At 33.7% G+C, this 56,856-nt stretch overlaps 2 protein-coding genes across 2 annotated transcripts; both read right to left on the bottom strand.

Annotated features, from left to right (window-relative positions):
• Positions 1–1,212: 1,212 nt before the first annotated feature.
• LOC100022942 (olfactory receptor 1052-like) lies at positions 1,213–2,154 on the bottom strand. The gene has a single exon (XM_001374595.3). It carries the CDS (start codon positions 2,152–2,154, stop codon positions 1,213–1,215), a length of 942 nt encoding a protein of 313 aa, XP_001374632.2.
• A 30,925-nt stretch (positions 2,155–33,079) lies between these two features.
• Positions 33,080–34,021, bottom strand: LOC100022915 (olfactory receptor 1052-like). Its single transcript, XM_001374576.3, has one exon. It carries the CDS (start codon positions 34,019–34,021, stop codon positions 33,080–33,082), a length of 942 nt encoding a protein of 313 aa, XP_001374613.3.
• Between the last annotated feature and the right edge of the window lie 22,835 nt (positions 34,022–56,856).

Below are 56,856 nucleotides of genomic sequence, written 5' to 3' on the forward strand. Positions count from 1 at the left end.
AAAGATTAAAATTAATATTGAATACTCCAAGTATTATTTTAATACTATTTACTAAAATCAACTTAGAGCAAAGGGAAAGTAAAATCAGAGAAAAAGCCTTGCTGTACCTTGCTCAATGCTGCTATAAGCTAGAGAAAACTTCTGGGATCAAACATGTAGTGTCCTCCAAAAATGTAACAGAATACCAAATTAACCAATGACACATGACAGAAAAAGGATAAGGGGATTATGGGAAATGTAGTCTCTAAGGGTTCAAGATTCTAAATCAATATAATACAATGATGATAGGCTTAAAATTTTGTATAATTTAATGGTACAGTCATTACAGTTCTGGGCCTGGAGTCAGGAAATCTTAAGTTATTATCAGGACTGCAATGACAATATGGATAGAGGGCATTATTATCATTATTATTAAGAAATTAAATATTCAATCATGCTGGAAAAGATGAAAAGTAATATCTGAAAAAACAGACTCGAATTCAGGACTCCAATCCCCAGAATCCTTTTCTCCACATCCCCAGAGTGCTTTGTAATCACACTGAATTCTCGCCTGGGCAAGAACACAAATGATTATTTAAAGGAGTTCTCCGCCTACTGAGGGGTCTTTTGGGACTTCCGTTTTGGAGGAGAAGCGGCTCTTCCATGATGTGAGATTATCTTGTCTAGACTTCTCTGGCCTAGGCACATGTTTTCTTAACCTGTATTTTCTTTAATCCTTAATCTTTAATAAACCTCATAAAAATATAATACTCGTTGCAGAGAGATACTAATTTCTACCTGCCTCAGTCTCCCCTAAATTTAATCTTTACATATCTCAATAGTGTACCCATCAAAACATGGTCACAGAAGTAATGATTTACTAAATTTGTGCAACAGAATTTCATCCTTAGACATCTAAATGTTTTCCTGATAATGTTTTTTTTTAACTTTTATTTGCTTCAGCTTCCTTAATTTAGTGTAACAACACCTATTTCACAATATTCTTGTGAGGATCAAGTAAGGCAATATTTGTGAAGTGCTTAGCATAGTGACTGGAACACAGCAAATGCTTAATTAACTTCTATTTCCCAAATGTTTCCATGGAGATTCATAACAGTATATCAGTTTAACATTCAATCTGATAATATCGCTGACCTAAACCTAATAGAAAGATCTTTCTTTACTTTTTCACAACATTGTTCTTACTTTGTCTAAGTAAATTTCAGAACTAAATCAATTATGAGAATGTTTCCAAATGATTGATCTCTTTGCTGCATCCTTCACCTCCTTGTTTCTTAGGCTATAAATGAGAGGGTTTAGCATAGGGATTATGAGTGTATAAAACACAGCAGAAACTTTCTCTTGCTCCATGGAATACTGAGAACTTGGTTGTATGTAACTAAAGGTCACAGACCCATAGAACAAAGTCACAGCTGTCAAGTGGGATGCACAAGTAGAGAATGCTTTGCGTCTTCCTTCAGCTGATCTGATTCTCAGGATAGCAATGATGATATGGATGTAGGACACCATGATGATCATGAAGGTAAACATTGCAATCACTCCAGAGAAAACTAAAAGTAACATCTCATTGGTGTGTGCATCAGAGCAAGAGAGCTTCAGGAGTGGTGGGATGTCACAGAAGTAATGATTTACAACATTGGGGCCACAAAAATTCAACCTGAGCAAACCAATTGTGTGGGTCAATGAGTTAATTAAACCTCCTAAGTAGGAACCAAGAACCATTAAAATGCAGACTCTTTGAGTCATAATGACTGTATAAAGCAATGGATTGGCAATGGCTACATAACGGTCATATGCCATCATAGATAACAGGATACCCTCAGTAGTAACATACACAGCAAAAAAGAAACTTTGTAAAACACAACCAACAAACGAACTTGCTTTGTTCTCTACTAGAAAATTGACTAACATCTTGGGAGCAAAGACAGTAGAGTAACAAATGTCACATAAGGAGAGGTTGCTGAGGAAGAAGTACATAGGGGTATGAAGTTGAATATTCATCCAGATAATTATGATCATACCCCAATTCCCTACAAGGGTAACCATATAAATGACAAAGAAGAGCAAAAAAAGAGGGATCTGCAACTCTGGGATTTCAGTCAGTCCCACAAGAAGGAATTCTTTCACAAATCCAGTGTGATTCCATACTGCCATATCCAAGATTTCAGTGTTATTGATCCTCTTTGTACCTAACTAAATGTCATTCAGTAATAAGTAGTGCTGCTTTTTTCTGGGATATGATTTTGACAACAGGAGATTTTAGGGCAGATTGTCCTATAAAAGAGCAATAACAATTTGTAACTGATTATTATAATTGTTATGATTTTCATATTTTATAATTAGTTTCAGACAGAAATTAACCTATTATAGGTGGTAGTGCAGGTAACATTCATGGGCTTGACTTTAGATAAAAAGTCAATATGTGATACCATTTTATTTAATGTTATATCAAATACTAGAATATTCTTAGGATAATTTGCTAACTATAGTTGTATAAAGCTATTAAAATAAATGCATTCTCTTTATGCTCATTAAAACATTTGCAAAATACCTTCTATAGAAAACAAGATAATAGTAAATATATTTTCTTGATCTTGTTCCCACATAAATTTGCTCTCCTTGCTTTGTTTATAAAACTTTTCATCTAAAAAGCTGGAAGATAATAAGTGTTTCTCAAAATCGCATCTGGGATAAATATTGATTTGTAATCTTTTGTAACAGATGTTCTAATTTGGCAATTATTTACAATATTTCAATCTGTGATAATTGCAGATATTAGTAGAATTTTTTAAATAATTTCTTAATGACATTTTGAAAGTATTACTGAGATTTGTATTGAAATTAATTATTACTCAGATCCTTTGATACCTGGATGATAGCATCTGTGTATGTGGGGAAATTCTATCAGATTATTTCTTGGTAAGTATTTAGCAGAAAATTACTTTTTATACCCTGAGATAATGAGTTGTAGAGTTTCTACTATGTGCCTAAGTTTCTTCATTCATCACTCATTTAGATACCCTTAATGATAATACTTGGGATTTTGGTGGGAAGGACATGTCTCTAAGTTGTCAATATTAACCACTTCATTTCAACAGATGAATCTGTTTAATGAAAAGATGAAATTGTACTTATTACTTTTACATCTTTTTTTTTGGAAAATCAAGTCATCTCCTATAAAATTTTAGGTTGTATCTATAACTAGGATGTTAGAAAGGTTAGTCCCAGTTATTAATGAACTGTTTATAAGCAGTCATAGGTTAGGAGAAGAGTTAAAGAGCTCTTGTTATCAATCTTGTTGGAATGGGAAGTAAAGAGTTTGACTAAACCCTGATTCTGAATAGGTAACAGAAGCAATTCTTGTCAGGTATAAAAGTAGAAATAGTATTTGATTTTCAAAGAATTTATGCCAATACCAGAGTACTCAGATTCAAAGACTAAGAAAGACAAAAGTTTTTGTCTGATAGTATCAGTAATAAGATCAATAAAATCTTTGGACCTTATGCTGGAATTTATGAACTCTTAGGTAACATACTTTATGTATGTGGGTTTTATTAATCAATGAAATGTATTGGCTCTCAAAAACCTATAAAAACAACTATGAACATACACAAGAGGACTTTTCATCACAGACTGGTTGAGATGAGACCACTATTTATCCATGCATAGTCAGTTTTCAGCTCAGAATGATGATCCAGAGATTTCTTACAATGCCTTGGCCATTCATTTGAAATTCATTTGTCATGAACTTCTTGACAGAATAAATGTAGATTTACCTAAGGTAGACTTAGAAAAACATTATTTTTTTTTCATTTAATTAGTTCTTTCAAAATCTTTATCCAAAATAAAATGTAATACACAAGAAATTTAATGGAGTATACCTATAATTTGGCTTTTTATTGATCGGTGATGTGGTTGTATTTATTTAAAAATATTCCTGCAGATTGCAAAATTGAATTGTGCTTTAATAGATTATATTAAATTTTTATTTTTTGATGAGATACAATTATTATTTTTTTCTTATATAAAGTTTTTTTTTCTTATAGAAAGGTCAATAATCAGCTGAATGGAGTGTATCAAATTAATGGGCACTAAAAGATAATATAATAATAAATTGTAAATAATTAATTAACATTTCATAGGACTTTATGTGGTTAATTTAAAATTTTTATGTAGTCTATTTTTCAATTCCAAATGATATTTTAAAGTTGATATTACAAAGATATTAACTGTTTTAAATATTTATTCCCATCTGAAGAAAACTAGTCAACAAAATAGATAGGGCATTGGGCTAAAAATCAGTAATATTTCAGTTCAAATCTGTCCTCAGTCACTTAAAATATATGCAACAGGGAAAACTATTTTTACCTCTCTTCAGCCTCAGTTTCCTCATCAGTAGAATGGGGGTTACAATAGCACTATTTTACAAGTTTGAAGGGACAATGAAATTAGATATTTTATGGGTCATATTCAATTCTAATCAGAGTAATGACAAAAGAAATGAAAATATGTTCTTTTGATCTAAAATACAATATTTTTAATTTTTTTTGCAGAAAAGAAAGATTAAAGAACCTGGAATAATAAATCATTCAATTAGAAAATTTCACCAAACATTGTTGTTTTTATTGTTATATCCAAGTGACATTAGGAATTGTCACCACTACAAAATACTACTGGTCTTTCCCCCTGCCAGAAAATTGATCAAAAGATATCACCAAGTAATTCTCAAACGAAATTCAGAATGCTAATAACGATTTAATAAATAGAACCAAATTATTCATAATAAAAATAACTGTAAAACCAAAAAATAAATTAAAATTTCACATAAAAATGCAAACATTGAAATAACTCTGAGAACATTGACAGAGTAATATTTAAGAGGGAAAAGTATACATTTGAATCATTCAAGAAAGCAATTTTTATTATTCTCATTAAAAGTAAATAAAATAATCAATCTCTTGGCCAGAAATCACTTTTTTTCCCAAAAGTCAGCCCAAGATAAATATTTATAATTACATTTTGAGTTTGTGAATAACTTTAAGTTTTGAGATAGTTTATTACTAGATCATTTGAAATAGAAATAATAGAAACAGGGTAAAGGCTAAAAATACAATGAATGCAATGGTAGTGTATAAAAATTATTGACATGGAATATCACTATATATTATGGCATGGTATATGAGAAAAATTCTGAGCAAAACTAGAGAACAAGTTAGTCTAAGTAAAATGATACATTTTGGCCTCAGCGAATGATGGATGAAATGAATCTAATCCTTATTTATAAAGGTGGTCATTGAGCTAAGAATGAAAATCTTCAACAAATTGAGAGCTATTTAATTTAATTTTAATCCTTCCATGTTTCCCATCTGCAATAATGCATTGTTCTATGTACAGCAACACGTAGTTTTAGTGACTATTATTTTATTTTAAGCAATGTCATATTCCAACACCAGCACTGATGTCTGTGAATGTCAGATTGGCGTAAAATTCTTGGATTAATTCATATATGTTATCTTCTTACAGTAAATTCCCCATCATAGAAAATAATCTAATGTTGATAGATAGCCCAAATCATACAATTTTTATTGGACATAGTTCTTCACCTCTGTATCTTCATGGATATGCATTTAGTAGAATATTTTAAATAAAATATCACCATCATCTTGAAATGTGTAAATGAAGTTTCAATCATAAAGTCACAAATTTCATCACAGTTCTTGGAAATTTGACTCTTAACAAAGAAGCTTGAAATAACTCTTCCCTGAACTCTCAAAATAATAATCTTTCTCCTGAACAATGAAAAATTTTCATGCAGACTTCTTTATTAGAAATGGTACTTCATCACAGTCAGTAAATACTTATTATCTACTGTCTATATGTCAGTGTGCTAAGAAATTTTGAAAAGAACCTTAGTTAATAGCATGTTTGGGGCATGAAAGAAATCCACAAGGATAATATGAACTATAACGGCCAAAACTATCTATTTTATTTTCAGTTGGTTTCATTTGGCTCTAGTTTTAGATATAAGCAGAATAAAATGAATTAACCATGTCTACTTCCACTCATATCTCTGTCAGGCATATTTCTTTCTTAAGCGTGATATTTTAACCTTTTGTGAGTGTGTATGTGTGGGTGTGTGAGAGAGATAGACAGATAGACACAGAGAAACCAAGAGATGAATTGCTTTGGTAGCTTAATGATGCCCATGAACTTCTCAGGATAAAATTATTCAAATTATATAGAGAGATAGATAGAGAGAGAGAGAGATATGTAAACTTGAGAACTCTTTATCTATTCTGATGCTGAAATTGCAAAAAATATGGTTCATATTTGAAATGAATTAGGAAAAATAAAATTTAAAATGATTATTTTGTTAAAAATCACTCATAAATTTTCTATAGATAAATAGAAAAATATAGTTTGCACTAATTTAGATATATCAAAACAATAATGACAACTTTCCCCAAAGCTCTATTTATCTTCAGAAATCAGACCAGTCTAGGTATAGAATGGTGCAGTTAGGTGGAATAGTAAAGAGTGCTAGGCCTGAAGTTAAGACTTTAGTTCAAATCTGAACTCAGACACTTACTAGGTATGTGACAATGAGAAAGTCACTTAACTCTCTTTTCTTCACTTTCCTCATCTTCAAAATGACCTGGAAAAGGAAATGACAGACAACCCCAGTTTCTTTGCCAAGGAAACCCAAGTGAGATCACAAAGAATGACTGAATAAATAAGCATCAAAGAAATGCATGTCTTATTTGAAATTATCTTCTTTTTAGTTTTCCATTGTATTGAATAAGCTAAAATAATACGCTGATTATTGTGTGATCTTTTTCACAAAAACTTATATAACTCTTATTTTAATGAATAAAAAGTCTATGGTCTACATTAGAAGAGTGGCCAGTGATGACATTATAGATTCTTTTTTAGAAATCTCATTAAATCCAAAATGTACAAATTGTACCTCAGTTAATGCATGCCCAAATCAAATAAACTGTAGTTTAGAGTCTAGTCTTCTGGGCAGAATCATTTTACTCATCATAGCTAAGGTAGAAAAGGAGAATGGAGAAGAAAAAGAATCAGTCTTAAAGTAAGAAGATGTGTATTTTTAACCCAATCTCTATATCTGATCTCGTGTGTAAAATCAAATAATTTACTGTCCCTTCTGTAAATGATCAATATGCTCATTTATAAAGTTTGAAGGCTGAACTAATATATTCCAAGAACTTACCTTCCACTGAGAAGACAAAATAGTTTTATTTCTATCAAATCAAACTTAAGAAAAGGGAACAAAAGAGCATATCGAAGATTCTCCCATCCTGACGCTGGGAGGAAGATGATGTCTATGGATCTTAAGTACTTCTATTTTGCTTCTAGAGTTTGGGGGCAGCTTTTGTTTCAAGGTCCTGTCATCTCTCCAAAAATATCATCTGTGCCTGTACCTTAATGTGATATGTTACAATTAAATACAAATATGGTAAGTCCATTGAGGAAAGAAAAAAAGTGAGTCTGACTTAACTGTTATATCTATACAAAGTTAGAGACAAGAGACAGAAAGAGGAATACAGATTGTGAATGATATAGACAGAAAGTGACAGATTCAGAAAGAAAAAGAGAGATTGAGAGACAAGAGTGAGGCAGGAAGATAGCAAGAGAGAGAAGAAAGGATGAAGGTAGAGAGAAGAATTGAAGGACGAGTAGAAGAAGGAAGAGAAGAGAAGAAAGAGAGTCAAAGACAGACAGTTTGAGAGTGAGACAGAGTGGAACAGCCAGACAGAGAAAGACAGAAAACTGGAGAGATAGATAAATGACATTGACATATGAAGAAACACAATGACAATTAAGTTTAACTACACTACTGAGGTAAAATCAGTCCTGTGTGATTTTTTTTTTAATTTTTGTATATATTTTACTTGGCATCTTCAAAACTTTAGTTACTTTCAGAAAGAATAATGTTTTATTTCAAAATATATAGCTGTTCTGACAACTAAATAAAGATATAACTATGATGGATTTTTATTTTTTTTCTTTTATTTCTGGTTATTTTTGTTTGACTGAATGTTATATGAAAAGGAAACTGAATGCTAAATAAGACTTATCAATAGAGAATGAAGCCACAATGATAAAATCTTAAATCCTTCAATTTTTGAGAATCATTTTCTTGAATGACAGCATGTGATGAATCTTTTTTTTGCCTTTTAGTTTAATTCAGCATAATTTATTTAGAGTATTCCATCAAAATTCAAATAATTTCAATTTTATAAACATTTATTAAATCCTGATTATTATCATGGTTGTATACTAAGTGCTGTGAAAATAAGGAAATTCTGGAGTACATGGCTTCAAGGAACATAAATTCTACCAGGGAAATACAGAATGTATAAAATAAATCAATACAAGGTAGAATTCAGGAAGAAAAGTACAGACATCTGAAACATCAGAAAGGATGTATGAAGTGGCAAATTGAAATATGATGTGAGCATAGAAAATGTTTCAAAATGGCAGAATTGTATAACCAATGCATACTAGGTCTTGGAAATGGTTTATGTAAATATTTGAAATCATGAAATGGAATATGAAGTTCAGGGTAAGATTCCCAAAGACTAATATCAGTAAGAAGGGACACTGAGGTAGGGGAATAAAGAATATGAGTTAATGTATCCCACAATTAGGTCCTCATTAATGTTCACTTAATTTAATTTTATTAAACAGTGAGGGACAGGTAGCTGATTAAGTGCCTTGAGAGCCAGGCCTAGAGATGGGTCATCCTGAGCAAATCTGACATCAGATATTTCCTTTCTATGTGACTTTCCATGAACATGTCACTTCATCCCCATTTTCCAGCCTTTACTGCTCTTTTGCTTTGGAAACTATATAAAGAATTGATTCTAGGATGGAAGGTAAAAAGTTTTTTTTTTTGATTGATTAAGGGGATAATATCATAGAGTCATAGGACCATACCATTAGCCAGTGGTCAAAGAATGAATTCAAAAGTAAAGTAGGAATTTGAGACAATGATAGCATTGATTCAGTCTGTGAGTCTTATTATTAGGAAAAAAACATGAACAATAAGTACTCATTTTTTCCAATTTGAATCAAATTAAAGGTAACTCTCAAATGTCCATTAGACTTTAATTGGCAGACAAGATTTTTTTATGAGAGCAGCATAAAATTAATATTAGATGGGTACCCTTAGAGAAGATATATGAACATTTTGAATCTTGCTCAAAATACCTATAATATGATTATTGAGTAATACTCACTTTATTTATTCCAGCCAGTATCCAGTTAGTAACTTCATGTGTTTTCACCTCAGATAAAGGATTTTTATAATTTGGTTCATTATTATTTGGGGATATTATCCCTGGCTCCTAGCTTTGCATCTCAGGCCACTTAATTCTGATTCTCAGACTGGGTCATTAAAGAATCTTTTGGAGTCTTCAGGGAGTAGAAATGAAGGTACAACTTCATACTCTTTGAAGAGTTATTAGTTGAATTTCTTTCTTTCCACAAGAGAAAAGTAAGGCTCCCTTTGCGGTAGGGAGGCACAAATACACATGTTTAATTTAGAAGTTGTCATATCTGGTCATTTTAGTCCTATTCAATATTTTGCTTAATCATTTTCCTAAAAAGGGCGGATTTATCTGATGAATGACATTTTCCCCCTAAGATATAGAGATATAAGATATAATGATGAAATAGATAGAAAAACTATACAAGTTGAAACCTGAACCTTCCTCTATCCAAACTAAATAAATAAAACCAAAAAAAAATAAATAAGAAAGAGGTAAGAGAAGTGAATGAAATCTTAGAAAAGTTAGAGTTAGTAGATATGTTGAGAAAAATAAATAGGGACAAAAAGAATATACCTTCTTTTCAGCAGCACATGGTACATTCACAAAAATTGACCATGTATTAGGGCATAAAAACATTGCAAACAAGTGCAAAAGAGCAGAAATAATAAATTCAACCTTCTCAGATCACAATGCAATGAAAAGAAAAATTAGTAAGGGTACGGGGAGTGGTAAATCCAAAATTAATTGGAAATTAAATAATATGATTCTCCAAAAGCAATTAAAGATCAAATCATAGAAACAAATAATAATCATTGAAGAAAATGACAATGATGAGACCTCCTTTCAAAACCAATGAGATGCAGCCAAAGCAATACTCAGGGGGGAATTTATATCCTTGAGTCCATATATTAACAAATTAGGGAGGACAGAGGTCAATGAATTGGGCATGCAAATTAAAAAAAAAACCTAAAAAGTGAACAAATTAAAAATCCTCAGATTAACACTAAATTAGAGATCCTAAAAATCAAAGGAGAAATTAATACAATTGAATGTCAAAGAATTATTGATTTAATAAATTTAAATAAATTTATTGATTTAATAAATAAGACTAGAAGCTGGTACTTCAAAAAAATAGATAAAATATACAAAATACTGGTTGGTCTAATTAAAAAAAGGAAAGATGAAAAACAAATTGATAGTATCCAAGATGAAAAATGAGACTTCACCTCTAATGAAGAGGAAATTAAGGCAATCATTAAAAAATATTATGCCCAATTATATGGCAACAAATATGGCAATATAGGTGATATGGATGAATACTTAAAAATATAAATTGCCTAGACTAACAGAGTAAAAAGCATTCTTTAAATTCCCTTTAAATGATTTGATCTTAAATGAATGCTTTCATATTTGAATTTGCCCAAAATATTTTAAGATAATGAGGTCCCGGGGGCAACTCGGTGGATCAGTGGATTGAGAATCAGGCCTAGAGATGGAAGGTCCTAGGTTCAAATCTGGCCTCAGACAATTCCCAGCTGTGTGACCCTTGGCAAGTCACTTAACCCCAATTTTCTAGCCCTTCCTGCTAAGAGGGATTTTTCCTAGCAGTAATGGCATATGATCTGTATCTGGAAGTGGTGAAGCCACTTCTTTATATGGTGGGGGAGGGGAGGGATAGAACATGATTTTTGTAATCCCTGAAGAAAGCTCTAAAGTAATCAATTAATTAAAATTTTTACAAAATAATATAAATTTTAATGGAATAAAGGTAAAAAAAATACCTTCCAATTGATTGGCAATAAATAGACACAATAATCATTTGTATTGCCGAATATTTTTACTTTTTAGCAGGCTATTTTTTAAAATTTTCAAATACTCAATCTCTACCTATCTAAATGCCTAGGTATGATTTTTTAAACTTGGAACATTTGTTCTGTTACTTGAGTAATTTCAAAAGGCAAAATTTATAATTATATTCTTCATGGAAATAAAATCCCATTAGTTTTTCTTTTCTTCTCTTTTTTCTTTTTATCAAATACCAATAACCCATGAATGTGATTCAATGTCAGGAAGACAAAAAATCAGTAGTATATCTAATAAAATATTATATTAGAGATATAAGATATATATGTATGCTATATATTAATATTAAATGGCATACAATTGAGAGCCATGGAGAAATCCTGACTTCATGTTAATGCACTGCACTGTAGAGAATGATGAATTTTAAACAATAAATTGAATAAATCTATCAAGGAAATTCATGAGAGGAGCATATAGGCTGGTCATAAGAAGAGAGGATGACAACATTCCAAAACTATTTGTGATCTTAGAAAAAAGGACAAGAGTTTTCTAGCACATAAGAACTATGGTTTGATATTTATACTTCATGGAAAGGAGACAGAGGAAGAAAGAAGAGGAAACTAGGAGAAAGGAATGAATAGGAAGGAAAGAAGGAAGAAATAGAAGCCTGGAAGAAGCAAAGATCAAAAGATAAAGGAAGAAATAAATGAAGGAGGAAAAGGGAGTTATGTAAGCAGATATAAGGAGGAGAGAGAGAGGAGATAGAGAAAGGTATAAATACATTCAAATCAAGCAAACTATGTCCTAGGCATTAAAGACACCAAAAGAAAGAATAAGAAGACTTTCTTCTCAAGAACCTAATATTTTGATGAGGGAAATTACAAATCCATATATAGGTATCTACAGAATAATCAGGGCAAAGGATCTGATATAAGTCAGCTATGCTCTATATGAGGAAAAGCAAAAAGGCTAGACAGTCTTGAACATAATTTCAGAGAAAGGGAGAAATGTGTGAAGCTAGTCACGTAGGTAAGAGCAAGCTTACAAAAGATTGTAAAAGGGATGGGGAAAGACCATACTTTATTCTAGAGGAATCACTGAATTTTTTAAAGTAAATGAATGAAATGATCAGAATCGTGTCTCCGGGTAAAAATTTAGTTTTCCAGTTTTGTGGAAGATATATTGCATTGTACAAGGACTTGAAGGAGGAAAATCAATTAGAAAGATATTATAATAATGAAGGTCAGAAGTGACAAGCATTTCATTTAAGGTCAGAGAACTGTGAGCATGTTGATGTGATTTATGGCAATTAATCCATGCCCAGAGATTCAAACTCTATCAATCAATCCATGAGGAATTATAAGTCCTATAAAGTAGAATTAAGTAGCAGAATCAAAAAATCTTCCCAGGATAGGGAATGAGGGCCTCTAAGCAGTCCCATGTTTTCTCCACATGATTACAATGGATTATTGACTCTCCATTCTATATGGAGAATGTCCAGGGTCCAGAAAAAAGATATATAGGAAATAATATAATACTCTTTTTGAAATTTATAGATTGCAACTCTATAATTTTGCATGGATGTCTTTCATAAAGGTAATGCTATATTGATTATCCTATATCCATTTAAATTATATTACCTTTGCATTTCAATTGTATGGACAAGGAAGACACATTTGATTTGTTTTAGGCCTACTCATGGGACTCATAAAATGAACAAACTATTTGCTAATTAGATAATTGATGAAGATTATCCTATTTATTTTATTTCTTCAAGTATCTCTTGGTACCATCTTCAATTCCCCCCCTCCCATTTTCTTTTTCTCCATATCATCTCATAGCACTTATTACCCCAATCTCTTCCTGTGAATGATTCTTCTAAATACTATAATAGTAAATATAATTTTTGAGAGTTACAAATAACATTTCCCTATATATTAATATATATATATATATATATATATAATTTGATCTAATTGTAGTCCTTAAAGAAGAAAGTTTGAATAAAAAAACATTTTCCCTTTTTCCCTCTCTTTCTTATATAACGGTTCAAGTTTCTCTTGTCCTTTGTATTTGGATATCAAAATTTCCACTTAGTTCTGTTCTTTTTTTTTTATAAATACTTGGAAATCTTCTATTTTGTTGAATGCCCATAATGTCCCCTGTAAGTATATAGTCAGTTTTGATAGATAGGTGATCCTGGTTGAAGAACCAATTGTTGTGCCTTTCTGAATATCATGTTCCCAGCCTTGTGGACTTTTAGTGTGGAAGCTGCCAGGTCTTGTGTGATCCTGATTGGTGCTCCTTGGTATCTGAATTGTCTCTTTTTGGCTTCTTGTAGGATTTTCTCCTAAGCTTGAAAGCTCTGGAATTTGGCAATTACATTCCTGGGAGTCGTCTTTTGAGGATTTAGTGTAGAGGGTGTTCTATGAACTCTTTCAATGTCTATTTTCCCTCTTGTTCAGGAATATCAGCGAAGTTTCCTTGGATGATTTCTTGTAGTATGATGTCAAGATTTCTGTTTATCTCTGTCTTTTCAGGTACACCAAAGATTCTCAAATTGTCTCTCCTTCCTCTGTTTTCCTGATCTGTCATCTCAGTGAGATATTTTATGTTTTCTTCTATTTTGTCAGTCTTTTGACTTTGCTTTATTAATTCTTGTTGTTTTGCGAGATCAATGGCTTGCAATTGCCTAATTCTGGTCTTTAAAAGACTGGTTTTTCCTTTTCAGATTGGTCTATCCTGCTTTTCATGGCTTCCAACTGTTCCTTGTTCTTTAAACTGTTATTTTCTCTGAAATATTTCAAACTTTTCTTGCCAGAAGGCATCCATCTTTTTTATTAACTCCAATTTAAATTCTTCAAGAGCTTGTAGAAAATTTCCATTTTTTTGGAAGTTTTTGGTGCATTTATTTGATTTTTCTCCTCCATTTCCTCTGTAGGCTGAGGTTTTCCTCCATAAAAATTTTCTAGGATAAATCCTTCTTCTTTTTTTTTTTTAATGGAGGAAGGTTTTTTTGTTCCTGGACACAGTTTGCCATCACTGTGGAGGTTTTTCCTTCCCTTTTTAGTCAGAAATCTGAGTGAGATCTGCAGGCTCTCTATGTATGGCATTAAGGAGCAAGAATTTTGCCTGAGGCAAGCTTTCGATTCTCTGTAGCTTCCGCTGTTTGCTTTCCTTCTCTGCGCCACCTTCTGAAGAGTGCCCATGGACTGCACTTCCCATCCCACCAGGGTTTCAGATTTAGGTTCTCTCAGGGGTAGGTCTTTGGTGATCTTAGTCAGCTCCTAAGGACCAAGAGGTGCTCCTTGCTCACTGTAGAGGTGCCCCACATTCACTCACTGATTCTGGCATGTGCTGGCTCTGACTCTGGCTCTATAGGTAGGGTGGGAGAGGATAAATCAGCTTGCATTTTGGTGGGAGTTTTTTTACCCCCTTATAGTGTGGAAATGCCAAAATCCCAAGTACCTTCAATGTTGCCCCCTACTGTAGAATTTCTTTGTTCTCATGAATTTGTTTTTTTTTTTTTGTTTGTTTGTTTTTTTGAGGTAGTCTATATTGGTGGGTGCTGAGGAGAGGATGTCTTGCATCTAGACTGCTGCCACATTTACCTGGAAGCTGGTAATTAGATATTTGAGAGGGAGAGAGATAGGTGAAAAACATTCAGCCAATACTTTGAAAAAGAATAATTTCAGGAAGAGAAGAGCACTGGCATTGGTTGTGACTTCTTTGTCAAAGAAGAAGACCTCATGAACTTTAGAGGATTACTGATTGAGATATTTCTCCCTCATCCTATCAGCATCTCTGCAATGGTAGTGATCAAAAAGCTCCTAAATTTGGAAGTATAAAGAATAAATTAGAAACCCTGAGGAAAATATTATTCAGAATTCCATGAGTAGTCTACTAGAAATGGTACACTTAAATTTCAGGAAAATTCATCAATGGTCTATGGAAAGCAAAATTGTTAGTGAACTGCTATATTATTTAGTGGGGTTTTTTTTTGCCCTCTTCTTGCTAATGTGATTGACTTAGTATCAATTTCATTATTTTTTCACAGAATTAATTTTTAGTTCATTTTTAATTTTTGTGATTTATCCAGTCACCCTTTAATGTTTGTTATTTTCTTTTTTCAGTTTATTGTTAGTTTTATTTTGTTTATTTTCTATTTTTAAATGAATATTAATTCTAGTAAACCATTGCTTTTTTTCCTATTTTCTTACTGTATGTTTATAGGAATATATTTTTTTCCATTTGGACTGCATTAGCCCAATACCAGAAATTTTGCCATACTGTTTCATTATAAACATTTTTAAAATGATCATTAACAAATCCTATGATTCAACCATGCCGTTTGACCCATTAATTATTTAATTTGACAATATTATTTTTCATTTGGGTGCTAAACTTTTGTTTCTCACATATGAACTAATTTCTTATTGTCTGCTTTAAGAATTATAAATCATACCTTTAGTATTTCTGCATTTTGATATATTCTATACCATCACTGTACCTTTGAATATAATCAGATTTTAGTTTTAGTTTTCTATGATACATAAAACAATATTTATTATTCTGTTTTTAGAAGTTGCTATGTCTTTTAACTCTAATTTGTCCAGAAATTTGTTTATTTTTAATTTATTCTTTTTTTTCCATTTTCATTAGACTTAGCTCAAACTTATAAAGGAAAATTGAAGTCTCCTATCATAATTGTATGGATATCTATATATTTAAAGGCAAAACAGAGCAGGACTAGTTTATAGTGCTGCTAATATGCAGTCAATTGAGTTTAATGAATAAAAAGTATAAATGTTTTGGCCTCTGTTTTAGTAAGAATAATTTGAAAGCTAAGTGGAAGATAGATTTGAGGGGATACACTAAGGCAGCATCACTGCCCCCCCAACCCAACACCTAATATAATTACTCAGACATAAAGTACTGGATAAAAATAAACCAAGATGATTACAGTGTTAAAGAAAAGGGAACATATACAAGAAATATTACAGAGGTAGAAATTATAGGATTTTATGAAGGATTAGATCATCAGAATATGAGAGAGTTAAGAGTTTGGAAAGACATTTATGTTGTGAGACTACCCTTTACAGTGATAAGGAAGTTAGCAAAAGGGGGATCCAAGATGAAAGATAATTAGCTATGTATCAGACTATGTATGATATGTTTGCGATGAATACAGAACAGCAAACTTGAGAAGGAAAGGAAATGGATGACTCTGTTATGAGCATGTCCAGGCGTTCACACACAGTTCTAAATATTACCTACATAATAATGATAATAGAACCATGGAACTGATGCATTTAACAAGTTAAATATTAAAGATATGTTGAAAGATTTAGTAAAGGAGAGAGAGAAGGAACAATAAAACAGGTAGAAGGAAAGCCAGGAGAATATTGTGTCAAAAAAAATCTAGTGTAAGAAGAGAATATTAATGACAAAAGAGAAACTTACAAGGGTAAAAATATGTTAGAAAAGTTCAGAAAGATGAACATTGGTGACATCCTATAACTGATAAGTGAGAGATCATGAGAAACAGAAGACAGCAGTTTAAAAGGGAGAATGGAAACCATGGATCAAAAATTCAAGAAGAGAATGAGGGAAAAGGAATTTGAATACAAATTGAACTTCTAAATTTTGTAAGGTCTAAAAAATACATAGAAACATAGAGATGTAGGTGCTATTAATATATTCATTCACAGAAAAGAAAACTGAGCAACCCAATGCTTAAGCTAACTGTCCAGAGTTACATGCAGCTAATAAGTTAAACTCGGTTCTTCATAATTTAAATTCTAGGATTCAAATCTATCTCATAGATGCCTGATATTCCAATTTTTATGGTCACATCTAGCTCTGATATTCTGATTCTGTTCTGCTATTTCATGTCTTAACTCAAATTAATTAATTTCAAAGAGAATCTTTTCCCTACACCCGAAATATTAATCACTTAATGGTTTTTATTAGTGCATCTAAGATTAAAGCCAGTACTGAAAGTGAGAATGAAATATGTGTTAGGAAAAAGATCACTGGATTTTAGGTAAAAAGAATTGGATTGAGTTTTTGTTATATGTGAAGTCTTGGCTCAATCATTTAAAATCTCTGGGTCTGAATTTTGCAAGATGAAGATGAGGAATGTATGAAACCTAAGGCCTAGGCTCATCTTCACCTCATGTGCAAGTCATAATTTTTAGTCTGGTGTGTCAAAAATTGTCATTTTTATTTATATTGAGGAATAAAATAAAATAAGAAAGTTAAAATATTTCAATTATATTTTCCATAAAGAAAACCTCTGGAAATTTGAGGCAAGGACTAGGAAAATTGATGCAAACTAGGAAAAGATAAACTTTGGCTTAAAATAATGAAAACATGTAACAACTATAGTTGTAAAATCTTGAAATAGATGGTTTTTGTGGAGTCTCCACTCAATGGTGGGTAACTGCTTATCATTTTTTTGAGAGCTGAGCCTGTGGTTTCTCAAAGTTAGGGGTCCTTCTGACTAAGTGGAGCGATCAGGTGAATAATGAAGAGGTGAGAGACAACTGAGTGGTCAGACATGTGCTTAGGCATTATGCAGTTGTTCTGCCATTGTATGAGGGTTGTATTTATTTTATAGCTTCAGTGAGTACATGCTTTTTTTGGCACACAATCATTTTACAACATACATGATCTACAGATAATTGAATGTTTCACACATTAACAAATCACTTAATCAACATTCTGTGATCATTTACCATGTTGCCAGAACAGAAATATTTGTGATTGAGATGAATGACATGGATATGGTGACCTTAGTTCTGGAGAGGTCTTCCCCTCTTGGAGGATGCTGCATTGGTAGAACACCTGATCCTTCAGTCAAGGGTTAATAAGTCCTGCTGAGTGGAGCCAAATGCCAGAGTAATATTTAATGTGATAGGCTAGACATCTGTTCTACCCTTTTTTGTATGTCTCTACTTTCTTTCTTTCCTTCTTTTTTTAAAAATAAGATCTATTAAAAGTCATTTTGACTTTGAGCTATAATACTTTAAATCAGCAATCACAAGATTATTTTAGAATTCTTCTATATTTTATTCAAACTGTTAATTTAATTCCTTACATTTTTTGGCAACTGAGAAGTTTTGGTGAGCACCCTCAATTTGCTGATCATCTCCTTCACCATTTCCTATCTCTAAACTATACCTCAGCCAGCTATTAGCTAATTCCTCAGCTGTTGATCTTCCTGCAAAGAATGATAAGTTCTAAACTTTAAAAATGAATAGATAACCAAGCATGATACTAAGCAACGAAATCCAAATTGAGAAAATGCTATTTCTTGTCTTTCTAAAATGTCTTATGATCCTATAGAACATTTCGCAATGGATATATTTAACACTGCTTTTGTGTATACTCATTGTAACCGGATATGTTGCATTTTACCTATCCTCCTTTATGAAAACTCTGACAAATAGCCTGTATAATCTAGAAATTCAAATAAGAGAGTCATCTTGACCTCGGTCTATACAATGCATTCCCTATCATGTCCAACACAGTTCCTGTGGAATCCAACCAATTACCCCTCCTACCACTCAACCAATCCTTGACCTAAAAGTTGAAATAAAAGCTTACCTTGAGAGACAAACTTATTTTGAAAGATGACTAGAAAATATCTTATATGACCTTGAAAAGAATTTCTGCTTTGGGCAAAAAGCCTCCCTCCCCTTCTCTACTGCCCCAGGGAGTCCCTAACTCTAATCCACAGTCTGGAAGGAGCCTCAGGATCTATTCAAGGGGTCCCCCCCTGCACTGCACTAGACTGAAGGAAGGAACACTAGGACTGAAGTGCCCAGTTATTGATCCCAAGGATGAAACAAAGACCAACAATTTAACACACAGGAGGGAGTTTATTAAACAAACTGCAGTTTGGGTTCAGCATTCTAAAAATGAATGGGCCCTGAGTCTAAGGTTTGCACGCTGTTTATATACTTTTGTGGTAGAGGGAGTGCACAGAATTTCCTGGGGTGGGGGAGTGAACAGGAACTCCTGGGGCTGAGGTATTATCAGCTCCTGGCATATGTCAAGAGGGGGAGGGATAGGAACTCCTGCGGTTAGAGGAAAGGGAGGGGAAAGAAGGGGTTTGGGAACTGGCTCTTTAGGACCTTGCCTGCTATGGAAAGTAAAAGAGTGGGAGTTCCTGTTGGGTCCTAAAAACCATTGGATTCCATATGGGCAAAAAGGCCCCTTCACCCCTATTCAAGACAAAAGAAAATAAAGTGGGGAGAAGGTACACCACCTGGGAAGGAACTTTCCTCAACAATCCCATGTGATTGGATCTGGGAAAAACAGCAGCCTGTTCCCTCTCTCTGACAGGGTTAATTTCGCATATGAAGTCATGAGCAACTGAGTTTCTATTCTTAAGCTTAACGAAGAACTCACTCAAAACTTCACAGAATAAAATTAAACATCTTAAAGTCCCATCTGGTTTCCATTCTGTAAGAATTGAAATAATATTTCTCCCTAGATATATATTTTATAAAGTTTATTGGAAAGGGTAGACAATCATTCCTAAAGCAACCTGACTACGTAGTCACTCGTCTGCATGTCTCTTCCTCCTTTCCTTCACCTGCCTGTCCTGTTCCTTTTCCTGACTTCTTCCTTCTTCCTTCTATTTTCAGTTTTCCCCCTCTCAAGCCTTGACTTTTATTGATGTACAGATCATACATGGACACAAACCTGATGCAACTGTGCTATGTCAGGAATGTTTGATGGGCAGATGAAGCTACTCAGGAGGGGGAGGTGATGAACTTCCTTGACATAGTAGTAAGAAATGATGATCAGGTTATTTTTTTTAAATGGTAAGACATTAAATCATGAAAAGAGAAATTAGAATAATTATGAATGTCCACCTTCAGAGAAGAATGGGTCATTAGGAACATGCATTGAAAAGTTTTGCAAATTAACACCCCCTTGCATACATATAACCATATATTCTTTTGTTTTACATATATGCAAATAAACATGTAAATTACACCTATACCTATATGTAAAATTAAATAATATATTGGCATATGTATACATGTGCATATGTGTATATTTATACATATATTTGTATATATACATTAGTAGATGGATATATAATTATTTATATTAATAGTTTTATATATTTACATAGCTATTTCTACTTCTCTCTCTCTCTCTCTCTCTCTCTCTCTCTCTGTCTGTTTCTCTATATCCTGAGTCAAATCATGTTTTCTCTAAGGTAGGGAGGGATTTCAATGTAACAAACTAATATATTTAACTGAAAAAAATAGATCAGAATATCATATAGTGAGACAGATGTAATTTATACTGGAATTTAAGAGCTGGTTTTAAGTCAGGAAAATTATAAATATAACTGACTTGATCATAAGAACAAGAAAACCCATATGATTAAGTCAATATACGCTTAAATTTTCTTGGTCAAAACCACACCCATTCCTATTAAAATAACTGAGAACATAGGAGTAAATAAAATGTCTCTTAAAATGATATTATATGTATATAATTCAAATACCAACCATTATTTCAAACTGAGATGTACTGGTAATCTCCCCAATAAGATCAGGAAAAAGCAAGGTTAACTATAATTATCATATTTAATGTCGTTCTAAAAATGTGAGGTATAGGAGAGGAGTTTGGTTACACAGTGGGTTGAGAGCCAGGCATAGAGATGGGAAGTCCTAGATTGAAATTTCCTAGCTGTATGATCCTGGGCAATTCACTTAACCCCCATTGCCTTCTCATTACCACTCTTCTGTTCTAAGATGAAAGGTGAGGATTTAAAAATATTTTTAAAAATATAATGTGTTCTATAGAAATGAGACAAGGAAAGAGAAATTGAAAGACTAAGAAAAATCAGTCAGGAAACTATAGAAATTAAAATTAATATCAAATCCTAAAATACAATATTTGAGGAGATTAATTAATGATTATTTGAAATCAAGGAATAAAGAGGATACAAAATAAAGACCATGTGCCCATGGCTGATTAGCCATTTTAAAATCACCATGCTTAGCTTAGCACCACTATCAAGCTTGATGTCATCATGCCAAAGAGACCAGGACTTATTATGTAACTCCCTAATATCCCTTTTCTACAGGAAGTACATAATGCCAGGCAGTCAGTGGACTCCCAGGAAATGTAGTTCTTTTTTAGGGTAACAGATTTTCAATGTTACAAAACATAACTATCAATCTTTGTAGAGGACATCATGGTATAATTAGAAAACTCTACAGTATAAACTGAAAATATAGTTTAAAAAAAACACCAAAGTTTCAGGACGTAAGGTAAAATTGCAGATAATATCAGTCTTTTTGTACATGAACAGTAAAACCCAATAGGAAGAGATAAAATTTAAATAACATTTAAAATGTCTACAAAAATGGTAAAATACTTGGAAGTCTGTCTGTCATAATAAACCCAGTGATTATATGAAAACAATTTCAGAACACATTTCTCACAAACAAAAAGTTTTTAAAACTGGAGAATCAATTGCTTTATTATTTAATAGGCCAAGCCATATAATAAAAATGAAAGTTACATCTAAATTGATTTACTTTCTCAGTGCCCTACTACCAATAAAATTATGGCATTAGAAAAAGCATAAAAACAATTCTTCTGGAATAACAAAATGCTAAGGATATCAAGGGGATCATTGAAAAAATGTGAATAAAGGTAGGTTAGCAATATTGCATCTCTAACTATCATGAAATGCAAAATAATCAAAACAGTCTGACACTACTTATGAAACATTTATGGTTCAATGCAATTCATTAGGTAAACAATATGCATTAGTAAATGAACATTATAATTCAGCATTTGATAAACCCAAAGATTCAAGATTTTGGACCTAGAACTCACTATATGACAAAAATTGCTTGAAAAACCTGGAGAGCAGTTTGGTAAACTATAGGTATAGACCCAACGTCTCATACCACACTAAGATAAAGTAAAGATGTAACCAAAATTGAAGCATAAAGGGTACTATCAGAAATAAATTAGGGGAGCATGGGAGATTTTACTGATCTGATGTATATATAAATGAGCAGTTTATAGGCAAACCTAAGATATAGAGGGTCATAAGAAGTAAACTGGATTAATTGATTGTTATGATCATTCAATCATTTCAGTCCTGACTCTTTTTAACCTCATTTAGTGTTTTCTTGACAAAGATACTAGTTTGCCATTTCCTTTGGAAGCTCATTTTACACATGATGAAACTGAGGCAAATAGGGTTAAGTGATCTGCTTAGGACAATACCACTGTTTGAAGCCAAATTTGAAGATGAATATTCCTGATTTTTAGCCCAGCATTTTCCCACTGCCCTACCTAAACTGCCAAAATTTTCATTATATAACGTTTTTAAAAATTTACATGATAAAACCAATGTTGCCAGGATTATAAGGAAAACAAATGTCAATTATGAAATATATAACTACTGTGATCAAGGCATAGTGAAAGAAAAATGTTTTATATCACTTTTGATTATAAAAATATATTTTTTAAAACGTCTGTGTAAAATGGAGATTTGAAACCTAGACTTCAATCCCCAGAAATCCTTGGTATTTCCCATAATTCCCTATAATCTCACCTGAGTCTCCACCTGGGCGAGATCGCAATTAGTATTTAAACTGGCAGTAATGACTACCTTGCTCTTCTATGCTCTGTTCTCCCATTGTAATGATGTAGTAAGTAAGCTAAGAGCGGCTATTCTAAATTGGCTAATCAGCCATGGGCATGTGGTTTCATATTTTCTTTATTCCTTGAATTCTAATAATCCTTAATAAAACTCATAAAATATAATATTTTATTACTAGAGACTAAAATTTAACTTTACATCTGAGATACCATATCTATCAGGTTGGCTAACACAAGAAAAGAAAATGACAAATACTAGAAGAGATTTAAGAAAATCCTGTCTTAATTGCATTTTCATGCCACTTTTTCTAGTTGAATAATTTTCTTTATTAAGCTGTTATTTTCTTTTTTCATTGCTTTCATTTTTCCCCTTTTTCTTCCAAATGTCTTATTGATTGTTTAATTCTTTTTTGAGTTCTTCCAGAGCCTGAGACCAATTCCAATTTTTCTTTTAAGTTTTAGATGCTGTTCCTTGGACCTCATCATCCCCTATTGCCTCTGAGCCTTACTCTTTATTCACATAGAAATTTTCAATATTTAGATGTTTCTTTTCGTATTTGTTTATTTTCCCAGTCTTTTTTTTTTTGCCTATGGACTGGGAGTTCTGAAAGCTGCTGATTCTGTTCCCTCTGTTGATGGCTTACAGGACTCAGCACTCTTAGCTTTTTTGCCCTGTGCCTAAAGACTTCATTATAGTGCAGTCTTGTAAAAAAATCACTATTGATTTCCAGATCTCACTTTGGGTTGGTTCCAAACTGTAGAATTTCAAGGGGTTGAGTGTGGGATGTGGGATGCTCTGCTGTTTGTATAGGCAAGGTCCAAAAATTCTGAATATGGCCTAGGGCCAGACTTATAACCTGGCACAGTAAGTGAGTATGGTTGGCTAACACTCCTCTGTGTTCAGTTTTGTATCTGGTTGCCCTTGGTCCCATGAAAATTGATCCTCTCTGTCTACTTTCCAAGTTCTGTTCAGCATGAGAGCCTCCTCACTCTGTCTTGCTGTTGCTTTATGACTCCTATCATTTAGAGTCAATTTTTAAAGATTTTTTTGGAAGGATTCTCAGAGTGGTTTCATCTTTTGTTGCTACTAAGTCACCATCTTGGCTCCATCATTCCTAGAGAGGATTAAAAGAAGTATGACAATAGCTCTCTGTTGGTGGCTCTCCAAAAATTGTTTATAATTTTTCTTTTTATTGTCATATTTTCTTTGTTTCTATTTTTAGTAACATTGTGAAAATGAAAGTGTTTTACAGAAAATTATTTATAGTTTACATCACATTACTTGCTTTCTTCCTGGGTGGGACAGAGGCAACAAATGGGGAAATAATTCAGAATTATTTTAATGAATATTTTTAATAATAAAGGAAAGTCAGATACCATGGCAACATTTCTAACAGCATATGCCTGGCTATTTCATGTATCTCTTGTCCTTTTGCTTAATGAGTTATTCTGTCTCCCTGTCACTTTTAAATTCCAATATAAAACTTTCTGTTTGGCATGTTTGTGTCTTCTTAATCATGTCCTTTTGTATATAACCTTCCTTCTTCTACATTACACCCCTCAATCTAGTGTATGACCTAACTAAACCAGAGTACATGCTATTTCTGAAAAATATCATTCCATGTCCCATTTCTGTCTTATTTTTTTTCTTTTCCCTTGTATATAGAATGCTCTTCTCCTGACTGTTCATTTTGCTGTCTTCCTTAACAACTCTAATCAATCTTATTTATATATGAGGCTTTTCACATCTTTTCTTTTGAATCGATCATGATTGTAACTGGAAAACAATTTTAGGGACTTCCCTATATTCCTATAACTATTTTTGAAATTTTCTAGGATACTTAAACCTTTTTTGGCTATTATTTCTTTACATATATTATGTCCCCTATTACAAGGTAAGTTCTTTAAGGCAGTGACTGTTTTGCTTTTGTACTTATATTCCCTGCATTAAATGCAATGCTTGCAACATAGTAAGCATTTTTTCTTTCTTAGTATTTTAGAGAATGGTAACATGTCATTATTTCATAGAAAATCACTGAGTAATATCAGATTTCCAAAGTGTGTAAATATCTCTCTGAGCTCTCAAGGAAAATAATATTTTAGAAGCAAGGATTAATTAATTATAGTTCTTTGATGCTCATATATTCCTATGAAAATAATAATAGTAGTTGTAAACAGAGTTTATAATTCCTGATAGCTTGGGATAAAATAAATCATCATGGTAAATTATGGAACAAAGGCTCAGAGCTTATAGTTTGTCCCATATCATCACACATGTAGTAAATGACAGAGTAAAGACTGGAAAATAAGATATCCAGAATAATTTTTTTTCTTTAACATTTCTCCTTGCCCTTTGCAACCCCCTAAGAAATAATGAAGAATATTAGTTATATAATATTTTAATTTATGAAATAATTTGATTTAAGGGGTAATTCATGTACAAGAAAAGATAATTTTAGTCATTAGCTATACTATTTTAAGATGCATATGAGCAAAAATAATTGAACTACTTAGAAAATTTACTCAAAAATGATTATTGGGAAAATACAAACTTTTAGTATTTCTAATAAATTAGTTATATTATTTTTTTCACTTTAAACATTATTTTATTTGGTCATTTCCAAACACTATTCATTGGAAACAAAGATCATTTTCTTTTCCTCCCCTCCCACCCCCTTCCCACAACCTCTCCCATAGCCGATGCATGATTCCACTGGGTATCACGTGTTCTTGATTCGAACCCATTTCCATGTTCTTGGTATTTGCATTAGACTGTTCATTTAGAGTCTCTCCTCAGTTGTATCCCCTTCCCCCCTGTAGTCAAGCAGTTGCTTTTCCTCAGTGTTTTTACTCCCATAGTTTATCCTCTGCTTGTGGATAGTGATTTTTAGATCCCTGCAGATTGTTCAGGGACATTGCATTGACACTAATGGAGAAGTCCATTACCTTTGATTGTACAACAGTGTATCAGTCTCTGTGTATAATGTTTTCCTGGTTCTGCTCCTTTCACTCTGCATCACTTCTTGGAGGTCATTCCAGTCTCCATGGAATTCCTCTACTTTATTATTCGTTTTAGCACAATAGTATTCCATCATCAACATATACCACAATTTGTTCAGACATTCCCCAATTGAAGGGCATCCCCTCATTTTTCAATTTTTGGCCACCACAAAGAGCACAGCTATGAATATTCTTGAACAAGTCTTTTTACGTATTGTCTCTTTGGGGTACAAACCCAGCAGTGCTATGGCTGGATGAAAGGGCAGACAGTCTTTTATCACTCTTTGGGCATAGTTCCAAATTGCTCTCCAGAAAGGTTGGATCAATTCACAACTCCACCATCAATGAATTAATGTCCCTACTTTGCCACATCCCCTCCAGCATTCATTACTTTCCTTTGCTGTCTTGTTAGCTAATCTGCTAGGTGTGAGGTGATACATCAGGGTTTTTTGATTTGCATCTCTCTGATTATAAGAGATGTAGAACACTTTTTCATGTGCTTATTAATAGTTTTGATTTCTTTGGATGAGAACTGCCTGTTCATGTCACTTGCCCATTTATCAATTGGAGAATGGCTTGATTTGTTGTACAATTGATTTAGCTCTTTGTAAATTTGAGTAATTAAACCTTTGTCAGAGGTATTTATGAAGATTGTTTCCCAATTTGTTGCTTCCCTTCTGAATTTAGTTACATTGGTTTTGTTTGAACAAAAACTTTTTAATTTGACGTAGTCAAAATTTTTATTTTACATTTTGTGACTCTTTCTAAGTCTTGCTTGGTTTTAAAATCTTTCCCCTCCCAAAGGTCTGACATGTATAATATTCTGTGTTTACCTAATTTACTTATAGTTTCCTTCTTTATGTTCAAGTCATTCACCCATTTTGAATTTATCTTGGTGTAGGGTGTGAAGTATTGATATAAACCTAATCTTTCCCACATTGTCCTCCAATTTTCCCAGCAGTTTTTATGAAATAGTGGAATTTTGTCCCAAAACCTGGGATCTTTGGGTTTGTTGTATACTATTTGCTGAGGTCACTTACCCCAAGTCTATTCCACTGATCCTCCTTTCTGTCTCTTAGCCAGTACCAAATTGCTTTGATTACTGCTGCTTTATAATATAGTCTGAGATCTGGGACTGCAAGGTCCCCTTCCTTTGTATTTTTTTTTCATTATTTCACTGGATATCCTTGATCCTTTGTTCTTCCAAATGAACTTTGTTATGGTATTTTCTAAATTGATAAAAAAATTTTTTTGGAACTTCAATGGGTATGGCATTAAATATATAAATATGTTTGGGAAGGATGGTAATTTATATTATTTTGGCTTGTCCTACCCATGAGCAGTTAATGTTTTTCCAATTGTTCAAGTCTAGTATTTGTGTGTGTGTGTGTGTGTGTGTGTGTGTGTGTGTGTGTGGAGAGTGTTTTGTAGTTGTGTTCATAAAATTCCTGTGTTTGTCTCAGGAGATGGATTTCTAAGTATTTTATTTTGTCTAAGGTAATTTTGAATGGGATTTTTCTTTATAGTTCTTGCTGCTGAGCTGTGTTGGAATTATATAGAAATGCTGATGACTTATGTGGGTTTATTTTGTATCCTACAACTTTACTAAAGTTGTTGATTATTTTGACTAGCTTTTTGGTTGAATCTCTAGTATTCTTTAAGTATACCATCATGTCATCCACAAAGAGTGATAACTTGGTCTCCTCATTGCCAATTTTAATGCCTTCAATTTCTTTTTCTTCTCTAATTGCTGCTGCTAGTGTTTCTATTACAATGTCAAATAGTAGAGGTGATAATGGGTATCCTTGTTTCACTCCTGATCTTATTGGGAATGCATCAAGTTTGTTCCCATTGCAGATGATATTAGTTGATGGTTTTAGATATATACTGTTTATTATTTTTAGGAACGACCCTTCTATTCCTATGATTTCTCGTGTTTTTTATAGGAATGGGTATTGTATTTTATCAAAGGCTTTTTCTGAGTCTATTGAAATAATCATGATTGTTGTTGTTTTGCTTGTTGAGGTGGTCAATTATGTAGATGGTTTTACTAATATTGAACCAGCCCTGCATCCCTGGTATAAATGCTACTTGATCATGGTGGATGACCCTTCTGATCACTTTCTGGAGTCTTTTTGCTAGTATCCTATTTAAGATTTTTACATCTATATTCATTAGGGAGATTGGTCTATAATTTTCTTTCTCTGATTTTGGCCTACCTGGTTTTGGAATTAGTACCATGTTTGTGTCATAAAATGAATATGGTAGAACTTCCTCTTTGCTTATTATGTCAAATAGTTTGTCTAGTATTGGGGTTAGTTGTTCTTTGAATGTTTGATAGAATTCACTGGTGAATCTATCAGGCCCAGGGGATTTTTTCTTAGGAAGTTCTTTGATGGACTGTTGGATTTCTGTTTCTGATATGGGATTATTTAAGAAATCTATTTGTTCTTCTGTTAGTCTAGGCAAATTATATTTTTGTAAATATTCATCTATAACACTTAAATTGGTATATTTATTGCCAAATAATTGGGCAAAGTAGTTTTAATGATTGCCTTAATTTCCTCTTCATTGGAGGTGAGGTTCCCCTTTTCATCCTTGATGCTGTTAATTTGCCTTTTTTTTTCCTTTGTTTAATTAAATTGATCAGTACTTTGTCTATTTTGTCTGTTTTTTCAAAGTAGCAGCTTCTAGTCTTGTTATTAGCTCAATAGTTCTATCACTTTCGATTTTATTAATTTCTCCCTTAATTTTTAGGATCTCTAGTTTGGTTTTCGTATGGGGTTTTTTAATTTGTTCGTTCTCAAGTTTTTTGATTTGCATTTCCAATTCATTGATCTCTGCCCTACCTAATTTGTTAATATATTCACTAAGGGACATGAATTTTCCTCTAAGTACTGCTTTGGCTGCATCCCATAAGGTTTGAAAGGATGTCTCACCATTGTCATTTTCCTCAATGAAATTATTAATTGTTTATATGATTTCTTCTCTAACTAACCGATTTTGAAGTATATTATTTAATTTCCAATTAATTTTTGATTTGGCTCTCCATGTACACTTTCTGATAAATATTTTTATTGTTTTATGATCTGAGAAGGTTGCATTTATTATTTCTGCTTCTCTGCATTTGAGTGCCTTGTTTCTGTGACCTAGTGTATGATCTATTTTTGTGAATGTGCCATGTGGTGCTGAGAAGTTGTATTCCTTTTTGTCCCTATTTATTTTTCTCCATATATCTATTAACTCTAATTTTTCTAAGATTTCATTCACTTCTTTTACCTCTTTCTTATTTATTTTTTGGTTTGACTTATCTAAATTTGATAGTGGTTGGTTCAAGTCTCCCACTAATATGGTTTTACTGTGTATTTCCTCTTTCAATTTTCCTAGTTTCTCCATTAGGAATTTGTATGCTATAACATTTGGTGCATAAATGTTGATTAGTGATATTTCCTCATTGTCTATACTCCCTTTTAACAGAATATATTTACCTTCCCTATCCCTTTTGATGAAGTCTATTTTTGCTTTGGCTTCGTCCAATATCATGATTGCAACTCCTGCCTTCTTTCTATCATTTGAGGCCCAAAAGGTCTTACTCCATCCTTTAATTCTAACTTTGTGAGTATCTACCCGCCTCATGTGTGTTTCTTGAAGACAATAAATGGTAGGGTTTTGGGTTCTAATCCAATCTGCTATTTATCTACGTTTTATGGGTGAGTTCATCCCATTCACATTCAAAGTTATGATTGTCACTTGTGGATTCCCTGGCATTTTGATAACTTCCCCTAGTTCTGACCTTTCTTCTTTAGCTATATCCTTTTGAACCAGTGATTTACTTTAGGTCAGTCCCCCTAGTCCCCTCCCTTGATATGCTTCCCTTTCTAGCCCCTCCCTTTTTATGCTCCCTTCCCCTCTCCCCTCTCCTTCCCTCCCTTTTTATACTCCCTCTCCCTCCCCCTCCTTAATTTCCCTTATTTTCTTACCCTGTTGGATAAGATAGAATTCAGGATCCCACTGGATCTAGATGTTCTTCCCTCTCAGAGTTGGTTTCACTGAGAGTAAGGTTGAAGTAATACCACTTCAAGCTCTCTTCCTCTCCTTCTCATATGAGAGTTATTCCCCTCCCCTTCTCATGTGTATCTTTGTATGGGAAAGATTATTCAATTTAGTTCCCCCTCCATTTCTTGAAGTAAATCATACTATAATCGATGGTTCCCCCCCTCCCTTTTTCTTTATTTCCCCCACTTTCCTCAAATCTTCTCAATGCCCCAATCTTTCCCTATGCATGTTTCTTCTAACTACTCTTATGATGCATACAATTTTTGAGAGTTACACAAAACATATTATCCACATATTAATGTATATAATTTAATGTAAATGTAGTCCTTATAGAAGAGAGTTTGACTTGAAGAAAAAAAGATAAGATTTATCTCCTTTTCCCTTTCTTTCATATTTACCTTTTCATGTTTCTCTTGCTTTCTGTGATTGGATGTCAAATTTTCCACTAAGTTCTGGTTTTTTCTTAGCAAATGCTTAGAAATCTTCTATTTTGTTGAATGCCCATACTTTCTTTCTGAAGTATATAGTCAGTTTTGCTGAGTAGTTGATTCTTGGTTGGAGACCCAGGTCTCTTGCCTTTGTAAATATTGTGTTCCATGCTTTGCGGTCTCTTAGTGTGTTAGCCACTAAGTCCTATGTGATCCTTATGGGAGCCCCCCTATATCTGAAGCTCCTCTTCTTGTCTTCTTGTAGGATTTTCTTCTTTACTTGGAAGCTCTTTAATTTGGCGATTACATTCCTAGGGGTTGTCTTTTGGGGATTTAATATAGAGGGTGTTCTATGAACCCTTTCTATTTCTATTTTGCCCCCTTGCTCCAGAACATGTGGGCAATTTTCTTCTATAATCTTCTGTAGAATAGCATCGAGGTTTTTGTGTATCTCTGGTTTTTTGGGGAGACCAATAATTCTGATGTTGTCTCTTCTTCCTTTGTTTTCCAAGTCTGTGACCTTTTCAGTGAGATATTTCATGTTTTCTTCTAATTCATTAATTTTTTGGCTTTGCTTTATTGAGTCTTGCTGTTTTGTAATCTCATTGTCTTCCATTTGTTTAATTCTGGTCGTTAGGGACTGGTTTTGCTTTTCAGCTTTGTCTGCCGTTCTATTAGATGCTTCGAGCTCCTTCTCCAATTGTGAAGTCTTGTCTATCAGACTGCTGATCTCTTTCTCCCATTTTATTTTTCCAAAAGGTTTCCATCTTTTGGGTAAGCTCCAGTTTGAGATCTTCCAGAGTTTGTGGATAGTTTCCATTTTGGGAGGCATGTTCTGATTTTGTTTGGATTTCATCCTCATTCTCTTTTTTTCCTTGGGTACTCCCTCCATAAAAGTTTTCAATAGTCACTTTTTTCCCCCCTTTCTTCTTGGAGGCTTGATTTTGGGACGTGAGCCATTCCTTTGGTGGTTTTATTCCTCTTCCTTTTTTGGTCTGGGGTCTGGGTGATGTGGGCGGGTTTTCTGTGAATTTAGGTTGCCTCAGACTAATTCTTCCCAGCCTCCGAGGTTTCTTAGAGAGCAGGTCCCTGTGCTCAGCATGGCAGCCCCTTTGCTCAATGCAGCCTCTCAGTACAGCCGCCCCTTTGCTCAGCGCAGCCTCTCAGCACCCCTTTGCTTAGTGCAGCCTCTCAGCGCAGCCTCCTCTTTGCTCAGCACAGCTTCTCAGCGTGGTCACCCTTTTGCTCAGAGCAGCCTCTCAGTGCCGCCGCCCCTTTGCTCAGAGCAGGATTTTCCCATGAAACCACCCTGAGAGGTCTTTTCCTTGCAGTTTTTAGATCCCAAGGACCCTGGTGTGCCCCCCCCAGACAGAGACGCTCCTCACTCACTTGCTGTCCCAGTGAGCGGTCTGATAGCTTACTCTGTTTTGGTGGAGGGGGCAGATGGGAGGCTCAGTTCAAGTTTTTGTGCGAGCTTTTCCTCCTCCTTATAGTGTAGAAATGTTCAAACCCCACGTACCTTCATTTCTGTGGGGTACTGGGGAGTCCCTCCATTCTTCCAAAGGTGATTTTTATGCTCCTTTGAGGTAGTCTATTTCATTCGGTGGTGGGGAAGGGAAGCGAGTCACATCTAGATTGCAGCCATGTTTACCCGGAAGTCCCTAGTTATCTTATTAAGCATTGGCATAACTATTAAATTATATATCAGTTATATCTGTGGTCATAATTACTTTTTGACCCCATGAATACCACTTAGTACCTGTTTGGGCATAGAGCCTGGAAGTTTTTTGACTGCATGAACTAGAAGGGCCTGTGAGCCAGGCTGGAACTCGCTGTGACTACCAGACCCAATAGCCTCTTATAGTGGTGGTGGGGGCAAGTTTGGCTAAAGCCGGGCTGCCTCTTACAAAAATAAACAACTCTGAGTTCTAAAGTCCTTTCTTAGTGTCACCAATTGTAAAGATTAAAATTAATATTTAATACTCAAGATTCAAGATTCAATACTCCAAGTATTATTTTAGTAGTATTTATTAAAATCAACTTAGAGCAAAGGAAAAGTAAAACAGAGAAAAAACCTAGCCCTACCTTGCTCCATGCTGCTACAAGTTAGAGAGAGCTTCTGTGTGCAAGCATGCATTGTCCTCCAAAAATGAAACTGAATACCAAATTAACCAATGATGCATGACAGGAAAAGTATTAGGGGATTGTGGGAAATGTAGTCTCTTGGATTCAAGATTCTAAAGCAATACAATACAAGGTTGATAGGCTTTCTAATTACAATTTTATAAAATTTAATGATGCAGTGATTAGTGTGCTGGGCCTGGAGTCAGGAATTCCTAAGTTATTTTCAGAATTGCAATGACAATATGGATATAGGACAATATTATTATTATGAAAATAATCATTCAATCATGCTTGAAAAGATGAAAAGTAATATCTCATTGGTGTATGCATCAAAACATGGTCACAGAAGTAATCATTTACTATATTTGTGCAACAGAATTTCAGCCTTAGACATCTAACATATGTTATCCTGATGGTGTTTTTGTTTAACCTTTATTTACTTCAGCTTGCTTACCTTAGTGTAACAACACCTATTTCACAACATTCTTGTGAGGATCAAGTAAGACGATATTTGTGAAGTGCTTAGCATAGTGACTGGAACACAGCACATGTTTAACTCCTATTTCCCGAATGTTTCCATGGAGATTCATAACAGTATTTCAGTTTAACATTCAATCTGATAATATCTCTGACCTAAACCTAATAGAAAGATCTTTCTTTAATTTTCCACAAATTTGTTCTTACTTTGTCTAAGTAAATTTCAGAACTAAATCAATTATGAGAATGTTTCCAAATGATTGATCTCTTTGCTGCATCCTTCACCTCCTTGTTTCTTAGGCTATAAATGAGCGGGTTTAGCATAGGGATTATGAGTGTATAAAACACAGCAGAAACTTTCTCTTGCTCCATGGAATACTGAGAACTTGGTTGTATGTAACTGAAGGTCACAGACCCTAACAACAAGGTCACAGCTGTCAAGTGGGATGCACAGGTAGAGAATGCTTTGCGTCTTCCTTCAGCTGATCTGATTCTCAGGATAGCAATGATGATATGGATGTAGGACACCATGATGATCATGAAGGCAAACACTGTAATCACTCCAGAGAAAACTAAAATTAACATCTCATTGGTGTGTGCATCAGAGCAAGAGAGCTTCAGGAGTGGGGGGAAGTCACAAAAGTAATGATTTACAACATTGGGGCCACAAAAATTCAACCTGAGCAAACCAATTGTGTGGGTCATTGAGTTAATTAAACCTCCTAAGTAGGAACCAAGGACCATTAAGATGCAGACTCTTGGAGTCATAGCAACCGTATAAAGCAATGGATTGGCAATGGCTACATAACGGTCATATGCCATCATAGATAACAGCATAACCTCAGTAGTAATATACACAGCAAAAAAGAAACCTTGAAAAACACAACTAGCAAACCAACTTGCTTTGTTGTCTACTAGAAAATTGATTAACATCTTGGGAGCTATGACAGTAGAGAAACTAATGTCACATAAGGAGAGGTTGCTGAGGAAGAAGTACATAGGAGTATGAAGTTGAATATTCATCCAGATAATTATGATCATACCCCAATTCCCTACAAGGGTAACCATATAAATGACAAAGAAGAGCAAAAAAAGAGGGATCTGCAACTCTGGGATTTCAGTCAGTCCCACAAGAAGGAATTCTTTCACAAATCCAGTGTGATTCCATACTGCCATATCCAAGATTTCAGTGTTATTGATCCTCTTTGTACCTAACTAAATGTCATTCAATAATAAGTAGTGCTGCTTTTTCTGGGATATGATTTTGACAACAGGAGATTTTAGGGCAGATTGTCCTATAAAAGAGCAATAACAATTTGTAACTGATTATTATAATTGTTATGATTTTCATATTTTATAATTAGTTTCAGACAGAAATTATCCTATTATAGGTGGTAGTGTAGTTAACATTCATGGGCTTGACTTTAGATAAAAAGTCAATATGTGATACCATTTTATTTAATGTTATATCAAATACTAGAATATTCTTAGGATAATTTGCTAACTATAGTTGTATAAAGCTATTAAAATAAATGCATTCTCTTTATGCTCATTAAAACATTTGCAAAATACCTTCTATAAAAAACAAGATAATAGTAAATATATTTTCTTGATCTTGTTCCCACATAAGTTTGCTCTCCTTGCTTTGTTTATAAAACTTTTCATCTAAAAAGCTGGAAGATAATAAGTGTTTCTCAAAATCGCATCTGGGATAAATATTGATTTGTAATCTTTTGTAACAGATGTTCCAATTTGGCAATTATTTACAATATTTCAATCTGTGATAATTGCAGATATTAGTAGAATTTATTAAATAATTTCTTAATGATATTTTGAAAGTATTACTGAGATTTGTATTGAAATTAATTATTACTCAGATCCTTTGATACCTGGATGGTAGCATCTGTGTATGTGGGGAAATTCTATCAGATTATTTCTTGGTAAGTATTTAGCAGAAAATTACTTTTTATACCCTGAGATAATGTGTTGTAGAGTTTCTACTATGTGCCTAAGTTTCTTCATTCATCACTCATTTAGATACCCTTAATGATAATACTTGGGATTTTGGTGGGAAGGACATGTCTCTAAATTGTCAATATTAACCACTTCATTTCAACAGATGAATCCGTTTAATGAAAAGATGAAATTGTACTTATTACTTTTACATCTTTTTTTTGTAAAATCAAGTCATCTCCTATAAAAGTTTAGGTTGTATCTATAACTAGGATGTTAGAAAGGTTAGTCCCAGTTATTAATTAACTTTGTATATGCAATGATAGTTAAGGAAAAGAGAACATTTAAGAGCTCTTGTTATCAATCTTGGAAATTGAGGTAAATAGTTTGACTAAATCCTGATTCTGAATAAAGATAACAGAAGCAATTCTAGTCAGTTGTAAACGTAGAAAAAGTATTTGATTTTCAAAGAATTTATGTCAATACCAGAGTCCTCAGATTCAATGACTAAGAAAGACAAAAGATTTGTCTGATAGTATCAGTAATAAGATCAATAAAATGTTTGGACCTTATCCTAGAATTTATCAACTATTAGGTAACATACTTTGAGTATGTGGGTTTTATTAATCAATGATATGTTTTGGCTTGCAAAAACCTATAAAAACAAATATACAAAAATATACAAAAGAATTTTTCCTCACAGACTGGTTGAGATTATCCATGCATAGTCAGTTTTCAGCTCAGAATCATGATCCAGAGATTTGTTACAATGCCTTGGCCATTCATTTGAAATTCAATTATCATGAACTTGACAGAATAATGTAGACAAAAAGCCTTATTATTCTTTTCATTTAATTAGGTGGTCATTGAGCTAAGAATGAAAATCTTCATCAAATTGAGAGCTATTTAACTTAATTTCAATTTAACTTAATTTCAATTCTTCCAGGTTTCTCATCTGTAATAATTCATTGTTCTATATACACCAACACAGCAGCTTTAGTGACTATTATTTTATTTTAGGCAATGTAATATTCCAACAGCTAGCACTGATATCTGTGAATGTCATACTGGCCTAAAATCCTTGAATTAATTCATTTATGTTATCTTCTTATATTAATTTCTCCCCATAGAAAATAATCTACTGTTGATAGATATCCCAAATCATATAATTTTCATTTTGCAAAATTTTTCCCTTCTGTTTCTCCATGGACAGGCATTCAGTAAAATATTTTAAATAAAATATCTCCATCATCTTCAAATGTGGAAATGAAGTTTCAATCATTTAGTCACAAATTTCTTTACTGTTCTTGGAGATTTGACTCTTAACAAAAAAGCTTGAAATAACTTTCTTGAAAATCTCAAAATAATAATCTTTCTCATCAACAATGAAAAATTTTCATGCAGACTTCTTTATCAGGATTGGTACTTCATCACAGTTAGCTGAATACTTATTATCTACTGTCTATATGTCAGTCAGTGTGCTGAGAAATTTTGGAAAGATCCTTAGTTAATAGCATGTTTGGGGCATGAAAGAAATCCACAAGGATAATATGAACTATAACGGCCAAAACTATCACTATTTTATTTTCAGTTGGTTTCATTTGGCTCTAGTTTTAGATATAAGCAGAATAAAATGAATTAACCATGTCTACTTCCACTCATATCTCTGTCAGTCATATTTCTTTCTTAAGCCAGATATTTTAACCTTTTGTGAATGTGTATGTGTGGGTGTGTGAGAGAGAAAAACAGATAGACACAGAGAAACCAACAGATAAATTGCTTTGGTAAATTAATGATGCCCATGAACTTCTCAGGACAAAATTATTCAAATTATATAAATAAACATATATGCAAGTATACATATATGTAAATATATAGGTAAACTTGAAAGCTCTTTATCTATTCTGATGCAGAAATTGCCAAAATATGGTTCATATTTGAAATGAATTAGGAAAAATAAAATTTAAAATGTTTAGTTTGTTAAAAATCACTCTTTTAAATTATCTATAGATAAATAGAAAAACAAGACAGTTGGTACTAATTTAGATATACCCAAACAATAAGGACAACTTTCCCCAAAGCTCTACTTATCCTCAGAAATCAGACCAGTCTAGGTATAGAATGGTGCAGTTAGGTGGAATAGTAAAGAGTGCTAGGCCTGAAGTTAAGACTTTAGTTCAAATCTGAACTCAGACACTTACTAGGTATGTGACAATGAGAAAGTCACTTAACTCTCTTTTCTTCACTTTCCTCATCTTCAAAATGACCTGGAAAAGGAAATGACAGACAACCCCAGTTTCTTTGCCAAGGAAACCCAAGTGAGATCACAAAGAATGACTGAATAAATAAGCATCAAAGAAATGCATGTCTTATTTGAAATTATCTTCTTTTTAGTTTTCCATTGTATTGAATAAGCTAAAATAATAAGCTGATTATTGTGTGATCTTCTTTAACAAAAAACTTATAAAACTCTTATTTTAATGAATAAAAAGTCTATGGTCTATATTAGAAGAGTGGCCAGTGATGACATTATAGATTCTTTTTTAGAAATCTCATTAAATCCAAAATGTACAAATTGTACCTCAGTTAATGCATGCCCAAATCAAGTAAACTGTAGTTTACAGACTAGTTTTCTGGGCAGAATCATTTTACTCATCATAGATGAGGTGGAAAAGAGGAATAGAGAGGAAAAAGAATCAGTCTTAAAGTAAGATGTGTATTTTAACCCAATCTCTATATCTGATCTCATGTGTAAAATCAAATAATTTACTGTGCCTTCCTGGGAATGATCAATATGCTCATTTATAAACTTTGATGGCTGAACTAATATATTCCAAGATCTTAACACCTACTGAGATGGCAAAATAGTTTTATTTCTATCAAATCAAACTTAAGGAAAGGGCACAAAAAAGCATATCAAAGATTCTCCCTTCCTGATGCTGGGAGGAAGATGATGTGTATGGATCTTAAGTACTTCTATTTTGCTTCTAGAGTTTGGGGGCAGCTTTTGTTTCAAGGTCCTGTCATCTATCCAAAAATATCATCTGTGCCTGTACCTTAATGTGATATGTTACAAATTAAATATAAATATGGTAAGTCCATTGAGGAAAGAAAAAAAAAGTGAGTCTGACAACTGTTTCCCCTATACAAAGGTAGAGACAAAAGACAGACAGAGGAATAGAGATTGTGAGTTATATAGACAGAAAGTGACAGATTCAGGAATAAAAAGGGAATTGAAAGACAAGAGTGAGGCAGGAATATAGCAAGAGAGAGAGGAAGGGATGAAGGTAGAAAGAAGAATTGAAGGATGAGTAGAAGAAGGAAGAGAAGAGAAGAAAGAGAGACAAAGACAGACAGTTTGAGAGTGAGACAGAGTGGAACAGCCAGACAGAGGAAAACAGAAAACTGGAGAGATAGATAAATGACACTGACATATGAAGAAACACAATGACAATTAAGTTTAACTACACTACTGAGGTTAAATCAGTCCTGTGTGAATTTTTTTTCATTTTTTGCATATATTTTTACTTGACATCTTCAAACTTTAGTTACTTTCAGAAAAATTGATGTTTTATTTTAAAATATATAGGTGTTCTGACAACTAAATAAAGTTATAACTGTGATGGATTTTTAATTTTTTTCTCTTATTTCTGTTTATTTTTCTGTGACTGAAAGTTATATGAAAAGGAGACTAAATGCTAAAGAAGACTTGATCAATAGAGAATGAATCCACAATGATAAAATCTTAAATCCTTCAGTTTTTGAATATTATTTTCCTGAATGACAACATATGATAATTATTTTTTGCCTTTTATTTTAATTCAGCCTAATTTAATTAGACTATTTCATCAAAATTCAAATAATTTTAATTTTATAAACATTTATTAAATCCTGATTATTATCATGGTTGTATACTAAGTGCTGGGAAAATAAGGAAATTCTGGAGTACATGGCTTCATGGAACATAAATTCTACCAGGGAAATACAGAATATATATGATAAGTAAATAAAAGGTAGAATTCAGGAAGAATACAGAGGTCTGAAACATCAGAAAGGATAGTAGGAAGTGGAAAATTAGAATCTGATGTGAGCATAAAAAATGTTTTAAAATGGCAGAATTGTATAACCAATGCACACTAGGTCTGGGAAATGGTTTATGCAAATATTTGAAATCATGAAATGGAATATGAAGTTCAAGATAAGATTTCCAAAGATGAATATCAGTAAGCAGGGACACTGAGGTAGGAGAATAAAGAATATGTTGATGTATCTCAAAATTAGGTCCTCGTTAATATTTATTTAATTTAATTTGATTAAGCAGTAGGGGACAGTAGATGATTAAGTGCATTGAGAGCCAGGCCTAGAGATGGGTCATCCTGAGCAAATCTGACCTCAGATACCTCCTTTCTATGTAACTTTCCCTGAACAAGTCCCTTTACCCCCATTGACCAGCTCTTACTGCTTTTCTGCTTTGGAAACAGTACAAAGTATTGATTATAGGATGGAAGGTAAAAGGTTTTTTTTTTTTTAATTGATTAAGGAGATGATACCATAGAGTCATAGGACCATACTGTTAGGCAGTGCTCAAAGAGTGAATTCAAAAGTAAAGTAGGGATTTGAGACAATTATAATATTGATTCAGTCTCTGAGTCTTATTATTAGGAAAAACATGAACAGTAAGTACTTTTAATTTTTTTCAATTTGAATCAAATTTAAAAAAAATAACTCTCAAATGTCCATTAGACTTTAATTGGTAGATAAGAGTTTTTAAGAAGAGCAGCATGAAATTAGTATTAGGTGGTTACCCTTAGAGAAGATATATGAACATTTTGAATCTTGCTCAAAATACCTATAATATGATTATCGAGTAATACTCACTTTATTTATTCTAGCCAGTATCCAGGTTAAGTGTAACTTCATGCGTTTTCACCTCAGATAAAGGATTTTTATAATTTGGTTCATTATTATTTGGGGATATTATCCCTGGCTCCTAGCTTTGAATCTCAGGCCACTTAATTCTGACTCTCAGACTGGGTCATTAAAGAATCTTTTGGAGTCTTCAGGGAGTGGAAATGAAGATTGAAGTTCATATTCTTTGAAGAGTTATTAGTTGAATTTCTTTCTTTCCACAAGAGAAAAGTACAGCTCCCTTTGCGGTAGGGAGGCACAAATACACATGTTTAATTTAGAAGTTGTCATATTTGGTCATTTTAGTCCTATTCAATATTTTGCTTAATCATTTTCCTAAAAAGGGAGGGTTTATCTGATGAGTGACATTTTCCACCTAAGTTATAATTTTAATATAACCTCAAAGGGGAAGAGATATTGAGGCAGAGACAGAGAGACAAAGACATGGAGAAATTGATAAATGAGTCTATTTCATCCCCTTAATCAAATTTAATTCAGTGAACATGAATTGAAACCTAATTGTAAAATACACTGACATACATTCTTTATTTCTTTCCCTCACCTTCATCACTTACTCATATTAATGTTTGAGAATCTTACACTGAACCTCGCATTCCATTTTCTGATTCTAATATTGGCATATAATATCTCCCATAACTGGGTTTACAATGGCTACACAATTCTGATTCTTAGAGCAAGACAGAAAGACAGAGACAGAGAGAGAGTCACAAATGAAAGGAAACTTAGAAGCCATTTGTTGCAATATGTGCCTGTATAAAAATACTCTCTTTTGTATGCCTGTTGTTCATTTTGTTACCCAGACTTACCTGGAGCTTTTACTGTGACAGAACTCATTCCTCCCCTCAAGACATTACAAGTAAAATGACTCATGCAGGGCACCTAGTCTAAAATGTAAAAGATAATTCTCACGCCTCAATATTCTCAAAAATATCCAGTTACTTCAGTTTATCCACATATAGATTGACTTTGAGTCCCTCACAATCCTGGTCACTCTCCTTTGAATGACCTCCACCTTGCAATTTCCCTCCTCTATATTGGCAACTAAAATGGAATATACTTCTCTTGTTATGGATATAAGAGAAGAGTGGCAGCTTCATCTACCTAGTTTGGATCTCTATGACTTTCTAAATGGTGCACCTAATCTGTAAGTAGTTTTTAAAAATGGTTTTAATATCAAATATTAATTCATATTGATCTTCTAGTTCACTAAAATAAAAACATCTTTAATAAAAATTTAACTAAATTTTAGCTTCATAAAGTTGTAATATATTTTATATGTAACATATTCTAACTATGAATACTTTCTATACAATCTCCTATGAGTAATGCAATTATTTGGAAAAGAGATTAATTTATGGAAGACAAAGGGAACAATTATGTATGTAGCACCTATTATGTGTCACACATTTTTCTAAGCAGTTTTACAGATATCATCTTACTTTCTCTTTACAAAACACCTGTGATATTTGTGCCACTGTTTTCTACATATTTGCAATTGAGGAAATTGAAGAAAAACATAAAGGCTAAGTAACTTGCCAAAGATTACATAAGCAATAAGTATGAGATCAAACAAGAGCCGAGTTCTTGAGTCCAAAAAGAAACTGACCAATCAGTTCCTTCAGTTTGCTAGAACTATATAATTATCATAAGGAAAGTACATTTAAACAAACCTACCATGTGGCTATTTCCTCATTTAAACACTTATTCATTTAAGTGACAAATATGTGTACAGTATATTAAGAAAAGATTCACTGCTACTCAGTTTCATGATGTGGTTTAGGCAAAATGCACTCTACTGGGAATTGGGAGATTTAGCTTCTAATCCAAATACTACCATTGTGTATCTCTATGACCTTGAGCATATGAATTTTCCTTTCTCAGAGTTTCAAATTCCTCATCTACAAAATGAGCTTAATTGGGGGCAGCTGGGTGGCTCAGTGTCTTGAGAGCCAGGCCTAGAGACAGGAGGTCCTAGGTTCAAATCTGGCTCAGACACTTCCAAGCTGTGTGACCCTGGGCAAGTCACTGGCCCCCCCTTTGCCTAGCCCTTACCACTCTTCTGCCTCAGAATAAATACACAGTATTGATTCCAAGTTGGAAGGTATGGGTTTAAAAATGAACATAATTTCACTTGATAACCTTCATGATCTTTTCCAGTAGTAAGTATATGAGTTGCTTAAAATAACAAAGGTAACAAAGGTTAACAAGGGATATTGATTGTTATATCACCTCACTTCTTTTAGAAACTCTTGACATACTGAAAATCTAAATCTATAGCTTTATTATTGTGCATTTCAACTCCTCACTATTTAATTCATTACCAAAGCAAATGTATGTGAATACAGAGATAGAGTGGAACAAGGGACAATATGAGTGACCTGAAGACATAAAAATCTTGTTTTATATCCCATTTCCATCCCTTCATAACTATGTACTGATTGAAAAGTAATTTAAAATTTTAGTTTCTCCATTTGTAATAGAGAGGTGTATTTACATTGCCTACTTCAAGGAATGATGAGGAGCTCAGAAAAAAATAAAGAATCTAGGAGGCTAAGGATAGTACCTCTATCAGTGCAAGTTGATATGTTTTCTGAAATGCATAATCAGCTCATTTTAAGAATTTATATAGAACACTGAGGAACTAAGTGGTATTCATGGGATCAAAAAGTCATTATGACCAGAGATACAATTGAGATATAATTTATTAGTTATTCCAGTGCTTAATAAGACAATTAATTCACTAGAAATACTAAAAGTGTTTATTTATTTATTTACGCAATAATCAATTTTTATTAAATACTCTAAGTATTTCAATTATTTTTGCACTTATGCATCTTAAAATAGTATACCTAATGGCTAAAGTTCTCATTTTTTATACATGAATTTTATACATGAATTACTCCCTAATTCAAATTATTTTATAAATTAAAATGCTATATAAATTATATTCTTTATCATTTCTTAGGGGCCTCATGGGGCAGGGAGAAACTTTAAGGAAAAAAATTAATCTGGAGATCTTATTTTCCAGTCTTTACTCTGTCATTAGCTACATGTGTGATATGGGACAAATTATAAGCTCTTTTTGAGTCTTTGCTCTATAATTTACCATGATGATTTATTTCTTACTAAGCTCTCAGGAATTATAAATTCTTTTTACAACTACTATTATTTTCATAGGAATATATGAGCATCAAGGATCCATAATTAATTAATCCTTGCTTCTAAAATATTATTTTCCTTGAGAGCTCATAGAGATATTTACACACTTTGGAAATCTGATATTACTCAGTGATTTTCTATGAAATAATGACATGTTACCATTCTCTAAAATACTAAGAAGGAAAAAAATGCTCACTATGTTGCAAGCATTGCATTTAATGCAGGAAATATAAATATAAAAGCAAAATAGTTGCTGCCTTAAAGAACTTACCCTGTAATATAGGAAATAATATATGTAAAAAATAATAACCGAAAAAGGTTTAAGTAACCTAGAAATTTTCAAAAATAGTTATAGGACATTGTTTTCCAGTTACAATCAAGATCGATTCAAAGGAGAATTGTATGACAAAGAAAGAAGCTAGAAGGCTTTTTTAGGCATGGATGCACAGATCTTTTACCTGGCCAAAATATGGCTCTTTTGACTTCAAGATCTTAAAAGATTTGCAGTTAGTCAGTAAAAACAAAAATTCCAAAGATTATAAATACTGGTTCTTGTGGACATATCATGTCCACATGACCACCCCCTTCTTTCCACCCAGCCCCTCATCAGTTCCTCTCCATTGAACCCCCAGCCCTGCCCCTGATCCTTCTTGCTCTGCTTTCCCCCCATGCTGACCAGCTCCATTCCACCACCTCACCTCCTTCCCCTATTAGCTTCACTACATCCCACTTCATTGAACTCCAAAACACAGACCAAGCAGCTGTTGCCACAGATGGTTCAAATAAAGGTCTTTTTCCTCTAAGAGTTGTCCCTACATATAACAGACATAGAGATTTAGTAAACATTAGACATCATACACCTTTTCTCCATAAAACACTGAGAGATTCAAAGAAAAAACACCTTCCTATGAAGCTGTGCTTGTGGTGGTGATAAATGTTTGAAAGCATTTTTCGCACATATAATCCCACATGGCTTGATATAAAAGATTTGCTCCAGGCCTTGATAACAGAAAGGTAAAGGAATGAGATTGTTTCTCTTGTTGATCAGGCCCAAGGAGAGGGAATAGCTCATTGGCCAATGAAGATTCCAAATGTGACCCAAGTTCAGAGCAAGAATTCTTACAACTATTCCAGGCTAGAAATTCATTGCTAAAAGCTATGAGCCTGTTCTGAAAGGCCTGGTACATGGACAAAATTTTAAAATCTTAAGCAAGAAGACAAGGAAAGCCCCTCCCAGTTTATGGAAAGACTCATTGAGCAGGGAGGAAGATATATTGAGTTTGATCTGGATAGAGAAAGGGACCTTAGACAAATCAGAATACAATTTGTGAAAAACAGTTGTAAGGTAGTTAGGAATTATTTTATGACTACCTGTCCAAATTGGTCTACTATGTACCCTGAAGAATTGAAAAGTGGCAGTTTATGCTTTTGAAGGACATAAGGAAAAGGAGAAGGAGAACACTGTTTTAGTGGAAGAATTAAGGAAGGAAATATAGGAATTGACTTCTAAACAGGGTGAGAAGGATAAGGAGAATGCTACTTTAGTAGAGACATTGAGGAAGGAAATAAAATAATTAACTGAAATAGTTGTAAAAGTAAAGCAAGGAGAGATCATAGCGCCCTTACAAGAATCCACAAAACAAGCACTTACATGTTATTTTTGTGGAAAAGTTGATCATGTAATTATGAATAGTAAGAAGAGGAATCAGGAAATTGAGAATAGAAGTTTCAGGAATAATGATATTAATAGGAGGAATAGTTATTCAAATGAGGAAAATTAAAACTCATACCCAAACACCTATACTCAATGTGGGAACTCCATCAGAATGGGGGACCCCAGAAGTGTTGAGAAAGAAATTGTGATCAATGTTGGTACTTGGGAGGGGAAGAAACCTCAAAGAGTCTAGAGGTCAGTTTTAAGCCTTTTCAGAGTCTATTGCCTTATTGATGTTAATTGTTTCGGTTTTTTTCCCTCCCCAGAATGAAGAAGTCTCTGTAACACAATTCTAACTACATGATGTATGTATTTTAATTTTAACCACTTCATAAGTTATCAAAATTGAAATTTTCTGTTACATTGTCTTTATTTGTTCCTCCCTCCATGACTATGATTGTACTGAGGAATGTCTTTTTAAAATTCCATAAACAGTATTTTCTTCATTTTTTGCCTTTGTTAATTGTCACATATGTGATGATGGATGGACTCCATCACATTGGTTTCAATCTATATACAAGTTTTGGGAATTTAATTGTCTACTTTAAATTTATTTTAATGAGTATTCAAAAGCAATTTTCAGATATCTGGGAGCATCCCTACCTCTGACTGATCATTTATTTGCTTGTCTCTGAGTTGTTTGTAATAAGAGGCAAGGGTCTATTTGTAGTTGAAGTAAAGTGCAATGGCACTGTTGTATTTTCCCATCTCTGCATTTATTGTAAATGTAATGGATGACATATATGTAGTGATTTTAACCTTTTAGTCCTCAGCTCCACATGAAAATGGTTGGGACATATTAGAGACAGTTCTGTTATACTGTTACAGTCTCATACCAAGAGGGAGGGAGGTGCCCAAGTGGCCTAGCTAACCTGTGATATTTTATAATATCATCTAGGAGGTGGGAATGATTTTCCTGTGAAGACTTGTAGATTCAAAATGGATTTCTTATATTTGTAATTATTCATCAACTGTACAGAAGTTTTTCACATTAATCTCCCACCAAATTTTGAATGATGGTAATAATAGACTTTGTTAAAAATATCTTTGCCAAAATTGAAAGATTGGCTAAATCTGTAAAACTTGTGGCAAGTATTAATGTTTTCAAAGGTTTTTACATGTCATACAGCAAGTCATGTGAATCCTAATGATAGTAGGTTTGTTGGCTATTGTCATTAAATGGGCTCTTATAATTTGGGGGATTTTGGTACTTTTTAGAATCTGTTTTAGCTGTTGTACTACTGCTTTTAAAAGACTTTTAGCTGGTGAAAAAATTATGTACACTCACACTGTGGATTCTGGCCAAGTTAAGAAAGATATAAATTTTATTTTTGAGTGAACACCTTTTGTGTTGTGCCTCTGCTTGGCTAACATTCTCTTATGGAATGTGAACTGTGAAATTATGATATTTTAAAATTATGTTTCTTCTATTTATGTTTTTAATAGGATATTTGATTTTTGATTTGATTTTTCCCTAACATTGGTGATACTTGAAGTGCATGAAATCAGTATTAATGTTTTTTTTTTATTTGATGGATATAGTTTACAGTATAAGTTTACAGTATCTATTAGACCTAGTAATATGCATACCCAAAGACTTTCGGCTATGGAAACTTGCCATTTATGTTATGGGACTTTGTAGAATAATTATGTCTGACTCCAGGAGAAGGGAACAAAAGAACTAATATATAGTGCCAAGTAGCATGAGGTCAAAACAGACCAAACCCAATCCAGAGAGGCCAATACGAAATGACTTGAACATAGTGTATGAATCGAGGTTGGGTCTCTTGATATATGTTAAGATGTAAGACCTCCTTGAGCCACACTCCATGTGCAATAATTTGAGTCAAGTACCTCAGGTTGGCTATCATCCTAGCTCCCCCTATCTCTCATAGTGATGGTAAAATCAGACTAGGGAATGATTTTTTCCATTTGCTACTGACACTTAGTAATTTCTCTCTTATAGTTTGGCAAGTTTCTGTAGTCTTGGCTGCAATTGGCTAAAGTGCTGTATTTCTGCTATTGTCCTATAGGCTTGTAGGACATAAGTCACTTTAATTGGTCCTTGCTATGATTCAAAGATCTGTTACAGGTTTATTATTTTTTACTCAGAATTTTATACAGGTAAAGTTTTTATTTTATTATTTATCTTTTCTGTATTCTTATTTTCATGCAGAATTTAATTTTTTTACCCTTTTATTTGGGATTTTTTGGGGGATGGCTTGTTTTTTTTTTCTTTGTTTTTCTTTTGACAATTGTTTCATATACCTCATAACTCAGTCATGTATCCCAGTGTGATTCTGGTGTTGCTCAACATCCTCCTCAGGGGGATTGTGTAATTATACTAAAATCCAATATTTAAAAAAATTTTGGAGAAATTTCAGCAAAAGAAACTTGCCAATATCCTCAATCAAGAAAGTGGATCCTTTTGGAGAGGGTGCTATAAGGATGCCTGAAGAAGCCACACACTGCATCAAAAGATCCACAATGAGCTTTGGGATATAATGAACTGAATTGAAGGAGGTTGAACATACTTATTCTGATTGTAAACTCTTATGCCAAAGGGGATTGCCCCTTAATTGGCATTTTGTCAATGTGTCTATCAATCAGTTTTTGTATTTTACCCTCATCTCTAACTACTGTAACTTCCTCTTAGAAAAATGCAATATTGTATGTACTTTTAGCTAGAAGGTATTTAAAGTTATAAGATAGTTATATTTAAATGATCCATTGGGAAGACAGGTCTCCCAAAGCATCACAGGGGGAGATTGTGTCAAGGCAGCTCATCCCCTCCCCCTCCTGAATAGTTTCACCTGCCCATCAAACATTCCTGACCTAGCACAGTTGATCCAGGTTTGCGTCCATGTTCATTCTGTTTGACAATAAAAGTCAAGGCTTTGGGGCTTGAGAGGGGAAGAACCAAGAAGAGAAGGAAGAAGGAAGAAGTCAGGAACAGGACAGGCAGGTGAAGGGAAGGAGGAAGAGATATGCAGGCTAGGGACCACATGGTCTGGTTACTTATAGGAATGATTGTCTACCCTTTCAATAAACTTTATAAAATATATATCTGGGTAGAAATATTATTTCAATTCTTACACAGTGGTAATCTGTCACAAATATATGCTATAACTTGTTTAGTTGTTACCCAATCAACGGCCATTATCTCAATCTCTAGTTCTTTGCCACCACAAAAGGAACTGCTATTAATATTTCAGAACATATATATACTTTTCCTTTTCCCCTGAACACCTTATAAAAAAGGCATCACAGTGGTGTTGCTGGGTCAATGTATACACAGTTTTATAACTTTTTGAACATAATTTCATATTTATAGTCCCACCAACAGTAGATTAGTGTCCCCATTTTACACATTTACTCCAACATTTATCATTTTGCCCTTCTATAATTGTAGCCAATATGATGATAGGTATGAGATCATATCTCAGAGTTCTTTTGTGTTATAGCCCTCTAATTTTTAATGTTTTAGAGATTTTTATAAGGGTATATATACCTTGATATTTGATATATATTGGTATATTCTCTTTCCTAGTATTTCATTTAAATATCTTCATTAATATCCATTTTGGAAATTAGACTATATTTTTCTTACTCTGTTTTTCCTCTACTTTAATATATTTGTTACATATAATGAATATAATTGAACTTCATTATCTATAATACTTTATGTATTTTATTTTTCAATAAATATCTGCTATTATGTACTTGTAAATCCATCTAAACTTGATTTGTTATAAAACATTATCGTTTTATTTATGAATTCATATTTTCTTGCTTTCAATTTTATTAATCTCTTCTTTGTTATTCAGAATTTCCATTTCTGTGTTTAATTAGAGATTTTTAACTTGTTCACTTTTCTAGTTTTATTCATGTACACTCAATCAAATGATCTACTTTTATTTTATGTTTTATTGGTGTACGCATTTAAAAGTATAAATATTCCCTTAAGTACTGCTTTGTTTTCATGGCACAAATCTTGATATTTTTGTTTCTTTTTATTATCTTTCAAAAATATGATTTTCTCTGTTTTTTTGTTCTTTGACTCACTCATTATTTAAGATTAAATTATTTAGTTTCCAAATAATCTCTGCTTCAATGGTCCTTTATTGGCTGTAAGTACTTTTAATTAAATATTGTCTGACAGTGGGTGTATATATGATTTCTCCTTTTCTATATTTTAGAGGCTTTTATGTTTTAAATACATTTTCAGTTTTTGTGACAGTATAGTCATTTCTATTCACATTAGATTTTCTCCAGTTGTCTATTGTATATGGTTTCTTTAAATTTCTATTCATTTCATTAATTTATTTCTTCTTTTTTTGTTAGATTTACTTAGTGCTGGGAGGAGAAAGGTGAAGTGCTCAAATAGTGTAGTTTTTTTGTCTATTTTCTCCTATAATTATTTTTTTTCTTTAAGATTTTTGATGTTATGTCATTTGGTGCCTATCTGTGTGGAACTGGTATTTTTTCATTGTCTATGGTGCCTTTTAGCATGATGTACCATATATATTATATATTTTACATATATGGTAAATTAGTTCTGCATTGTCTGCATTAGATCTGCATTAGATCTCCTTTCAATCATTCTCTCCTCCTGCCTAATTTACATAAGATTGAGCCTTTACAAATACTACTCTTACCCCTATTTTAAATCTTTGTGTGTCTGTTTTGTGTGAGCTTTCCATAAAAGAAAAACTAAACAAAACATATTGTTAGAAATTGGTTACTAATCTATTATCACCTTTTTATGGGTGAATTCATCTCATTTACATTCATACTTATAGTTACTAATTTCATTTTCCTTCATATTATTTTCTTCTGTTTTTCAATTCTCTCTATTTTTAACCTCCTGCTCCTCTTCAAAAGTCTATCTTGTTTCTTACCACTACTTCCCTTAAACTGCCTTCTTTTATTATCATCCCCCCTTTTTCTTAAACTCTTTTCTTCCTCGGTTTTAATCCTAACTCCTTTGCCTTGCAGAATCCAAAGCCCTCTGATGCTTTAACATCTTTGCTACCAAACATGACTATGGCTCTACAATATTTAGATTTTTTTTTTCCCCTAGGTTCTTGAAGTATTTTATCGTTGACCTGGGAACTCTGGGACCTAACTATACTACTTCTGGGAATTTTCATTTGGGGAATTCCTTTGAGGAAGTGATTTATTTCAGTTTCTTTTTTTACTCTCTGGTTTTAGTATATCAGACCTCTTTTCTTTATAATTTCTTAAAAAAATGATGTGTAGGCTCTATCTTTGAATCATATCTTTCAGGCAGACCAATAACTCTTAAATTAACTCTCCTCAACTTGTTTTTGAGGTGAATTATTTTTTTCAATGACATATTTTATATTTTTCTACTTTTTAATTTTTTAATCTATTGTTTCTTGATGTCTGATGGAGTCATTAACTTACATTTGCCACATTCTATTTTTTTTTAAATATTATTTTATTTGGTCGTTTTCATACATTATTCACTGGAAACAAAGATCGTTTTCTTTTCCTCCTCTCCCCTTCCCCCCCCCTCCCCCGCCTTTCCCTCTCCCATAGCGGACGCATGATTCCACTGGTTATCACATGTGTTCTTGACTCGAACCCATTTCCCTGTTGTTGGAGTTTGCATTATAGTGTTCATTTAGAGTCTCTCCTCAGTCTTATCTCCTCCAACCCTGTAGTCAAGCAGTTGCTTTTCAGCGGTGTTTTTACTCCCACAGTTTATCCTCTGCTTGTGGGTAGTATTTTTTTTTTAGATCCCTGCAGATTGTTCAGGGAAATTGCATTGATACTAATGCAGAAGTCCATCACCTTCGATTGTACCACAATGTATCAGTCTCTGTGTATAATGTTTTCCTGGTTCTGCTCCTTTCGCTCTGCATCACTTCCTGGAGGTTGTTCCAGTTCACATGGAATTCCTCCACTTTATTATTCCTTTTAGCACAATAGTATTCCATCACCAACATATACCACAATTTGTTCAGCCATTCCCCAATTGAAGGGCATCCCCTCATTTTCCAATTTTTGGCCACCACAAAGAGCGCAGCTATGAATATTTTTGTACAAGTCTTTTTGTCTATTTTCTCTTTGGGGTACAAGCCCAGCAGTGCTATGGCTGGATCAAAGGGCAGACAGTCTTTTATCGCCCTTTGGACATAGTTCCAAATTGCCCTCCAGAATGGTTGGATCAATTCACAACTCCACCAGCAATGAATTAATGTCCCCACTTTGCCACATCCCCTCCAGCATTCATTACTTTGCATAGCTGTCATGTTAGCCAATCTGCTAGGTGTGAGATGATACCTCAGAGTTGTTTTGATTTGCATCTCTCTGATTATAAGAGATGTAGAGCACTTTTTCATGTGCTTATTAATAGTTTTGATTTCTTTGGCTGAGAATTGCCTGTTCATGTCCCTTGCCCATTTGTCAATTGGAGAATGGCTTGATTTTTTGTACAATTGATTTAGTTCTTTATAAATTTTATTAATTAAACCTTTGTCAGAGGTTTTTATGAAGATTGTTTCCCAATTTGTTGCTACCCTTCTGATTTTCGTTACATTGGTTTTGTTTGTACAAAAACTTTTTTAATTTGATGTAATCCAGATTATTTATTTTGCATTTTGTAACTCTTTCTAATTCTTGCTTGGTTTTGAAGTATTTCCCTTCCCAAAGGTCTGACATGTATACTATTCTGTGTTCGCCTAATTTTCTTATAGTTTCCTTCTTTATGTTCAAGTCATTCATCCATTTTGAATTTATCTTGGTGTAGGGTGTGAGGTGTTGATCTAAGCCTAATCTTTCCCATACTGTCCTCCAATTTTCCCAACAGTTTTTATGAAATAGTGGATTTTTGTCCCAAAAGCTGGGATCTTTGGGTTTGTCATATACTGTCTTGCTGAGGTTGCTTGCCCCCAGTCTATTCCACTGATCCTCCTTTCTGACCCTTAGCCAGTACCAAATTGTTTTGATGACCACTGCTTTGTAATATAGTCTGAGATCTGGGACTGCAAGACCCCCTTCCTTTGTATTTTTTTTTTTCATTATTTCCCTGGATATCCTTGATCTTTTGTTCTTCCAAATGAACTTTGTTATGTTTTTTTCCTAAATCAGTAAAAAAAATTTTTGGAAGTTCCATGGGTATGGCACTAAATAGATAGGTGAGTTTGGGTAGGATGGTCATTTTTATTATATTGGCTCGTCCTACGCATGAGCAGTTAATGTTCTTCCAAATGTTCAAGTCTAGTTTTAGCTGTGTGGAAAGTGTTTTGTAGTTGTGTTCATATAGATCCTATGTTTGTCTCGGGAGATAGATTCCTAAGTATTTTATTTTGTCTTGGGTAATTTTGAATGGGATTTCTCTTTCTAGTTCTTGCTGCTGAGCTGTGTTGGAATTATATAGAAATGCTGATGACTTATGTGGGTTTATTTTGTATCCTGCAACTTTGCTAAAGTTGTTGATTATTTCAATTAGCTTTTTGGTTGAGTCTCTAGAATTCTTTAAGTAGACCATCATGTCATCTGCAAAGAGCGATAATTTGATCTCCTCCTTGTCTATTTTGATGCCTTCAATTTCTTTTTCTTCTCTAATTGCTACTGCTAGTGTTTCTAATACAATGTCAAATAATAGAGGTGATAATGGGCATCCTTCTTTCACTCCTGATCTTAATGGGAATGGATTTAGTTTATCCCCATTGCAGATGATATTAGCTGATGGTTTTAGATATATACTGTTTATTATTTTTAGGAATGACCCTTCTATTCCTATGCTTTCTAGTGTTTTTAGTAGGAATGGGTGTTATATTTTATCAAATGCTTTTTCTGCATCTATTGAGATAATCATGTGGTTCTTGTTGGTTTGCTTGTTGATGTGGTCAATTATGTGGATAGTTTTCCTAATGTTGAACCAGCCCTGCATCCCTGGTATAAATCCTACTTGATCATGGTGGATGACCCTTCTAATCACTTGCTGGAGTCTTTTTGCTAGTATCCTATTTAAGATTTTTGCATCTATATTCATTAGGGAGATTGGTCTATAGTTTTCTTTCTCTGTTTTTGGCCTGCCTGATTTTGGAATCAGTACCATGCTTGTGTCATAAAAGGAGTTTGGTAGGACTCCCTCTTTGCTTATGTCAAATAGTTTGTATAGTATTGGGATTAACTGTTCTCTGAATGTTTGATAGAATTCACTGGTGAATCCATCAGGCCCTGGGGATTTTTTCTTAGGAAGTTCTGTGATGGCCTGTTGGATTTCTTTTTCTGATATGGGATTATTTAAGAAAACTATTTCTTCTTCTGTTAGTCTAGGCAATTTATATTTTTGTAAATATTCATCCATATCACCCAGGTTGGTATATTTATTGCCATATAGTTGGGCAAAGTAGTTTTTAATGATTGCCTTAATTTCCTCTTCATTGGAGGTGAGATCCCCCTTTTCATCCTTGATGCTATTAATTTGCCTTTCTTCTTTCCTTTTTTTAATTAAATTAACCAGTATTTTGTCTATTTTGTCTGTTTTTTCAAAGTACCAGCTTCTAGTCTTGTTTATTAGCTCAATAGTTCTGTCACTTTCTATTTTATTAATTTCTCCCTTAATTTTTAGGATCTCTAGTATGGTTTTCTTCTGGGGGTTTTTAATTTGTTCATTCTCAAGTTTTTTGATTTGCATTTCCAATTCCTTGGTCTCTGTCCTCCCTAATTTGTTAATATATGCACTCAGGGATATGAATTTTCCTCTAAGTACTGCCTTGGCTGCATCCCATAAGGTTTGAAAAGATGTTTCGCCGTTGTCATTTTCTTCAACGAAATTGTTAATTGTTTCTATGATTTCTTCTCTAACTATCTGATTTTGGAGTATCATGTTATTTAATTTCCAATTAATTTTTGATTTGGGTCTCCATGTACCCTTGCCGATCAATATTTTAATTGCCTTGTGATCTGAAAAGGCTGCAGTTAATATTTCTGCTTTTCTGCATTTGAGTGCCATGTTTCTATGACCTAGTGTATGATCTATTTTTGTGAATGTGCCATGTGGTGCTGAAAAGAAGGTGTATTCTTTTTTGTCCCTATTTATTTTTCTCCATATGTCTATTAATTCTAATTTTTCTAAGATTTCATTCACCTCTTTTACCTCTTTCTTATTTATTTTTTGGTTTGACTTATCTAAATTTGATAGTGGTTGGTTCAAGTCTCCCACTAATATGGTTTTACTGTCTATTTCCTCCTTCAATTCTCCTAGTTTCTCTATTAAAATTTTGGATGCTATACCATTTGGTGCATACATGTTGATTAGTGATATTTCCTCATTGTATATACTTCCTTTTAGCAGAATATATTTACCTTCCCTATCCCTTTTGATCAGGTCTATTTGTACTTTGGCTTTGTCAGATATCATGATTGCAACTCCTGCCTTCTTTCTATCGGTTGAGGCCCAAAAGGTCTTACTCCAACCTTTAATTCTAACCTTGTGAGTGTCAACCCATCTCATATGTGTTTCTTGAAGACAACATATGGTAGGGTTTTGGGTTCTAATCCAATCTGCTATTTGTCTAAGTTTTATGGGTGAGTTCATCCCATTCACGTTCAAAGTTATGATTGTTATTTGTGGATTCGCTGGCATTTTGATATCTTCCCCTAGTTCTGACCTTTCTTCTTTAGCTTTCTCCTTTTGAACCAGTGATTTACTTTAGGTCAGTCCCCCTAGTCCCCTCCCTTGAGATGCTTCCCTTTCTATCCCCTCCCTTTTTATGCTCCCTTCCCCTCCCCCCTCTCCTTCCCTCCCTTTTTGTACTCCCTCCCCCCTCCCCCTCCTTGATTTTCCTTTCTTTCTTGCCCTAATGGATAAGATAGAATTCAGGATCCCACTGGATCTAGGTGTTCTTCCCTCTCAGATTTGATTTCACTGAGAGTAAGGTTTAAGTAATTGCACTTCACGCTCTCTTCCTCTCCTTCTCATATGAGAGTTCTTCCCCTCCCCTTCCCATGTGTATCTTTATATGGGAAAGATTATTCTATTGATTCCCCCCCTATTTCTTGAAATTAATCTTAGTATTATCGCGGTTCCCCCCTCCCTTTTCCTTTCTTTGCCCCAACTTTCCCCACATCTTCTTAATGCCCCAATCTTTCCCTATGCATGTTTCTTCTAACTACTCTTATGATGATACAATTTATGAGAGTAACACAAAACATTTTCCCCACATATTAATATATATAATTTGATGTAAATGTAGTCCTTATAGAAGAGAGTTTGACTTAAAGAAAAAGATAAGATTTATCTCCTTTTCCCTTTCTTTCATATTTACCTTTTCATGTTTCTCTTGCTTTCTGTGCTTGGATATCGAACTTTCCACAGAGCTCTGGTCTTTTCTTAGCAAATGCTTGGAAATCTTCTATTTTGTTGAATGCCCATACTTTCCCCTGGAAGTATATAGTCAGTTTTGCTGGGTAGTTGATTCTTGGTTGGAGACCCAGCTCTCTTGCCTTTCTAAATATCGTGTTCCATGCTTTGCGGTCTCTTAGTGTGTTAGCCGCTAAGTCGTGTGTGATCCTTATGGGAGCCCCCTTATATCTGAAGCTCTTCTTCTTGGCTTCTTGTAGGATTTTCTCCTTTACTTGGAAGCTCTTGAATTTGGCAATTACATTCCTAGGCTTTGTCTTTTGGGGATTTAGTATAGAAGGTGTTCTATGAATCCTTTCTATTTCTATTTTGCCCCCTTGCTCCAGAACGTGGGGGCAATTTTCTTTTATAATCTCCTGTAGAATAAAATCCAATTTGTTGTTTACCTCTGGTTTTTCTGGGAGACCGATGATACGGAGATTTTCTCGTCTTCCTCTGTTCTCCAGGTCCGTGACCTTCTCAGTGAGATATTTTATGTTTTCTTCCAATTCATTAATTATTTGGGTTTGCTTTATTGATTCTTGCTGTTTTATCATCTCACTTTCTTCGAGGTGCTTACTTCTGGTCATTAGGGACTGGTTTTGCTTTTCAGCCTTGTCTGCCCTTCTATTGGATGCTTCGAGTTCCTTTTCCAATTGAGCATTCTTATCTGTCAGACAGCTGATCTCTTTCTCCCATTTTTCTTTCCAGGTTTCCATCTTTTGGATAAGTTCCAGTTTGAGATCTTCCAGAGCTTGTTGATAGTTTCCATTTTGGGAGGCGTGTTCTGAATTTTTTTGGATTTCCTCCTCATTCTCCTCTTTTCCTTGGGTACTCCCACCATAAAAAGTTTTCAATAGTCACTTTTTTCCCTTTCTTCCTGGAGGCTTGATTTTGGGCCATGTGAGCCATCCCTTTGGTGGTTTTATTCCCCTTTCCTTTTTGGTCTGGGGTCTGGGTTATATGAGCGGTTTTTCTGTGAATTTAGGTTGCTTCAGACTAGTTCTTCCCAGCCTCCAAGCCCAGGTATTCAGCTCCGCCCAGATAATCAGCGCGTGGTCCGCGTTGTTCTGCGCAGCCCACCCCAAGTCCAGGTCCGCTGGATTCTCCAGTGAAAGCGCCCTGAGACGTTTTTTCCTGGCAGTCCCCAGATCCCAAGGACCCTGGAGTGCCCCCCCCAGACAGAGACGCTCCCCACTCACTCGCTGTCCCGGTGAGTGCTCAGGTAGCTCACTCTGGTTTAGTGGGGGAGGTGGGGTGGGGGAAGGGCGGCTCAGTTCACTTTTCTGTGCAAGCTTTTCCTTCTTATTTTAGTGTGGAAATGTTCAAGCCCCACGTACCTTTGCCTCTGTGGGGTACTGGGGAATCCTTCTGTTCCTCCAAAGGTGATTTTATGCTCCTTTGATGTAGTCTATTTCGTTTGGTGCCGGGAAGAGGAAGCGTGTGGCGTCTAGATTGCAGCCATGATTACCCGGAAGTCCCACATTCTAATTTTTAAGGAATCATTTTTGAAGAAAATAATGAACTTTTCCTTATTTCTTATTTGACCAATTCTCCTTCATAAGAAGTTATTTCAGTGAAGTTTTATATATCATTTTCCCTTTGATTAATTATGTTTTTAAACTGTTATTTTCTTAGTAGTTTTGTACTTTTCACCAATCTATTTTCTTTTCATGATTTTTTTGCATTGCATTGCTGTTCTGACTTCTTTCCCCAATTTTTCCTTTAGCACTATTACTTGACTTTGAAAATCATTTTTAGGTCCTTCATGAATTTTTGGTAGATTTGTGTTCAATTATTTTTCCCTTTGATTCTTTGCTTAAAGTTATTTTTACATAATTCTCTCATTCTGAGTTTGTCTCTAATTTTCCTGTC

Source organism: Monodelphis domestica, chromosome 6, assembly GCF_027887165.1.
Source record: "Monodelphis domestica isolate mMonDom1 chromosome 6, mMonDom1.pri, whole genome shotgun sequence".
In the NCBI taxonomy this organism is placed as follows: domain Eukaryota; kingdom Metazoa; phylum Chordata; class Mammalia; order Didelphimorphia; family Didelphidae; genus Monodelphis; species Monodelphis domestica.

What these genes read in the sequence shown, in the direction of transcription:
- LOC100022915 (XM_001374576.3), bottom strand. Translation starts at nt 34,021, where the DNA reads ATGGCAGTATGGAATCACACTGGATTTGTGAAAGAATTCCTTCTTGTG.
- LOC100022942 (XM_001374595.3), bottom strand. Translation starts at nt 2,154, where the DNA reads ATGGCAGTATGGAATCACACTGGATTTGTGAAAGAATTCCTTCTTGTG.